At 34.6% G+C, this 72,089-nt stretch overlaps 3 protein-coding genes and 1 non-coding gene across 5 annotated transcripts; 2 read left to right on the forward strand and 2 right to left on the reverse strand.

The window, feature by feature from the left end:
- Positions 1 to 2,023: 2,023 nt before the first annotated feature.
- LOC148564632 (small nucleolar RNA R71) lies at positions 2,024 to 2,131 on the reverse strand. The gene has a single exon (XR_015885535.1). It is a non-coding gene; the product is annotated as a small nucleolar RNA R71 (small nucleolar RNA).
- A 15,204-nt stretch (positions 2,132 to 17,335) lies between these two features.
- LOC148564633 (uncharacterized) lies at positions 17,336 to 17,942 on the reverse strand. The gene is made up of 3 exons (XM_088487671.1): positions 17,744 to 17,942; positions 17,528 to 17,599; positions 17,336 to 17,397 (listed from the first exon to the last, which is right to left on the reverse strand). Exons 1-3 carry the CDS (start codon positions 17,940 to 17,942, stop codon positions 17,336 to 17,338), a joined length of 333 nt encoding a protein of 110 aa, XP_088343797.1.
- An 8,849-nt stretch (positions 17,943 to 26,791) lies between these two features.
- Positions 26,792 to 28,342, forward strand: LOC148564634 (uncharacterized). The gene has a single exon (XM_088486437.1). It carries the CDS (start codon positions 26,792 to 26,794, stop codon positions 28,340 to 28,342), a length of 1,551 nt encoding a protein of 516 aa, XP_088342563.1.
- An 18,317-nt stretch (positions 28,343 to 46,659) lies between these two features.
- On the forward strand, positions 46,660 to 56,673 carry EMB1579 (ATP/GTP-binding protein family). Of its 2 annotated transcripts, XM_088488546.1 has the most exons (22): positions 46,661 to 46,754; positions 46,847 to 46,949; positions 47,069 to 47,168; positions 47,467 to 47,667; positions 48,409 to 48,699; positions 48,846 to 48,949; positions 49,229 to 49,915; positions 50,026 to 50,071; positions 50,710 to 50,802; positions 50,884 to 50,939; positions 51,840 to 51,957; positions 52,526 to 52,737; positions 52,819 to 52,882; positions 53,177 to 53,350; positions 53,490 to 53,520; positions 53,616 to 54,937; positions 55,029 to 55,103; positions 55,207 to 55,281; positions 55,369 to 55,944; positions 56,022 to 56,063; positions 56,144 to 56,206; positions 56,291 to 56,673. In XM_088488546.1, exons 3-22 carry the CDS (start codon positions 47,100 to 47,102, stop codon positions 56,378 to 56,380), a joined length of 4,389 nt encoding a protein of 1,462 aa, XP_088344672.1. In that variant the 5' UTR covers positions 46,661 to 46,754; positions 46,847 to 46,949; positions 47,069 to 47,099; the 3' UTR covers positions 56,381 to 56,673. The 2 variants fall into 2 exon arrangements, 1 of the variants encoding a protein (XP_088344672.1); XR_015883614.1 differs by having other exon boundaries at positions 46,660 to 46,949; positions 56,042 to 56,063; positions 56,291 to 56,566.
- The last annotated feature ends 15,416 nt before the right edge of the window (positions 56,674 to 72,089 follow it).

Genomic DNA, 72,089 nt, shown 5'->3' on the forward strand with positions numbered 1-72,089 from the left:
CCTTCTGGGTAGGGAATGTCAGGCGTGTCATGTCTGAGTTACATACTAAAGCTTGGCTGGCTATTAAGGCATGCCTGACCCTTTGATTGGAGCTTTAGACTAAAGAGCATAAGATTCCTGTATATTAAAAATTTTGGAATCCTTATTTTTCTTTTTCAAAATGATTTTCGAAAAAAAAATTAAAAGAAAATACAAAAAAATCATAAAATCATAAAAATCAAAAAAATATTTTGTATTTCTTGTTTGAGTCTTGAGTCAGATTTAAAGTTTGGTGTCAATTGCATATTCATCTTGCATTTTTCGAAAATTCATGCATTCATAGTGTTCTTCATAATCTTCAAGTTGTTCTTGGTAAGTCTTCTTGTTTGATCTTGATGTTTTCATGTTTTGCATCTTTTCTTGTTTTTCATGTGCATTTTTGCATTCATAGTGTCTAAACATGAAAGATTTCTAAGTTTGGTGTCTTGCATGTTTTCTTTGCATATAAAAATTTTCAAAAATAAGTTATTGATGTTCATCTTGACATTCAAAGTATTCTTCGTGTTCATCTTGACATTCATAGCATTCTTGCATGCATTCATTGTTTTGATCCAAAATTTTCATGCATTGAGTCTTTTTCATGCTTTTCCCTCTCATTATTAAAAATTCAAAAATAAAAAAAATATCTTTCCCTTTTTCTCTCATCAAATTCGAAAATTTGAGTTGACTTTTTCAAAAATTTTTAAAATATAGTTGTTTTTATGAGTCAAATCAAATTTTCAATTTAAAAATCTTATCTTTTTCAAAATCTTTTTCAAAAATCAAATCTTTTTCATTTTTCTTAGTTATTTTTGAAAATTTTAAAAATATTTTTCAAAAATCTTTTTCTTATCTTTATCACATAATTTTCGAAAATAACATCATCAATTAATGTTTTGATTCAAAAATTTCAAGTTTGTTACTTGCTTGTTAAGAAAGATTCAAACTTTAAATTCTAGAATCATATCTCATGATTTCTTGTGAATCAAGTCATTAATTGTGATTTTAAAAATCAAACCTTTTTCAAAACTAATTTCAAAATATCTTTTCTAACTTCCTAACTCCTTATCTTTTCAAAATTTGTTTCAACTAACTAACTAACTTTTTGTTTGTTTCTTATCTTTTTCAAAACTACCTAACTAACTCTCTCTCTCTCCAATTTTCGAAAATATCTTCCCTCTTTTTCAAAATTTCTTTTTTATTGACTAATTATTTTAATTTTTTATTTTAATTTTCGAAAAATTACAAACCTTTTTCAAAAACTATTTTCGAAAATCACTAACTCTTTTTCAAAAATAATTTTCGAAAATCCTTCTCCCTCATCTCACATCACTGCTCCTATCCTTACCCTTGTGTTTGGATTCTTCATTCTTCTTCACCCCTATTCCTTTTCTTCTTCTACTAACAATAAGGAACCTCTTTACTGTAACATAGAGGATTCCTCTTCTTTTCTTGTTCTTTTCTCTTTCTTATGAGCAGGAACAAGGAAAAAGGCATTCTTGTTGAAGCTGATCCAGAACCTGAAAGGACTCTGAAAAGGAAACTAAGAGAAGCTAAAATACAACAGTCCAGAGACAACCTTTCAGAAATTTTCGAACAAGAAGAGGAGATGGCAGCCGAAAATAATAATAATGCAAGGAGAATGCTTGGTGACTTTACTGCACCTAATTCCAATTTACATGGAAGAAGCATCTCCATTCCTGCCATTGGAGCAAACAATTTTGAGCTGAAACCTCAATTAGTTTCTCTGATGCAGCAGAACTGCAAGTTTTATGGGCTTCCATCTGAAGATCATTTTCAGTTCTTAACTGAATTCTTGCAGATATGTGATACTGTTAAGACTAATGGAGTAGATCCTGAAGTCTACAGGCTCATACTTTTCCCTTTTGCTGTAAAAGACAGAGCTAGAGTATGGTTGGACTCTCAACCTAAGGATAGCCTGAACTCTTGGGATAAGCTGGTCAAGGCTTTCTTAGCCAAGTTCTTTCCTCCTCAAAAGCTGAGTAAGCTTAGAGTGGATGTTCAGACCTTCAGACAGAAAGAAGGTGAATCCCTCTATGAAGCTTGGGAGAGATACAAAGAACTGACCAAAAAGTGTCCTTCTGACATGCTTTCAGAATGGACCATCCTGGATATATTCTATGATGGTCTATCTGAATTGGCTAAGATGTCATTGGATACTTCTGCAGGTGGATCCATTCACCTAAAGAAAACGCCTGCAGAAGCTCAAGAACTCATTGACATGGTTGCTAATAACCAGTTCATGTACACTTCTGAGAGGAATCCTGTGAGTAATGGGACACCTATGAAGAAGGGAGTTCTTGAAATTGATACTCTAAATGCCATACTGGCTCAGAATAAAATATTGACTCAGCAAGTCAATATGATTTCTCAGAGTCTGAGTAGAATGCAAGCTGCATCCAACAGTACTCAAGAGGCATCTTCTGAAGAAGAAGCTTATGATCCTGAAAACCCTACAATAGCAGAGATGAATTACATGGGTGAACCATATGGAAACACCTATAACCCCTCATGGAGAAATCACCCAAATCTCTCATGGAAGGATCAATAAAAGCCTCAACAAGGCTTTAATAATGGTGGAAGAAATAGGTTTAACAATAGTAAACCTTTTCCATCATCCACTCAGCAACAGACAGAGAACTCTGAACAAAATACCTCTAATTTAGCAAACTTAGTCTCTGATCTATCTAAGGCCACTGTAAGTTTCATGAATGAAACAAGGTCCTCCATTAGAAATTTGGAGGCACAAGTGGGCCAGCTGAGTAAAAGGATTACTGAAATCCCTCCTAGTACTCTCCCAAGCAATACAGAAGAAAATCCAAAAGGAGAGTGCAAGGCCATTGAATTAATCACCATGGCCGAACCTGTAAGGGAAGGAGAGGACGTGAATCCCAGTAAGAAAGACCTCCTGGGACATCCAGTGATCAATAAGGAGTTTCCCTCTGAGGAACCAAAGGAATCTGAGGCTCATCTAGAGACCATAGAGATTCCATTAAACCTCCTTATGCCATTCATGAACTCTGATGAGTATTCCTCTTCTGAAGAGAATGAGGATGTTACTGAAGAGCAAACTGCCAAGTTTCTTGGTGCAATCATGAAGTTGAATGCCAAATTATTTGGTATTGAGACTTAGGAAGATGAACCTCCCTTGTTCACCAATGAACTAAGTGATCTGGATCAACTGAGATTGCCTCAGAAGAAACAGGATCCTGGAAAGTTCTTAATACCTTGTACCATAGGCACCATGACCTTTGAGAAGGCTCTATGTGACCTTGGGTCAGGGATAAACCTCATGCCCCTCTCTGTAATAGAGAAACTGGGAATCTATGGGGTGCAAGCTACTAAAATCTCATTAGAGATGACAGACAGTTCAAGAAAATGGGCTTATGGACAAGTAGAGGATGTGTTAGTAAAGGTTGAAGGCCTTTACATCCCTGCTGATTTCATAGTCTCGGATACTGGGAGGGATGAGGATGAATCCATCATCCTTGGAAGACCCTTCCTAGCCACAGCAAGAGCTGTGATTGATGTTGACAGAGGTGAACTAGTCCTTCAAATGAATGAGGACTCCCTTGTGTTTACAACTCAAGGTTACCCTTCTGTAAACATGGAGAGGAAGCACAGTAAGCTTCTCTCAAAACAGAGTCAACCAGAGCCCCCACAGTCAAACTCTAAGTTTGGTGTTGGGAAGTCTCAACAATGCTCTGAACATCTGTGAGGCTCCATGAGAGCCCACTGTCAAGCTATTGACATTAAAGAAGCGCTTGTTGGGAGGCAACCCAATTCTTATTTATCTAATTTTATTGTTCTTTCATGTTTTATTAGGTTCATGATCATGTGGAGTCACAAAATAAATATAAAAATTGAAAACGGAATCAAAAACAGCAGAAGAAAAATCACACCCTGGAGGAAGACCTTACTAGCGTTTAAACGCCAGTAAGAAGCATCTGGCTGGCGTTCAACGCCAGAACAGAGCATGGTTCTGGCGCTGAACGCCCAAAATGGGCAGCATCTGGGCGTTTGAACGCCAGAATTGCACCCTGGAGAAGAGCTGGTGCTGAACGCCCAGAACAAGCATGGTTCTGGCGTTCAACGCCAGAAATGGGCAACAAATGGGCGTTCAACGCCCAGAACAAGCACCAATCTGGCGCTGAACGCCCAGAGTTGTGTGCAAGGGCATTTTGCATGCCTAATTTGGCGCAAGGTTGTAAATCATTGAACACCTCAGGATCTGTGGACCCCACAGGATCCCCACCTACCTTCACTCACTTCTTCTCACCCCTCTTTCACACAATCCCATAAACACTCTTCCTCAAAACCCTTCACCAATCACCTCAATCTCTCTTCCCTATCACCACTTCACCACTCACATCCATCCACTCTTCCCCATAAACCTACCTCATACACTCCACCCACCTTCAAAATTCAAAATCAATTTCCCACCCAAAACCCACCCTTATGGCCGAACCTTACCCCCCCTCCCTTCCCTATATAAAGCCATCCATTCTTCCTCATTTTCACACAACACAACCCTCTCTTCTCTTCTTGGCCGAATACACATCCCTCCTCTCCTCCATATTTTCTTCTTCTTCTTCATCTATTCTTTCTTTTCTTGCTCGAGGGCGAGCAAAATTCTAAGTTTGGTGTGGTAAAAGCATAAGCTTTTTTTTTCCATTACCATTGATGGCACCTAAGACCGGAAAATCCTCCAGAAAAGGGAAAGGGAAGACAAAAGCTTCCACCTCCGAGTCATGGGAGATGGAAAGATTCATCTCCAAAGCTCATCAAGACCACTTCTATGATGTTGTGGCCAAGAAGAAGGTGATCCCTGAGGTCCCTTTCAAGCTCAAGAAGAATGAGTATCCGGAGATCCGACATGAAATCCAAAGAAAAGGTTGGGAAGTTCTAACAAAACCCATCCAACAAGTCGGCATCCTAATGGTTCAAGAGTTCTATGCCAATGCATGGATCACTAGGAACCATGATCAAAGTAAGAACCCGGACCCAAAGAATTATCTCACCATGGTTCGAGGGAAATACTTAGATTTTAGTCCGGAAAATGTAAGGTTGGCGTTTAACTTGCCTATGATGCAAGGAGATGCACGCCCCTACACTAGAAGGGTCAACTTTAATCAAAGGTTGGACCAAGTCCTCATGGACATATGTGTGGAAGGAGCTCAATGGAAGATTGACTCCAAAGGCAAGCCGGTTCAACTAAGAAGACTGGACCTCAAGCCTGTGGCTAGAGGATGGTTGGAGTTCATCCAACGCTCCATCATCCCCACTAGCAACCGATTTGAAGTTACTGTGGATCGGGCCATCATGATTCATAGCATCATGATTGAAGAGGAAGTAGAAGTTCATGAAGTCATCTCTCTTGAACTCTACAAAATGGCCGAAAAGTCCTCCCCCATGGCAAGGCTAGCTTTTCCTCATCTTATTTGCCATCTATGTTACTCAGCTGGAGCTTTCATAGAAGGAGACATTCCCATTGAGGAAGAGAAGCCCATCACTAAGAAAAGGATGGAGCAAGCAAGAGAGCCCATTCATGAAGCTCAAGAGGCACAGGAAGCTCATCACCATGAGATCCCGGAGATGCCTCAAATGCATTTTCCTCCACAAAACTATTGGGAGCAAATCAACACCTCCCTAGGAGAATTAAGTTCCAACATGGGACAACTAAGGGTGGAACATCAAGAGCACTCCATCATCCTTCATGAAATTAGAGAAGATCAAAAAGCAATGAGGGAGGAGCAACAAAGACAAAGAAGAGACATAGAAGAGCTCAAGGACATCATTGGTTCCTCAAGAAGGAAACGCCACCATCACTAAGGTGGACTCATTCCTTGTTCTTATATTCTCTGTTTTTCGTTTCTATGTTAAGTGCTTATCTAAGTTTGTGTCTTATTACATGATCATTAGTATTTAGTAACTTTGTCTTAAAGTTATGAATGTCCTATGAATCCATCACCTCTCTTAAATGAAAACTGTTTTAATTCAAAAGAATAAGAAGTACATGAGTTTCGAATTTATCCTTGAACTTAGTTTAATTATATTGATGTGGTGACAATGCTTCTTGTTTTCCCAATGAATGCTTGAACAGCGCATATGTCTTTTGAAGTTGTTGTTTAAGAATGTTAAATATGTTGGCTCTTGAAAGAATGATGACAAGGAGACATGTTATTTGAAAATCTGAAAAATCATAAAAATGATTCTTGAAGCAAGAAAAAGTAGCAAAGAACAAAGCTTGCAGAAAAAAAAAAGAAAAAAAAGTAGCGAAAAAAATTAGAAAGAAAAAGAAAAAGCAAGCAGAAAAAGTCAAAAGCTCTTAAAACCAAAAGGCAAGAGCAAAAAGCTAGTAACCCTTAAAACCAAAAGGCAAGAGCAAATAAAAAGGATCCCAAGGCTTTGAGCATCAGTGGATAGGAGGGCCTAAAGGAATAAAATCCTGGTCTAAGCGGCTAAACCAAGCTGTCCCTAACCATGTGCTTGTGGCGTGAAGGTATCAAGTGAAAACTTGAGACTGGGCGGTTAAAGTCAAGGTCCAAAGCAAAAAAAAGAGTGTGCTTAAGAACCCTGGACACCTCTAATTGGGGACTTTAGCAAAGCTAAGTCACAATCTGAAAAGGTTCACCCAATTATGTGTCTGTGGCATTTATGTATCCGGTGGTAATACTGGAAAACAAAGTGCTTAGGGCCACGACCAAGACTCATAAAATAGCTGTGTTCAAGAATCATCATACTGAACTAGGAGAATCAATAACACTATCTGAACTCTGAGTTCCTATAGATGCCAATCATTCTGAACTTCAATGAATAAAGCGAGATGCCAAAACTATTCAAGAGGCAAAAAGCTACAAGTCCCGCTCATCTGATTGGAGCTATGTTTCATTGATAGTTTGGAATTTATAGTATATTCTCTTCTTTTTATCCTATTTGATTTTCAGTTGCTTGGGGACAAGCAACAATTTAAGTTTGGTGCTGTGATGAGCGGATAACTTATACGCTTTTTGGCATTGTTTTTAGTATGTTTTTAGTAGAATCTAGTTACTTTTAGGGATGTTTTTATTAGTTTTTATGTTAAATTCACATTTCTGGACTTTACTATGAGTTTGTGTGTTTTTCTGTGATTTCAGGTATTTTCTGGCTGAAATTGAGGGACTTGAGCAAAAATCAGATTCAGAGGTTGAAGAAGGACTAGTGATGCTGTTGGATTCTGACCTCCCTGCACTCAAAGTGGATTTTCTGGAGCTACAAAACTCAAAATGGCGCGCTTCCAATTGCGTTGGAAAGTAGACATCCAGGGCTTTCCATCAATATATAATAGTCCATACTTTGGCCGATTTTAGACGACGTAAAAGGGCGTTGAACGCCAGTTCTATGCTGCTGTCTGGAGTTAAACGCCAGAAACAAGTCACAAACCAGAGTTGAACGCCAGAAATACGTTACAACCTGGCGTTCAACTCCAGAAAGAGCCTCTGCACGTGTAACATTCAAGCTCAGCCCAAGCACACACCAAGTGAGCCCCAGAAGTGGATTTATGCATCAATTACTTACTTCTGTAAACCCTAGTAGCTAGTTTATTATAAATAGGACTTTTTACTATTGTATTAGAGATCTTGGGAACATCTTTGAACATCTTTGGACGCCTAGTTCTTAGATCAGAGGGGCTGGCCATTCGGCCATGCCTGGACCTTCCACTTATGTATTTTCAACGGTAGAGTTTCTGCACTCCATAGATTAAGGTGTAGAGCTCTGCTATTCCTCAAAGATTAATGCAAAGTACTACTGTTTTTCTATTCTATTCAACTTATTCCGCTTCTAAGATATTTATTCGCACTTCAACCTGAATGTGATGAACGTGACAATCATCATCATTCCCTATGAATGCGTGCCTGACAACCACTTCTGTTTTACCTTAGATTGAATGAGTATCTCTTGGATCTCTTAATCAGAATCTTCGTGGTATAAGCTAGATTGATGGCGGCATTCATGAGAGTTCGGAAAGTCTAAACCTTGTCTGTGGTATTCCGAGTAGGACTCTGGGATTGAATGACTGTGACAAACTTCAAACTCGCGAGTGCTGGGCGTAGTGACAGACGCAAAAGGAGGGTGAATCCTATTCCAGTATGATCGAGAACCTCAGATGATTAGCCGTGCTGTGACAGAGCATTTGGACCATTTTCACAAGAGGATAGGATGCAGCCATTGGCAAGGGTGATGCCTCCAGACGATTAGCCATGCAGTGACAGCGCATCGGACCATTTTCCAGAGAGGATTAAAAGTAGCCATTGACAACGGTGATGTCCTTACATAAAGCCAGCCATGGAAAGGAGTAGGATTGATTGGATGAAGACAGCAGGAAAGCAGAAGTTCAGAGGAACGAAAGCATCTCTATGCGCTTATCTAAAATTCTCACCAATGATATACATAAGTGTTTCTATCCTTATTTTATGTTTACTTATTATTTAATTTCGAAAACTCCATAACCTTTTGATATCCGCCTGACTGAGATTTACAAGGTGACCATAGCTTCCTTCATACCAACAATCTCCGTGGGATCGACCTTTACTCACGTAAGGTTTATTACTTGGACGACCCAGTGCACTTGCTGGTTAGTTGTATCAAAGTTGTGAATGAAAAACAATTTATTAAGACGTGCGTACAGAGTTTTTAGCGCCGTTGCCTGAGATCACAATTTCGTGCACCATGTCCCTAACAAAGATAATAATATTGAATCGTTTTATGAAAAAAAGGCAATGGCTTGATAAATCAAAACCCAAAAGGATGGATTTGCTTACCTAAACTCATGACTTCGTAAGGAGAAAGGATGACCAAGAGAAGTGCTGGAAATGGCAACTCAAGTTCACCTTGAAATAAAGATCCAGCAGAAAATTCTTCATTCAATTATTTTTTGAAAGTATGAAGAATGAACAAAATAAATAGGAATTATTTGTATTATTTTGTGCAAATTTTCAGATAAGATGCACAATTATCATATCCAAATGAATATAGAATAATTAAACATAAAACTGTCAAGCACATAATAAATAAAAAGCTTAAATGTACAAATTTTCATTCAAGTCTTCATCGCTACCCCACTCCATGTGACTCACTCTCTTCCTCATTCCTTCCCTATTTATTTCACTTTTCCTATTTCTATAAAATCATCCAATTTTTCCACTCCTTAGTTACACTATTAATTACAGCTTATAATGAACACGATTTATATCAAAGAATTCTAACACAGTTACTATGTTTGAGTGGCCAATTAAATTCTAACACCATTTTTTAAGGAATTAGCTCCCTTAATTAAAAATCCCAATCCCCAATAGTTGACTCATCCCAACCAACCTGACCAATCATATATGAGTCGGTAAACACTATTTACAACTTGTGCAGGTCCATCAATTGATAGATTGAAAAAATTTACAATGTTGAATCAAAAAAGAAAAGAATTATACTTGTAAATTACACCATTGTGAATTTTTCCATCTCACAAACTCTGAAAAGGAGAATAGAAACACTACCTTGTAGTACTTGGCTAAAGGAATAACAAACTAAAGGAATAACAAACTCTGAAGGACTAGCCCTGCAACCGAAAGAAAGATTTTGAGTTCAAGACTTTATAATTGAGAACAAGATTTCATTAAACAATTAGTTGATCCATGCCTCTGTAATTGAACAAACATACAAGAACTGATAAATTAGCATAAAGAAAAGTAAAGATACTCACCTAGGATTGTAAAAAACGGTAAAGGGACTATTATTTGCAGCATCATGAGTAGCTGCCGCAAGAATCCCAATATGCATACTATCACTTGACAATACCGAGGATGATATGTTGGCTGGTTGTCTGTTAGCTCGCCTGATGTCCAAAAGAAGCTGTTGCTTTTCATCTCTGCCGGAACATTTAAAAGAGCAGGAAAGATAGTCAAAATGCAAGTCATTTGCTAAAGCCTAAAAATTTTATTTAGCATAGAATAACCCCTAGCCTTCTTTTTGGTATTTGTAGAGTCTTAAAAAAATAAAAAACATCAATACACTTCATTATTGAAAACATTTAAAATAATGCATGTATATAAAAACTGAAAAATGCATTCAAATTACCGCACATATTACAAAATAAGATAGTAATAAGCTAGTAATAAGTATTCTATAATTTCTGTCGTCTTTCTACTCATGTTACAATTACTCATCAACTAAGTAAATATTCGTTGAACTTAATAAATATTTAAAAATAAGAAAGCTTATCTTGGCATTAACTACATTGATAATAATGGATGATATCATATCTAATATAATAGAGTTAGACTATGGTTATTAATTAAATATTGTTCTCAGACTTGTGCAAAAGAATAGTATAGTATAGCAATACATACTCTATATCTACCAAACCATTATTCAACTGTATTCGGACATTTGGAGGCATCTTAATCTTAAAGACAAACCTTTGATGACAATATAGTAAAGATAGGGTAAATAATAATAATAATAATAATAATAATAATAATAATAATAATAATAATAATAATAATAATAGAAGAAGATGGACAACAAGTAGAATGCATAAGGCTCACATTGTCACTTCTCTCACAATATCTACTAGGGCCAATCCTTCCCTTGTCTTGATTTCATGTATTCCTATAAAATTAATGCCGGATATAAATCATAAATTGCATCTTTAAAATTCACTATAAAAGGTAAGGAATCACTTGTTACTTTTAAAACTATCTGAAAATTGTTCATTTAACAGCCAATAAGATATTTGCTCAATATTTTTAGGCATCGGATTTCCAGTGCACAGGTATACAACTTCTGTTATCTGCTGAAAAGTCATATGCGTTTACTGCAAATATTTAAGCAACAATGAGTATGTACCTCACCTGAATATAAACAAGAATGTTAGTAGGATTCCAAAACACTACAATTTTTCACAAGATCAAAAAGGCATGTATATGTTTCAAAGTTCAAACCCCTAATATTTCAACTGCAACATTTGAAAAAATGATATTGTACCTTGAGCATCAGGAAGCACAAATCAAGCAAGCAAGTATAATAATGACATAATAGAAACAGAACGAAAAAAAACTTATAACCTCTTAAGGATTGACAATGTCACTGTATCTAGCAGCCAAAATGATTGAAATGGTTGTTGGAACAAAAGGGTAGGATCCACCAATAACTGCAGGTAACCGAGTTCCAAAGAATGTTTGGAAGAATGTGTTTATGCCTGCTACAAATTATAGAGTTTGAATTACTCTTGCCTTCTCTTCCTATTCAAACAAAAACAAGAAAAAGAATAAACAAAAGTTTGCTGTGTTTGTTAGATTTATTATGAATTGGACTATATAAGATTGAAAATTTGAAAAGCATACTATTCATGAATCTTTCATTTTCTCCTCCCATCTGTGGAATTAGAGAGCTAGGAATCAGAATAGTTGTGCCAAGCATCACTAGATAATGTTGGAAACCAAGTAGGATTGCCTCAGCTTCATGCACATCAGAATTTCACAACTCAATTATCATAGTATGAATTCTCAAAAGGATGAATTCTCAACCAACACATAGTTGCAGGTTCTAGAAAGTCAATTTAACACCTTAAATAGAAATAAACAAATCCAGAAAATATATATAAGTTACTAAGTCATAATGCCAGAATCCGTTATATCTCTCTTCAGTTTAATGGATAATGTGAAGCAAGTCCCACAAACATTGCTATGTTTCTTTGTTCTAGTTATAGACGATATAATTTTTAGGAATGTTGATGGAAGAAGCAGGAAACATGTGCTATTAAGTATTAATCATTGAAACTACGAAATTTAATCCCGAACTAAATAAGCACAAAGTAGGAACAAATCCTCACCTCAATGACTCAGTTTCACGAGATTTCATAGCTTCGAACGCAGCTTCAATTGAAGCTTCCAGAGTCTCCAGCTCGCTCACCTTCCAGATCTACTCAGCCAGCACCACCGAGTCTGCACCCAAACCGTGCTCTGAATGCTTCAAGCCGCTGGAGCAAAACCAGAACCATCGGCAGAACCCGCTGTGGAAGACGACGCAGAAGATCTAAAGCATTACTATTCCGAGAGGCAAGAGCTCCACGAATTGAGAGGCTCCACGATCACCTCGTCCTCCATTCATAATTCCACCGGCGACACATTGATGGAGGAGACTTGGCAGTAATGGCGGCGAGGAGAAGAATAGCAGTAGCGATGGAATTAAGATTTTAGGGTTCAGACTCTCCCTCATTCTCTTTCTCGAAGAACTCTTCTGTTTTTTTTAGTATGCTCAGTTAATTTTTGTTTGGATTGGGCTTTTTATCATTAATTGGGTTAAGAGTATTATAATAATGGAAGTTTTTATTATATTATTTAAAATTATCACAAATAAAATATATTATGGAGGTTTTAATAACTCCCACTAAAAAACTTTCACAAATAAATAAGAATTTTGTAGTGTTTATTTTTTTTCAAATTATCGAATTTTACTTCATATTAAATGATGCACTTATGACAATCTCATTATATATGTTATGTTTGCATATATATAATTTGTTTTGCTATATTATTTACTTGTTTTATTTGGTTAGAAGTTCTTTAAATTAATCGGTAACTAATAAATTAAAGTTGAATAAACAGACTACTTTAAAAGAGGCACAATAATAAAAAAAGATAAAATTTTAATGGGAACCTGAATTTGGTGGCGGTTTTTAAACCACCGCAAAATAGGCATGTCGTTCGTTTCCTGGCATTTAGTGGCGGTTTTCAACTGTCGCAAAATGACTATCATTTTCGGTTTGTAGCCGCTGCAAAATTAATAGACCAAATTTCGAATCCCCAACGTCAACGAGTAAAAACCGCCACAAAACTATTTTTATTTCGTGGTGGTTATTCCAGCGGTTAGCTAAAACTACCGCTAACCGTTTACCCGCGACCTATTTTCCTGCAGGTATTTAACCTCCGCAATATGACACCAGAACCGTCGCAAAATGCCGGTTGTGTTGTAGTGATTAGTCATCAGTCAATATAATTGGGTATATAATTAACTAATATGTGTATGCTGGTTTTTTTATCTCATAATAAGGTGTGATTATTCGGTCTTTATTGCATGTTTATTTTGCCTCTTGGTCTCACTATCATATGTTGTCACATTTGGGTACTTCACGTGTTATTAATTTACCTTCATTATTTTTAGTCAATTAAGTTCAAGATGATTGGTTATTTTAGTCCTAATGTGATAGTTGATTTGTATAATCAAAAATATAATATTATCGATGTAAATAGCAAAACTCAAAACATTCATAATATCACAACATAAGAACTCTATACTACATATGATAATAAAAGAAACATATTTATGCTGCATACCTCTCGATACCAAATAGCGACTACTGATCATATAGTAGCAAGTAGTTCATTAACAAAAAGATATTAGAATTAAGCAAAGATAGACTGAACATAACAATAACGACTTACCTACGAACATAAAATATAACAACACAACTTAGAAACATCATAATCATCTAGTCCTTGCTTTAACCTTGGTTTCATCAAACCATATAGAGTCCTTCGGAGTGTAAGGTGTAGGACTTGATATTAACATTCTCATCCCAACTATGATGCAGTATATGTTCCTTTTAGATATCATGTATTTTAGTTTTGAAACCAAGATATCAATCCTCTCCGCATCATTTGAACCGCAAAAAGAACTCCGGTACTCTATGATAGAAATGATATCCTTCCCTAGAAATAGTGTAGGTTGATACGGCATTGCAATACCTGAAACCTTTAACATTCTTTCCTATCCCAACTCATTATCATCAATACGGGTCAACTTCAACATTACAACCTGTCTAGTGAAGCCTATGTTTGAATAGGACATGAAGCCTACTCCATTGTTATAATGTGTAAGAGAATGGTAGGTTGACTTTGCATGAGACAGAAACCTTCCTTCATAGGTGAACTTTTTTTGCAGTGAGAAAATGACAATGCTACGTGGTACCACATAGTTAACTCCTTTCTAACCAATCCAATAGACTGATCCCTTATCGACAACCGAGGTTGGACCAAGTTTTTGAATATCGCTGTGAAATGATCCACTATTTTTCCAAGCAGCATCAAACGAATTATACAATGTCTATGACATGGACTTGTGGAAAAAATGCTTTTTGTAGACATGAAGAATTTGATACTTAATGGTTTCAAACAAATGCCAAAAGCATAAAGGGAGACCGCATGGCAACAGTGTTTTCTTGCCTCATCCGAGACATAGTTTACATTGCAGGTAAGCGGATTCCAGATGACCAACATAAAGTTTAGGCCATCTTGGAAAAACCTAATACATAGGTTCCCATTATCAGACCCTATCATTGAGTAAAATCTAAAATGGTTTATATTGACAGATAAATTAAGTTGAATCTGCTCTCCATTTTGTGGATTTGCCCTCAGAAACCATTGGTAGTTGTCATTAGTTGGAGGGTATCCAACACCAATGATAAGTGTGGTGCTCATGTTCTTATTTTCTTGGTAGTTCAGCTTCACAAACAATGTTCTAGAGAGCTTGTACCTCCATGCTTTATTTAGAGTCCTACATCTAGCTATTTTTGGGTCGGTCTTTGCCAAGATCTTCTACAATAGGTCGTCATTGAGGTGTGGAAGGAGCACTCTCCTTGGTGGTATATCACTCATTTTTTTTTATTAAGGACAAGAATTTTATAGATAATAATTTGGATATAGTATAAGATTTCTTATTGTTGCTTGTTTTCATACTCACAGCAGATTTATATATACATCCGTTGTTAAGCACTTTGTGCATAATACTATTTTTTAAATAGTTAAATCTTAATGACGGGGTTATGATCCAAATGATAGAAACAATGGTCATTAAAAAAAAAGAAATCATAAACACTGAATCCCCAATGTAAAGGACTAAAGGAAAATATCTCTACATAGACAGAGTAAAAGCTATATATCTTGCATGTTTCTATGATTTGTAGGTTATTTACATATTCTCTATTAATATAATTTTTTCATTTCTTATGTTTGGTTTAAAGATATTCTTCTAAAATGAATAAATACCTGATATTGAAAAAATGAGTATAAAAAAGAAAGTGTATTTGATAAAATCCAAACTTTATCTGGGCAATATCAGTCTTTCACTCTTTCTCTTAAGTTTGACCGTTACCTTATTATGTTACACTTAATTACTGCATTTTCAGGTTCAGGTATTTATATCCCCTAAAGCAAACGTCTTTAACCCTAAAAATGTGAAGGTAACTATTGTCAATCTTTTTAATTACACCTATGCTAGCTAGCCTATCGTATCACTCATTTAACTTTATTTGACCCTAAGTAGTAAAACTTTTTCATGTTAGACTAATTTTTTATTCATCTATCCGTTAATATTCATTGGTCTAATATTTTATCCCCTTCAATTACATGTTGTAAGGGGTAAAAACAGAATGATAACAACAATATGTGTAAAAGAAAAAACTAGTTATCATTTTAGTGGTTAATTAAACTAAAGACTGGCAATCCAAAATGTAATACAAAAACTAAATTCAAAGTCAACATAATTTACCAACAGAAAGTGATAAAGTTAACTGATAATTAGAAACTAACATTACATAGTCTAACAATGACAATATTCCACATCTTGGATTTAGATTTTCTATTTCTTATTAGTCTTTCTGGTGAATTTGTTGGTTGAGAATTGTCCTTCCTCATCATTTATGTCGGTGCTTGAGAAGGCACATTTCATATCATTGGAAGTTCTTTTAACTGGGATTTTGTTTTTGAAACTTGATATAGAAGCCTCCATAGGATCCTTTAAATCAAATAAACAACGAAATGTGTTAATCAATCTAAGTATTGTTTTTAACAGTCTTTAAACTATTTTTAAAGACAGTAAATATGCTTTATTAAATCCATACCATATTAAACTAACTATCACTATCGATCTTGATATTAATAATGTTTTCCGAAATATTAATCGTGTTGCTACAGCCCATCTCCTGTGAACAGGGTAAGTATAATTCTATTTAGAATTGACAGCAACCAACTAAGCAAATATATATATATATATATATATATATATATATATATATATATATATATATAGTTAAAGAAAATGAACTACTACCCAACTTATAGATGGGTTTGCAGATACGTTAGAATGCTCTTCTTTTTGCAAGTACTTGTCTATCAAATGTTCATCATCACATATTTTAATGACTGGATAAACTTGGTCAAAATGCTTGATATTTTCATATTTAATATTAATTTTAAATAAAGCCTTTTTGTCTATCATATTGTCAAGGGAGGAGGGGTATTCTCCCTCACCAGTATCTTGCAATAAAAAAAAAATCCTCTCTAGTAGTTTAGTTTAAGAATGTTGAATTGGATATATTTTCTTTGAAAATCTCAACTCGGTATGCACTAACCTTTTCTTCCCTAACTTGATTTGCTCTCTTTTTACAGAGTTATGTTGTTTTCCTGTCCCAAAGCAGTAGGCTGATGCTCCCGTTACCATCATACACCATCACTTCGACCTTTGAACCTATCAGTAGAAAACAATTCCCACAATAAATTTATTCCAATTTTAGGATTTTTCTAGATTTACTATACTAAATTGTCTATGTAGAGCATAGTCCCAAACCTAATAAAGCAGATCCGTATGTGTGTCCACATTTAGTATATCCATACCTATCTCCAATAGGAGTCTCAACTTTCTTCGAGCACTTTCTACATGATTTATAAGACCAATCATTTTTACCTATATTTATAGCAACAATGGTGCCAACAATCTAGTACGTTCCTTCATGAAAAATGTTAATTAACATTGGTGAGTGTTTGAAACCATGGTATGACAACATATCAAGAGTATTTCACATATACATATGTATTATCTCTTTTGAACTTAGGGTCTGTTCAACAGTCTTCACGACAACAACACTATTGTTTAGCTCATCAGTCGTGGACCATGCCCCTTGGATTGAAACTTGACTAATCCTAGATGTACTTGCAGGTGCAATATTAAACAGTCTGAACATTATATTGTAATTGTAAGCATGAAATTATTCTTATGAACATTAACTTCAAGGTGCAAAAGGTTAATAACAACAAATGTGCAATAACTGGTACTAACCTGTTTCTAAAACCAAGTACCTCTGCTAACTCCAAGTCGACATGTACTTTAGATATGGAAAAGTTGCTATGGACAAATGTCTTTCCATTCCACTTTGTTGCCTTGAAGTATTACAACACAACAATAAGGGATTCTTCCCTTATATCTTCTAGGTGTGGAAGGAGGTGATCAACCGTTTCTCCGAATAGAATACAACCAATCTTGTTGTCCCTGTTAAAGAAACCAAAATGGAAGAAGAGTACAAATTCTTTTATTTTCATCATATGATATATGTTTATTTAATAGTAATATATCTTTGGGTTTGGGATCAAATTATAAATCTTCCAAAACAACTGCCAACCATTTGGTTTTTTTTCCATTGCTGGTAACCAACTCTCGTGGATCCTCTTTCCCAAAACCTCTCCAATCATGTCTAGAAAAAAAACACATTGAGTATAGTCAAACTCTAGGGATGGAAACATTTAAGTAATAAACACCAATATAACTTCTAGGTTTTATGCCAAAAATATAATATACACATATTAAGATAACTTTCAGTAACGCATTTTAAACTAACCAAACAGTTCGGTATTGTCAAGCTTTTCAGCATATAGTAACTCAAGAATAGTCTTCAATCGAAATGCTTCAAGGGAATAGCTTGGGTTTTCAATCGGATTTACAATGGTCCTATAGGAGAACGTGAGGACCCACTTTACTGAAGTTACCCTAGACTTTGTCTTGTTATCAACAACTATGAAGTTCTTCATCACATACATGCAGAACTCTCAGGTGTTACCCAACCACTTTTTCAAAAACGGGTTAGGAATTGATGCATGAATCCTATCATCCCGAAAGATATTTAGTTAGAATAATCAATAATTAAAAGAAGATCGAAAAATATAAATACCATTACAAAGGATTTTTTTTGAATAACATACCTTAATATCCTGAAGAATCATCTCAATCGATCCCACTTCTTTCTCGTTGAACTTGCTAGGACTCTCCCAGAGTCTTACCACGTATACCTTGAAATTCTAGGCTAATTTTTTTTGCATTGACATCACACAAGTAATCATAACATTCAGTCATTTTTTGTGATTTGTACTACAGAGGAAGATAAAACTATTTTTATTTTTTAAGAGGTGGGAGCAAAATGTTTTAAAGACGGGGTAAAATGTGGTTTTGCATCAAACAACTCTATTTATATTGACGTTCCACCGATTATTTTATTTGAAATTGAATTCTTTTATTGTACATTTGTCTTCCGGTCTTTTAATGGAGCAAAATCTTCCTATTAGATAGAAGTGCAATTTCATTATAATATATTTGCCAAGAGTCTACTACTGCCACTTGGCATGCATTAGCCATTAACATTTGTCAAGTAAATAACTGCTCCACTTGTCAAATACTTATTCATCTAATGCTCTCCTATTATATATATAGGAAGATGAAGTTCACCTACATATATGGGTTAATAGTCAAATTAGTTCCTGAAAGATAAGACATTCTTCAAATTCATCCCTAAAAATTTTTTTCAATTAAATTGGTCCTTCAAAGATTGTGAATTAATCATATTTGTCCTCCAGTCACTCCATTAACAATTTTCTTCAAAGATTGATATTGTAAAATGTTAATTGATAACATATATAATATATGATATGTCTAATTGGATATTGACCAAATATGTTTATAAAAATTCATTAATTTAGTCATTTTCCTTAATTACAAAAATTCTATTCCTAATATGACCTAGTGACTAAGTTGATAGATTTTTATAAACATATTTAGTCAACGTCTAATTAAACATGTTATGTGTCATATATGCTGTTAGTTAACATTTCACATCGTCAATCGTTGACGAAAATTGTGAGTGGAGTAACTAAAGGACAGATATGATTAATTCATAATCTTTGAAGGACTAATTTGATTGAAAAAATCTTTTTAAAACGAATTTAAAAAATGTCTTATCTTTTAGGAATTAATTTGACTATTAACCCTACCATCTCTTTAAAATTATTGACACAAAAAAAACTCTATAAAATTATGGATTTTGGGTAAACAATGACCCTAATTCCCCCAACCCATTAAAAACATCTCAAAAAACATAGGCCCACGTTATCCGCCCAAAACTTAGGCATCCAGGCAGTTGGCTTATCTAGTCCATTCCACAAAAAAATTAGCCAAAGGTATCCATTATCAACATCCAATTAACACTTAATCCTTCGACCAAGATAATACCACATCTGAAAAGCTATTTTGCACACCTATCAAGGAACTATCTGAAACACGGGGACGGATTCAGTATGCCAAACGTGTTTGCACACCAAAGTGCCAAAAAGTGATTTGGCTGACCGGTGAGCACTTTTAATGAGAAACCATTAGATTATTGTATGTTTTTTAATCTAACAGTAAAGATTTTTTTGAACTTAGTTTCATATGATTGGCTAGTTAATATTTTATATAATTTTTGGGTCAGTGGGGTAACTTTATAAATATTAGTTTTATGATGGTTATTGTTGTTAAATTTAAAATGTTTTGTGGTATTATATCAAAAAATAAAAAATTAGATATTTAAATTAATTCAAAATTGATAAAATTTGTATTGAATAAGATATTTTTCTGTTATATTATTTTGCACATCGTTGAACGCTGGAGTGGGGGCATCAAGCCAAAGTGGAAGAGGATGGGACTTTACCTCCCATGATAGCACATCGTGTGGACAGGATAGCTTCTTGGCTAATATCCTGGCTGCCAACGCGCACGACCCTCTTCACCAACACGGTCCTTCACCTCCGATGACGGCATCCCCAACGCCCGCAACCGCGTCGGCATACGACAATATTTCAGGTGTGCAGCAACGCCTTGATAGCAACCATGGCGCAGATGCCCCGACTAGGAGGATTACAGTATGGTAGGGATGAGATTAGGAGGGAGATGCTGTCACGTGTACACATGGCAGATGCCTTCCTCCTCTTTGTCGTTCTCTTAGCTTCCTCCTCTTCCTCCGCTGTTACAAGCTCTATCTTCATCGCCGGCGACGACTCCAAACCTCCCCACTGCATCTGTTACTCACTTTTTCGTCGCGCCATCAACTCCTTCTCATCTCTAATCGGCCATGGCAGTTTTGGCACCGTCTTCTCCGGCATTCTCTTTCCTCCGTGAGAACTCGGTGAAGCTCTGGACTCCACAACAACCTTGCAGCAAGATCTTCCTTTTAATTTGTTGGATTATTACCATTTACGATTTTTAATTTTTTTGTTAAACAAGAAGCGATAAAATGAGGTTGGTTAGATTTATCTACTGGTCATTATTTGTTGGAATTTTGAGAAGGATGAAACATTTTATGAAAAGAAAAAATAAATAATAAATAAAAATTTTATATTTTAAATTAATTCAACGTTCGAGTCACCAAAAAAAATTAATTTTATATTCTAAACCAATTATTATGAGTTAAATAATTCGGTTCAATCTTCTTTTAAAGTAAGATATTCTGAAAATTAGTAATATTTGGAATAACTTAATTAATATGGTAATATATATTGAAAATTAGTGATTTTGATACGTTAATTTTATTAATTATAGTTAAATAATATCAAAAATAATTTTATTAATTATAGTAAGATCTCATATGAAATTAGTAGTTTTTTAGAATAAATTTATGGATTATAGTAATATAATTTAGAAAATTAGTTTTTTTTAGTAATTTTATAAATTAGAGTAATATGATTTGAGAAATTAGTAAATTTTTAAAGTAATTTTATTAATCATATTAATATGATATAAGATATTAATAATTATGTTAAATTAATTTCATCAACTATAGTAATATGTTATGAAAAATTATTAATTATATAGAGTATTAATTATAGTAAGATACTATAAAAACTAGTATAGATAGAGAGTATATAGAGAGAACAGATAGTACACACAAAAGAATTCAAAAAGATAATATGAAGAAGAAGAAGTCTTATATTACACAAATAAAAATCTCATAAAGAACCATGAATCCTAAACTCTAAATTAGTAATTTTTAGGGTAATTTGATTAATTATATATAGAGTAATTTGATTAATTATATATATATATATATATATATATATATATATATATATATATAATAAATTAATAATTTTGTTATATTAATTTTATTAACTATATTTAAATGATATGGAGAATAATTTTATTAATTATAGTAAGATGTCATATGAAATTAGTAATTTTTTAGAATAATTTATAGGTTTCAGTAATATGATTTAGAAAATTATTTATTTTTATAGTAATTTTATTAATTATAGTAATATAATCTTAGAAATTAAAAGTTTTTCTAAAATAATCTTATTAATTATACTAATATAATATGAGAAATTAATTATTATGTTAAATTAATTTTATTAATTACAGTAATATGTCATAAAAATGTATTAATTATATAGAGTATGAATTAAAATAACGATATCAAATTAAAAAAAATAACGATATAAAATTTTTAAGTTAAAAAATAATAATTTAAAATTTGAAATGCATGTGCAAAACCAATACAAATAACCATATTCATATTATTCCATATACGAATTTTGGCTATTTTTAACTTAGAAAATATTTGTATTTTATTTAGTTTATTAAAATAAAAAGGTCAAGAAAAAAAGAGAAGTGATCAATGAACTATAGCTCAGATGACATAGTCTTTTCATACTGACCTAAGGGGTTGTGGATTTGAATCTCCTTATCTTTAGAAGAAAAAAAAAATTATTTAACCTGTAAAATTTGATAATGTGTTTTAAAATTAAATTTTAATTTAATTTATTCACTTTAAAATTTTTATTTTGTTAGTATGATAAAAATTTTAACCCCAAACTCCAATTCCAAAACTCCAAAACCCAAATCACAAGCTCCCAATTCGAAATTTTTAACTTCAACCTCCAATCTCTAACTCCCGAATTCTAAATCATAAATCCTAAACTCTCGTAACTAGTGTTTTGTTTTTTTAAAAAATAAGATAAATATATTTTGTTATAGTCAAACTAATATTTAAAAATTTTTATAAATATTCATATAATATTTTAATTTTATCAATTAAAATATTTTTAATATTTTCTAAAAATTGTCTTATTTTTTTTTTTACAAAATCTAATAAAAGAAAGACAAAAAATAAAAATAAAATAAGAGTGATATTTGTATATATAAGATAAGAGTAATATTTAAATATATAAAATATATCTTTTTTTTAAGGTAAGATATTCTGAAAAATTAATAATATTTTGAGTAACTTAATTAATTATAGTAATATATATATAAAATATAAAGTATTTTTTAGATAAATTGTAATGATATTTTAATATTTTATTGATATTAAAATATAAAATAAAATTTTTAATGTCTTATTTTAATTATATCAAGTATTTAAAATATTTTTTGTTTTAATAAATAATAATATATACTATATCTAAATTTATTTTAAGAATATATGTTAAGAATAAGACTAGACACGAGGACACGTGATGGTATTTAGGCGTGTCCAGGCGTGTCCGGAGAAGAATTTTTTATTTTTTATTAAGGCACGATTGGACACAGCAGACACGCATGTCAGACGAGTGTCGGTAAGTGTCGTGTCCGAAATGTGTGAATAATTTTTTTTAATTATAGTAATATAATTTAGAAAATTAGTTATTTTTTAGTAATTTTATTAATTAAAGTAATATGATCCGAAAAATTAGTAAATTTTTAAAATAATTTTATTAATTATATTAATATGATATTAAAAATTAACCATTTTGTCAAATTAGTTTTATTAACTATAGTAATATGTTACGAAAAATTATTAATTATATAGAGTATTAATTATAGTAAGATACTGTAAAAGTTAGCACAGATAGAGAGTATATAGAGAGTATAGAGAGTACACATAAAAGAATTCAAGAAGATAATACGAAGAAGAAAAAGTCTCATATTATACAAATAAAGATCTCATAAACCCTGAATTTTAAACTCTAAATTAGTAATTTTTAGAGTAATTTGATTAATTATATATATATATATATATATTAAAAATTAGTAATTTTGTTATATTAATTTTATTAACTATAGTTAAATGATATGGAGAATAATTTTATAGGTTTCAGTAATATGATCTAGGAAATTGGTTATTTTTTTAGTAATTTTATTAATTATAATAATATAATCTAAGAAATCAAAAAATTTTAAAAATAATCTTATTAATTATGTTAATATGACATGAGAAATTAATTATTATGTTAAATTAATTTTATTAATTATAGTAATATGTCATGAAAATTTATTAATTATATAGAGTATGAAATTAGTATATTTTAAATTAATTTTATTAAATAATTGATAGGTATTATCATTAACTTGGGAAATAAATCAAAAATAAAAAAAATATATGTAAAAAGTTCTAAGGTTCAAATAACAAGATGGAATATATCGAGGATCAGAAGAAGAAAAGAAAACCTTAAACTCTAAATCTTAAACTCTAAATTCTAAACTCTAAATTAGTAATTTATCGTTAGTGCCTGGTGAGCCGCTTTTTTATTGAGTTTAAGAAATTAATTTTATATTTTTATTTTAAAATTATAAATTTATTAATAATTAAAAATAAATTATAAAAAACTAAAATACCTTAAATTATTTAACATGTAAAATAGTAAAAAAAATTAAATTAAAAAATAAGATTAAAAAAATATTAATTTACTATTATGTGTAATAAAATTATATAAAAATTTATTGATATTATTTAAAAATTAGTTATTTATAAATATTATTAAATTTATTTATTTTTTTAATTCTATTTAATTAGAAGCAAATTTAAAAATTTATATCGAAAACATTTTTTATCTCCATCCATAATTCTAATGCATAAAAAAAATATATTTTTTCAATTTAATATTAAAATAATAGTACTTTTATCTGACATTTAAGTAAAAATTATCTTTTATAAATAACTAACATGTATTTTAGTTTATATATACTCTTTTTGAATCAGAATAATGTTATTATCATTATTTTTTGAATTATATTTTGGTTTATAGTAATTTTAATTTTATTAAAATATGATATAAATAAAGTCACATCAACATTAAAATAAAAAATACTTATCTAATAAATTTGAAGAGTGAATGATATATTAACAAAAAAATAAAATTAATTTCTTAAAAATAATAGAAAAGTGGCTGAAATTGCCTGTTCAGCCGATTTTTTATTGAGTTAAAAAAATATTTTTATTTTTTATTTTTAAAATTATAAATTTGATATCAATAAATAAAAATTAATTATAAAAAAATAAAATATTTTAAATTATTTAAGATATGTAAAAGATATAAAATAATTAAATTTAAATTAAAAAAGGTAAAAAGTTATATTATTATTATGTATACTAAAATTAAGATAAAGATTTACTAACATGGTTTACAAATTAGTTATTTATATATTAAATTTATTTATTTTCTCAATCTTATTTAATTTGAAGCAAATTTAAAAATTTATATTCAAAACACTTTTTATCTTTATGTATAATTCGAATAGATAAAAAAATATTTTTTAATCTTATATTAAACATCTTTAATTATTTTTAATTTTATTATTATTTTAAAATTATTAATTTTTATTTTGATTATATCATCTCATTATATTATACACTATCATTTTTTCTTATCATTCTTTTTACATGGATAACTATTATCGTCTCACCATCACTATTATGTTGTCTTGTTTTATTTTTTTCTTGTTTTTTTATGTTGTCTTGTTTTATTTTTTTCTTATTTTTTTCTTCTATTAACCACAACCGCAATCAATTACCATAATACCATTATGTCAGCTCTCATTTTTGTTCATCACTTTGTATGTGAAAGACAGATTAAAAATATATAGAATGAGTTAACAAAATAATTTATGAGAGTTCTTCAGTTTATTATTGATAGGTATATATATGTAAAAGAAAATTAAAAAATAAATATCAGATAAAAAAAATAATCATTTTTTTAAATTAAATTGATGAGAGAAAACTTTGTATGTGAAAGACAGATTAAAAATATATAAGAATGAATACAGTTTGGTAAGTAAACTTAAGAGAAAGGAAAATGAAGGTGAAAGTTATGCGTGAAATTAATATCTACAGTAAAATGGTATAAAATTTGCAATTATAGGCGAGAAAAAGATGGAGGCAATACAATCACGATATTCAAGGAAGGAGAATGATGGCCACAGTAATAATATAGAAGAGTGCACCTAATGGTGAGAGGAGAAGCACTAAAAATTGAATAATGAGATCAAACTTGGTATAAAGTACTCACATAAAGAATATACCCAAAATAAAACGATAAGATCCATAAAAAATTATTTATCACTCCTAATTATTTTTTTCCTCCTTTCATACATGGTGTCGAAAATCAACATTTGGCATAGTTATTATCTAGTTCAGAAAATTACAAAAACTCATCCAAATAATTGTTACATACAGAGAAGCACATTCAGACTTGGAAAGAGAAGTAAGAAAAATTGAAAACGGATAAAATTAATTAAATGGATAAATTATTGGAATAAAGAATTGAAGAAGAGGTTACTGTTCCTACAACTATTAGTGAAATACAGAATGAAACTAAGATAGAAGAATATGTGTTGCATGTACGGGAGAATCTCTATCATTAAGGGCAACATTAAAAAGTAAATTTGGATACGAAAACTCCATATCCACATTATATATTGTTATAGATTTCTGTTACTTGTGCCTGTTCCATTGTCATGCGCTTTCATTCCTGTATGTTTCAAAAGTAAAATATAATTATTAAAAACTAATTGAATTCATAACAAGGAAAATTAGTTATCGTGTTACCTGTATCAAATTGAATTCATTTGTCTAATTGTAGTCAATCGGGCTACTCCTATGTTTATAGTTAATCGAGTACCTTTACCTGCGTTTGGCATTGGAGTTGGAATTGGAGTCAGTTGATATGGCAACTTGTTTTTCTTGTCGAATCATCTCCCGATAAGTTGCACGTCTTCTAGTCAGGTGTTGCTGTCTTTGTTCTTTGATCATGTTGTCTTCTTTGCCTAGCATATTCTGTTCAAGTGGGTCGACGTTGACGTGATTGTTGATTTTGTGAAGTTTCCGTCTAGCATATTCTGTTCAAGTGGGTCGACGTTGACGTGATTGTTGATTTTGTGAAGTTTCCATTTCTATTTGTCAGAAAGATAGCAAGATGCAGAGAAGAAAAAGGTTTGCGAGACCAAAATTGAGAGTGAAAAAGTATTTAATTCTGTTGGGTTTCCGTTTTTAAATTGAGTACGTAGGAGCAGTTTTTTATTGGAAATATGTCGTGGGTTGAAAATGAATCATTCTGTTGTAAGATAATTTTTTTTTTATAAAAAAATAAAAAATTGAGGACGTGGTAACAGTTTGTTAACAAAAATAAAAAAGAAATAGGGGTAAAATAGGGAGAAAGAATTAGATACTAAACTTTTCTATCCCATTATATATTGGTATAGATAAAAAAATAGTTATTATGACAAAAAAAAATAATAAATAGAAAATAATAGAAAAAATAGTTATTATAATAGAAATCAAAGTTGTCAATCATGCAATGGCAAGAGAAAGAGTACGTACTCAGAGAGAATGAGAGAAGGAGAGAGCGGGAGAGAGCGTTTGAGGGTGAAACACGGTGAAGAAGATGGCCATGCCATCGAAAGAGATAAGGGGGAGAGTGTGGGAGGGTTTGCATCAGGTGTGAAGGAGGGATCAAGTAAGGGCGACCTTAGTTCCAGGGTGACTTCCAAGATTTCGTTCCGTGACAAGGTTATTGGTTCTACGGTAGCCACAGGGATAAATCGGGCTGAAGCTCTAGATGAGGATTCCATGGCAGTGGTAACTGGAAAACAAGGAGATCCTATGCCTCCAAGAGTTTGCTTCTCCGAAGAGGCTAGAAACATCCTTTCTGAACCATACAAGGAAGCAATTGTGATTAAGGTTCTTGGAAAAAACCTTAGTTACACGGCCATGTTTCACAAATTGAAAGGGGTATGGAGGATCACCGGTGGATATGAAATCTTGGATGTGGGTTTTGGGTACTTCCTCGTTAAATTTGATCGCATGGACGATCGAGAGAAGGTTTTACTAGGGGGGCCATGGATGATCTTCGGTCACTATATTGCGGTCAAGCCATGGACACCGGATTTTAAACCTTGTGAGGACACTTTCGGGGAGACTATGGTTTGGATTCGAATCTCTGGTTTGAGCATATGGTACTATCAGGATAAAGCCATGATGAGAATCGCTTCTGCTGTGGGAAGACCAGTCAAGGTGGATCTGGCTACTAAGTTGGCGGAAAGGGGAAAATTTGCTCGGGTTTGCGTGCAAATTAATCTTGGTTTGCCGGTGGTCCGGAGTGTGATTGTCGATGAGTTTGAATATAAGGTGGAGTATGAATGCTTACACCTTATTTGTGACAAGTGCAATTGTTTCGGGCATCCAGCAACTGACTGCAGAATGACCCCAATAGATTCGGAAAGGGTGGATCGAAAGGAAACATCAGTGACCGAGACGGCGGCCCGGGTGGTGCAGCCACAGGAAGCTTCAAAAGAGAAAATTTTTGAATTTGGATGCAATCCCAAAGAGTCAGTGATAGTTGCAGAAATTGGGGAGGAATTAGATGATACGTTGCATGGGAAGGAAGTGGGGTCCCAACATTTGGAAAATGAGGCTGGCTGGACCAAAGTCAGCGGCAAAAGGAGAGAAAAATTGAGTCAATCAAACAAAGCCCAACAAACATCTAAAGATAAAATGCCGGTGCGCTCAAATCAGAAATTGGACCAGAACCGTGACTTTGGGCTACGTATGAGAGGAGCCGAATCAGGGGTGAAGACCGGGTCGGTTAGCGGATCTAAGGCACGCATGGCATCTTCCAAACAGCAAGGGGTGAAGGGCAAATCTGTCTCCGTTGCGGTGCCGACTTTCACTGCCATTATCAAAAACGGACACAAGAGGTTGCGCCCTTCTTCTTTGCAGAATTCGCCGTCGACTCCGGACTGCCTTGGCGACACCAGCAAGCAGCAAATCGGCAAATTGGAAGGGTTGTCAGTGGAGGGACACAGACAGACTGGGCAACAACCGGACAAGGACAAGCAAGGCTCAGGGGGATATGATGGTGGATCTTCATCATCTCGTTAGGGACTTCAGCTGAGGTTGGTCCTTTTTACAATACAAATTGTTTTATGGATTATTTAGATTTAAGCTTTCTATTTTGGAATATTAGAGGTGCCTCTAATAAATTGGCCCGGGTTCATAGTAAGGAGTTAGCGAATAAATTTCATCCTACTTTTTTCATTCTGTTTGAAACCCATATTGCTTTCGAGAGGATGAAATCTTTTTGGAATAATCTAGGTTACCAGGATGTTGGTATTGTTGAGGCTAATGGTCATAGTGGGGGTATCTGGGTTCTATGTTCTAATTCAAATATTTCTGTGAGAGTATTGGATGTAGTTGATCAATGTATCAGTTTTGAAATCACTATGGGCAATACATCTAGTTACTGCAGTGCGGTGTATGCTAATCCGCATATACATCGGCGTAAAGAACTGTGGGGTGACTTGACAAGGATTGCTAATATGATCCACGGACCTTGGATTGTGTTAGGGGACTTTAATGATGTTTTGTTGCAGAGTGAAGTTAGAGGGGGGCAATTTAGACTTGCCAGAGCAGAACAATTTGCGGAAACATTGGAGGATTGTGGGCTGTTTGATATAGGGGCTATTGGGAGAAGATTCACTTGGTACAGGAAGGTGAAAGGTGGGGTGCAGGTGGCCAAGAAGCTTGATAGAGCAGTCATCAACCAGGACTGGCGACTAATGTTTCCAGAGGCTTATACTGAGGTGCTGGCGCGCCTTCACTCTGATCATTGCCCATTATTCACTAGGTGCAAGATGGCAAAGAGGGCTACCAAGGGCCATCGTCCGTTCAGATTCCAGGCTGCGTGGATGACTCATCCTCTTTTTAGGAATGTTGTTGATACAGCTTGGAATAGAGGAGCTCCGGATGTAGTTAAATGTTTGTTGGAGGTTCAAAAAGATGCAACTAGCTTCAATAAAAAGGTTTTTGGCAATATTTTTGTTAAGAAAAGGGAGTTGGAGAGGCTTTTGAATGACGTTCAGATTACTCTGGAAAGTCGAGAGGATCAACAGCTTAGGATCAAAGAGCAAGTTTTGCATCAGGAACTGAATGCTGTCCTTCTTCAAGAAGAGTTGTTGTGGTATCAAAAATCTAGAGAACAATGGGTGAGATGTGGAGACAGAAATACAAAATTTTTTCATCTGCAGACAGTTATCAGGAGAAAGAGGAACAAAATTCATGGGTTATTTTTGGAGGATGGGTCTTGGACCACGGAGACTACGACTCTAGAACTGGCGGCAAATTCTTTCTTTCAAAAGCTCTTTTCTACAAGGGAGGATATTGACCTGGACGCCATGGGGCCTTTTCCTTGCCCGTCTCTTAGTACTGAGGCTTGTCAAAAGTTAGTGGAACCGGTGACGTCTGAAGAGGTTAAAAGAGCTGTGATGACCATGAGTTCATTTAAAGCCCCAGGGCCAGATGGATTTCAAGCAATTTTCTACAAAGAGTTCTGGGACTCTCTTAGCAACGATGTGTGTAGACTGGTCAAGCGAGCCTTTGAGGGTGAGCCATTGAATGCGGCTATTTTCGATACTCTCATTGTTCTAATTCCTAAAGTGGAAGTTCCCTCTTCCTTACGGGAGTTTCGGCCTATTAGCTTATGTAATGTAATTTATAAAATTGTCACAAAGGTTCTAGTTAACAGGTTCAGACCTTTCCTGTCGGAGATCATTGGTCCTTTGCAAGGAGGGTTCATTCCAGGAAGAGGAACCACAGAGAATATTATCATTGCTCAAGAGATTATGCACTTCATGAGGAACACCAAGTCTCGAAAAGGGACCATGGCATTCAAGATTGATTTGGAAAAAGCTTATGACAGGGTAGACTGGCGTTTTCTGGAAGCTACTTTGGTCCGGTTTGGGTTTCCAAAGGCTACCATTAATCTTATATTGAATTGTGTGACTTCCTCTTCGTTGGCAGTTTTGTGGAATGGGAACAGGCTCCAAAATTTCAATCCGAAGAGAGGGTTGAGGCAAGGAGATCCTATGTCTCCTTATCTATTTGTACTCTGTATGGAAATGCTTGCCTGCTTTATCTCTCATAGAGTTTCCCAAGGTTTGTGGAACCCAGTTGCGGTTTCTAGGAATGGACCACGACTCTCTCATTTGATGTTTGCAGATGATCTTTTGCTTTTCTGTAAGGCATCAAAAGCTCAAGTAATAGAGGTCATGCATTGTTTGGACTTGTTTTCTAGAGCGTCAGGTTTAAAGGTAAATCTTCATAAGTCAAAGGCCCAGTGTTCCAAGAGGGTGTCGGAGAGGAGAAAAGAGGTTCTCTCAGGGGTCTCTAACATCCGGTTCTGCAATGATTTGGGTAAATACCTGGGAATTAACATCGGTCATGCCAGAGCTTCCAGGAAGACGGCTCAGGAGATTATTGAAAAAATTTCGAGAAAGCTCTCCAGTTGGAAAGGACGCCTACTGAATAAGGCAGGGAGGCTTTGTCTTGTTAAATCGGTTATGGCCTCTATCCCAGTTTATGAAATGCAAATTTCTCTTCTCCCGAAGTATGCATGTAATAAAATTGATTCCTTGATGAGACAATTCTTGTGGAAAGGCCAAGCGACTGGAAAAGGACTGCCTCTGGTCAGGTGGGAGGTCGCCATAACTCCTAAAAAGGCAGGAGGATTGGGTATTAGGGATACTTCCTGTGCTAACATGGCGCTTCTGGGAAAGTTGGTATGGGATTGTCTAAATAATAGTGAGAAGTTATGGGTGCAGGTTCTGAAGCATAAATATCTCAGGAATCAATCTGGTATGAACGGAAACAGTAGAAATTCTTCATCGGCTACCTGGAAGAACATTGTTAGTGCCTATGAGCATCTCAAGGAAGGGCTTCATTGGAATATTGGAGATGTCCACAAATCAGTTTGGTATGATGAGTGGACTCCTTTTGGTAAGCTTTGCAACCTTGTTCCTTATGTACATATTTCTGAATCAGATTTCATGGTGGCTGACTTGTGGAAAGGGGTGTCTTGGGAGGTTGATAGTCTTACCACGCCTATTCCGCATGAGATTAAGCAGTTTATTTATGGTCTGAGATATCCTAGTTTGACTGAGTTGGAGCCACAGTGGGAGTGGTGGCCTGCAGCAACAAAAAAGTATAGTGCAAGGGAGGGTTACAGATGGTTATTAAAGAAAACATTAAATTGGAATGCCAACAGTAATTGGAACTGGTTGTGGAACACAAACATTCCAGAGAAGTTCAAATTTACTATGTGGCTTAGCTTACATGATGCTCTACCAACTGAGACCTTTCGATTCAAGCGGCATTTAGCTTCTTCAGATATGTGTAAGAGATGTAACAAGGCGCAGGAGACTATGGAGCATTGCCTTAGAGACTGTGAACGATCAAAGGCAATCTGGTATATGTTGGATCCTAGTATCCTGGACTCGACGGCTGGTACTGCTCTTGAAGAGTGGTTTCGGAAGGCCTTGGCTAACAATGAGGCGTCCTTTGGTGCAGGGCTTTGGTGGGTATGGAGACATAGGTGCAATGACATATTCAACACTGACAACCCTTGGACAGACCATAAGGTTGTTGCCTTGGCCAGAATTACCGCCAAGGACTTACAGGTTTACAGGAATCGAAGCAATGCCTTTAGGTCTCTCCGAAATTGCCTGTGTTGGGAACCACCGGTAGGCAATAGTTTTAAAGTTAATTGTGATGCAAGCTTGTATATGGATTCAAATTTAGCGGGATTTGGGTGTATTATTAGAGATTCTAAGGGAGATTGGATCTCGGGCTGCTCTGGAAGCATTCCCCCTTGGTCTATAATCAGATGTGAATTATTTGCTGCTTGGAGGGGGCTGGTTTTAGCTTGGGATTGCGGTTTGAGGGATATTATATGTGAAACAGATTGCCTTGACATTCTGCCCATCATGCATGAGCTTACAAGTGGGTATCCATCTGAAGTAACAGATTTGGTTCACAAGATTCAGGAGCTTTTATCTCGTCCTTGGCTTGTTCACGTTGAATGGGTGTCCCGAGAAGCAAATAGAGCTGCGGATTGGATGGCTAAATATGGTGCCAAGAGTAACTCTAATCATGTTATTTGGTCTGAGCCTAGTGTTGATCTCCAACGAATCATCCGCTCGGATTTAGAATAGTTTTTGCTTTGTTTCTTTCCTTGTTTAGTCACCAAAAAAAAATCATGCAATGGCACTATTTCAATTCGAAAAGAAAAATATAAAATTCAAATCTAAATTTATTTGATATTAAATAAAATAAAATTATATAAAATATTATTATTTACCATATAAATTAAATAAAAAATTACTAATATTTTTAAATAAATATTTTATACAATAACTGCCAAGCAGAACTAACTGAATAAACAAAATTAAACATCAAACTCCGATATTTTCTTTGTATATTGTTATTTTATTATAGTATAAATAATAGTTTTGGAATTATCTAAATATTTTAATATAAATTATTTAATATTGTCAAAGCTAAAAAATTTAAGAGATAAAATTAATATTTCTTCTAATGATTATTTTTATAATTATAAATACACAATAAAAAATTAGAGTACATTAAAAAAGTATCATAATAAAAAATAATTTAAAAGATAAAATTAACAAACTAATGAAATATATATACACAACTAACCAATGTTATCATCATTCAGAATATTATTTAGACCAATTCTAATACTTGAATATCTAAAAACAGATTTTTAACATATAAATAATATTTTTTGAATTTCGTAAATCTTTTAATATAAATGATTTAATATTGTCTGAACACAAAAAATTAAAAAATAAGATTAATATTTCTTTTAAGAATTATTTTTATCAAAATTATAAATACATAATAAAAATTTAAAGTACATTAAAATAGTACCATAATAAAAAAATTCAAATATTAAATTAATAGTGTAAATTTTTTAAGTGAACAATTAACAACCATAATACACTGTATTATAGATATATGTAACATAGTATATTAGAAATAATTAAAAGTTAATGATAATTTGTACTCACTAATATTATTACCATTCTATTTATTACTTAAATTTGGACCAATTTTATTATTATTATGAATATCTGAATATTTAAAAGTAAATCTATTATTATTTTTTTTTACCAAAGATAGGAGACTCGAACTCGCAACCTCTTAATTGAGTATGGGGAGACTATGCCATTTGAGCTATAACTCATTGGCAAGTAAATCTATTATTGGCATAAGTCTAATGTATTTTTAAAATCTATTAATGTATTTAATAATATTAATAAGAGATGAGATAAGAAGAGAAAAATGGATAAGAGGTAACATGTGAAAATTACGTCAAGTGGGCAAATGGAGTAATACTGTAAAAAAATTTTGGACACCAAATCCATGTATTGCCATTATATATATATAATATATATATATATATATATATATATATATATATATATATATATATATATATACAGAAAAGCTCTGCATACAAGCCCTAATGGCTTGTATGCTTTACAAGTTCATTAACAAATAAAACCTAAAACGCGCTGCTACACATACGTCGTATACACGCGCTATATTAGAGATCCCGCTTTTATCTAACTACCAAATTTAAAAGATTTGTTTCCTTCTTCATTTTCGTTATACACAGATTTGCTCGTTCTTCTTCTCGCGCCTATTCCCTGCTTCTTCTTGATCGTTCTTTTCCCCTCCTTTCTCACTGGTATGTTCTTCGTCATTTACGTTAGTTCCTCTCTCTGCAACTCCAGCTTCGTTTTCTATTTGATTTGTTGTTTTCTGAAATCAAAGTTTGAACTCGTTTTGAAGATTATGGATGATTCAACCTCAGATTATCAGCTGAATCAGGGCGAAGTGGATTATGAATTTGAATCTAACGAAAATCCTGAGGTTTGATTTAAATACGATTACTTTGAATTTTGTTGCAGTCATTTGAATAGCATTATGTAGCTGAATAATTCGTGAACATTGACTGTGAAACTAACACGTTAACATGAATCTGACGATTGAATGTAATGTATTAGTTTTGATTAATTATCTGGAATTTATAGCAGACGCTCGGGTGTAGATCAGAACTTTTTTGGGTGTATTTTTGCGAGAAGTGTGGGTGTATTTACAGTTTATGGCTTTTTGTGTTATGTTAGCTGAGTTGTTGTCGTTCGGGTGTATTATATCAGACATAATTGGGTGTGTTTTTAGTTTTTGACATGGTGTATTCTGCAGCCTGTGTATTTACAGTTTATGGTTTTTTTTTTGTTATTTTAGTTGAGCTGTTTCGGTTCGGGTGTATTATATCAGCAATGATTGGGTGTATTTTTAGTTTTTGACATAGTGTATTCTGCAGCCTCTCTCTGTTATTGATGACCAGTTTGTTTCGAAGGTTGGAATGACCTTTACCACTCTTGAAGATGCTAGAAAATTTTATAGGAACTACGCCAAGGCTGCAGGTTTTTCTACAAGAGTTCGGAGCACAAATAAGAAGGGAAACGAGATTAAGAATCAATTGATTACATGTAGCAGAGAGGAAAAATGGAAATCTAAAATATCTCCGACCGAGAAGACTAATCTGATAGCCGGTTTAAACTGTCCTGCAAGAATTTATATACATACATTGAAGGATGTCGGTGCTTGGATCATTTCAAAGGTTGTGCTGGATCATTCACACCCCTGTTGTCCAAGTAAAGCAGAGATGCTCAAACAGCACAGGGAATTAAGCATGTCCATTCGTCGTACAATAGAGAATAACGAGGAGGCCGGTATCAGACCAAGCAAAACCTACCAATCATTTGTTGCGGCTGCCGGGGGTCACCGTGAGTTAAATTTTATCGAAAAGGATATGAGAAATTACATTACCAGGGAAGTGCGGAATGTTTCCGAACAAGAAGATGCAAAGGAATTTGGGAAATATTTGTTAAGAATGAAAGAGAAGAATCAGAATTTCTTTTTTGAGCTCGAACTCGAGGAGGATCAATCGATTAAGCTGGCTTTTTGGGCCGATGCAAGAAGCAGAGCTGCCTTTGAGTATTTTGGAGACGTTATTTCATTTGACACCACCTACAATACAAACAGGTAACAAACTGTCCCTGTTTATGATGCTAAATTAATGTATTTTTATGAATCTGCCGCAGAGGTGTATATTGGCTGTTTTTTTGGGTGTATACGAAGTATTTGTTGGGTGTACCTAATGATTTTGCATTCTGCACTATGGTAATTTGTTTCAGGTATAATTTGGTTTGTGGTTCTTTTGTCGGGGTGAATCACCACGGTTAGTCAACACTTCTCGGATGCTCTTTGATGAAAAACGAAGAAATTGAATCATTCAAATGGTTATTTGAATGTTGGCTTCGTTGCATGGGAGGAAATGCTCCGAAAGGGTTTCTCACTGATCAATGCGCATCAATGAAAAGGGCTTTAGAGGCCTGTATGCCAACAACAATTCACTGTTGGTGTATTTGGCACATCATGAAGAAGATACCATGCAAATTAAACGGGTACAAGGGACATGCAGATATCGAACAAGAAATGAGCCAAGTTGTTTGGAACTCTCATAGCAAAGACTCATTCGATAGGAATTGGAATGATTTTCTGCTGAATTTTGGTCTTGTGGACAACAAGTGGCTTTCGGGTAATGTTTGTTAAAAATCTGCAGCAGAGGTGTAAATTGCATGTTTTTTCGGGTGTATTTATAGTCTGTGTTTGGGTGTATTCTTCAGATCTGTATGAAGACCGTCATATATGGGTTCCTATCTATCTGGATCACCACTTCTGGGCAGGGATGAGAAGCACACAAAGGAGCGAGAGCATACATTCATTTTTTAACAAGTTTATCACCCGGAACAGCTCGCTTATTCAGTTCGTCAAACAATACGATAATTGCCTCGGAAGTCGGGAGCAAGCAGAGAGAGAATCAGATGCTGCAGATTTTCATACGGTCATACCGTGTGCAACCAAATCTTCCATTGAAGCTCAGTTTCAAGATGTGTACACTCATCAAAAGTTTAGGAAATTCCAAGCGCAATTCAGAGAAAAGGCGAATTGCATCACCAGATTAACGAATTCCGCTCTAGGCTATTCAGTATACGAAGTCGGAGAACAAGTTTCCAGCTCAATATTCAACAAGTTTGTGGTTACTTACGACTCAGTTGCAGCCGAGGTAAAATGCCAATGCTTATTATTCGAGTCGAGAGGGATACTGTGTCGTCACGCACTAAGCGTGTTAAGCTTTGAACAAGTAAGCCAAGTGTCACCGAGATATATACTGGAACGATGGAGCAAGAAGGTAAAGAGGCAACACACACACATCAAGAGCAGCCACGACGAGCCACTGTTGGAGCCAAGAAGCAAGAGGTTTGACCAATTGGTTTTTTGTTCGCAAAATATTTGCGAATTTGCATCCGAATCAGAGGAGCTGACTGCAATTCTGCACCGTACGTACGATAACGTCATGGCTGAGATGGAATCATTAAAAGCCAAAAGGAAGGGGACATCTTCTTTATCCCACGAAGACGCCAACTTGGAATCCGTTAACGAGCTTCAAAGCCCGCCAAGGATTCGAACAAGAGGACGTCAAAAAAATAGGCTAGGTTCAAAGTTGGACAAACAGATCGCAAATGCTACAAAGAAGAAGAAAACGAAAGTTTTAAGCGAGGTAAAAGTAATGTTCTTTAAATTTGTGGTGATTGAGTTTATTTTTTCTCGTTAATAGTTTAGCTAATATGTGAGTTTCTTATTTTCGGATAAACTTGTATGATGTTGCATCAGTGGTGCATTCAAATTCCAGCCAATATCAAGGACATGTTATGAATTATCAGTTCAGGGTACCAGGAGCAGGGGATAACTCTTTGGGTGTATAGTTACAGAATATGAGTGTAAAAGCACTGTTCTTTTGGATATATTTTTCTGAATTTTCTTGTGATTCACATTCTACATATAGATACATATATTTAGGGTTTAGGTTTTTAGGGTTTACAGGTTAGGGGTAAGGGTTTAGGTTTTAAGTGTTTAGGGTTCAGGGTTTTAGGCTCAAAGCATCAGGGGGGTAGATCTCAGGGTGTATATTCGACTTTCTTTGGGTGTAAAAAATCGCAGGTTATGGGTGTATATTTGATTTGATGTTTTTCTTCATATTATACTACCTGTAATTCATACATTTTGAATACAGCACAGACAGTTTAACAGCACAGACAGTTTGGGTGTATATTTAAGCAATCTTGGGTGTATATTAAACTTCCGTTCGGTGTAAAAGTTTATAATTTGTGTTTAGATCTGCCTTGATATTTTTCTTCATATTTTACCACCTGTAATACAGAGTTTTTGAATACAGCACATACAGTTTAACAGCACAGATAGTTTAACTATGGAAAAAAAATTTCATTGAATAGAAGTTGTTTATAAATGGCAAATTTTTACAGCATTTGTTCAATTTACAAACTAGCTAGCAGTTAGATTACCCAGTTTCTATATCAGTAGAATTTATCTGACAAAATGGACTCAATAATACTGAGGATGGCTTGGACAGTCTTATTGCATTACTCGCTCTAATTGCTTGATCTCTCTCTTTATTCATTTCACTGAATAGTATCCGCGAAGCATATTCTACTCTATAGTGGTCCACCTCCTCCTACAATTAAAAAGTATATTCTGTTTAAACAACAATATTAATTCCAGTAAAGTAATACAGAGTTATATAGTTTTAAAGACAGTTACCTGTGGCCAATTATCCCATTCATACTTCGCCCTTTTAATGTTTTCGGGCTCAATTAACTCAAGCCACTTCATAACGTAAATAGCACAGTCATAGCTGAAAATGAAGAAAATAAATTACAAATCTCATTTAGGAAAGTTTAATGTTCAGAGTCACAAATTTATACCTTGATTTTTGGCCTGAGATTTTAACGTATGTTGCTTTAATTTCCAACTCATTCTCCTTTTTCTTCAGAGGTGCCCCGCCGGCATATTCTCTAATTCTTGAAATTACATATCCCTTAAAAAATAAAACAAATCAGTAATACACCCGAATGAAATACACCCAAAAGAGAACATACTTACACCCAAATAAAAACATACATACACCTTATATTGAATTGAATATACCTATCTATTAAAATAAAGAACACAGAGCCAACTTACAGTGAATTTATTAAGCTGCTTTCTCCCATCGCTTGGAGCTTTCTTGTGTAGCGGGTCAAGTATATAAAATCTTCCCTTTGTTGTATCAATCACCCATAACCACCAATGGCCTGAGTAGCAAACAGGCGCAAAAATCTGAAGGATTGCCACATTTCAATAGTGTGTTATTTTATTTGGCATATAAGTAAAGAACGGTACTAACAAATTTTACAAATGAAAACTCACATATCGATGCAAAGTTAATTTTTTTTCCATCTATGAAGTGAATAAACATTGGGTAGTCTTCCACCTTGAATTCTTTATTGGTTTTAGGTGATATGAATTCCCCGTTTGGGTGCTTCAAAACGGCCATGCTCTGCAACAATTGTGAAACAACAAATGAAATACTGAAAATACACCCAAGTGAATACTTTAAATAAACCCAAATGACTACACAACTTACACCCAATTGAACGTAAAAAATACACCCAAATGAATACAAAAACAGACCCGTTGATCAGAGAATATACACCCTAAGGAATACAGAAAATACAGCCAAAATTCGTAGAAATAACACTTACCACAATATCAAAGGGGAGACAGTATACTTGTTCTTGAAACCTTTTATCATTTTTCTAGTTGAGGATGAGGCACATGGCAGATACAATCTAGAAATATATGCCGAAATCAATTTACATTAATAAACATTGCAGTTAACTTTGGTGTTAAAATATTAATGTTATTCTAACATTACCTCAGATTCTATATAACTTCCTGCCTGGAGCGATGCAAGGTGCATTCTATTCAAAATGTATTTGTCTTGGGCAATCAGAGTGCACAGGTTGTCAAACTCGTTAGTACTGCCATCTGCGTATGTCTTCACTCGCGTCGCTCAGATGTAGCACTTCTCTTTCATATCACCCGTATTCTGATTTATTCCCGCAGGAGTTTCAAACTTCCCAGAACTTTCTCCGCCAGTCTCCTTTTGAATTTGTGGACTTTTACTTTCTTCTTTCGCCGCACTGCTTGCTATTTTTTGTACCAAATCCTCTAATTGTTCTAGCAAATTTGCAGTTTCTGGAGTTTTTGTCATGTTTGCCTCCTGCGTTGACGCTCCCTCCTGCGTTGCTGCTTCTTCTTGGCTTGAATCAGTGAAGTCTAGTCTGAATGATGGCATTGGATCTGTTTTATAAACATACGATGCTGTCCGTGCCATCATCATCAGCGCAGCAGCGTCTTCTTCGGCTGGATAACTGCGTGATCATGTATGACATATTATAAGAGTAAGAATATACGGATGATAAGCAAAGATTAATTTTAGTCTGATGAACTTACCTTTTAGATGGAGCTGGGGGAAGCGTGGGTGTGCTTTCTTCAAGTTTTTGGGGGGTTCAGGAGTGCTGCACGGCACAGAAAATTAATCATGACATAAAAAAAACTATTCAGGAACAATATACACCCAAACTGTAAGCAAATATACACCCAAACTGTAACCCAATATACACCCATACATTGATTTTACTCTAATGAACTTACATTTTAGATGGAGCTGGGGAAGTGTGGCTGTGCTTTCTTCAAGTTGTTGGGGGGGGGGTTCAGGAGTGCTGCACAGTTACACAAAATTAATCATGGCGTAAAAAAAACTATTCAGGAACAATATACACCAAAACTGTAAGCAAATATACACCCGAACTGTAACCCAATATACACCCAAACTCTAAACAAATATACACCCAATACTATTTCTTACGTTTTTGTAGTTCCTTCAATTTGTAGCAGAGGGGTTGGTTCAAAATCTGTCTCAGGTGTTTCTTCAAATTTCGGCACGGTGGTTGTTTGGGACACTGGCACGAAAACTTGAATCAGAACTCTAAATAAGAAGAAAAATGAAAGGTTAACAACGCCTTTGAAAATAATAAGGTTATAAGGTTGAAATATTCTTGAAAAACTCACATTGCAAGCGCTTCCGACGGTGTCTCTTCCCTCACAACCATTATATTCGAATCAGCCAGCTCACTGGTTGACTCTTGAACCAGACTCAACCTAAAATACACCCAAAGAGAGTCAAAAAATATACCCGAACAATTCAAAAGGAAGACAGGCTTTGTTTTTTTGAGAACTTACATACTTGCAGTTTTTGCTTTTTTTTCCTGCCTTTTTTTTCTCGAATAAAATAATAAAGGGCTTTTTTTTTCTAAAAAAATATATACAGAATTAGAAGTAGAAGGTAATAAAAGAACAAAAGTAACGGTTAGTTGAAAGAGAAATTACATGCTCTCTGTCGGCCTGTTTACACTACTTTGTTCTGTGTGTCCTTGAGAGGAAGGATCATCACTTCCCAAGTTCACGTCCGGTATTCTAAACAGATTTCATGTTATTCAGACAAAATATGATACAGGTAAATCATGATAACAAGATTTTATTAAATAATGCTTCTTACGTTTCAGAGGAGACATAGCGACCTTCTGTCGATCGCAGGTCAGCTTCCTTCTCCCTGCAAAATAAGAAACAATTATTAGCAAAGAAAACACACTAAAATCTGAAATATACACCCCAACAAGACATACCCCTCTGCAACAGATTTTTCATTGTTTTCCTTAATAATTCATCTAGATCTTCACTTCCTATTTCATATCTGTCACTACATTCATAAAAGAAGATGTTAACAAAAATAATTATGATGATAGACGGTAATATAGCTTACGAAGTATTGTACCCATCATAGGATTGATCTTCTTCAGGAGACGAATGCTCAACAACAACCTTTTTCTTTTTGGATTGTGTTCTGGGTGGAAAAAACAAGTATGAATCAGAAATAAAAAATTAATTTTATCACAGAATATTATCCAAAGAAGTGCTTACTTTTTTGGTGTTCTTTGTGTCTTTTCTTTTTTTTTTTTTTGCTTCTTCACCGGTGATGATTCTTCGCTTCTATAAGTTAATAAGAGACACTTCAGTTAATACACAAAATCTTGATAATTAAGCCAAGAGAAAGGAGTAATAATTTCAGAACATTACTCATCAGTTGATTCATATTCTGAATCAGAATCTGAATCCTCTTGACTCTTCTTCCTTTTTTTGGAGACCATTCTGGAAGGCAAACAATCATTATTTAGAACATACTAAAGATATAAAATACACCCAAATGAATGCACAAGATACAACCAACTGAATGGACAATATACACCTAACACAACAAACGAAATACACCCAACTTAATAAACAACATACACCCAACTTGATAAACAAAATACACCCAAATAGTTCCACAAAATACACCCAACTCGATAAGGAAAATACACCCAAGTATGGTACTTACTTTTTTCCTTTTTTGCTGGGTTGTTTTCTTAGTGAATCCTCTGAGTCTTCTTGAGTCTCAAACTCAGAGGTGGAACTGTCACTATCAGTTGTTTCTTGCTCCGAAGACGATGTTGAACTTGCCTTCCTTTTTTTTGTTTTTTTGATTTCTTGTTTTTTTTCTTTTTTCTCTATTTTTTTCATTTTCTCTCTTGTTTGCGCCATCTTTACAATCCCCTGAAACATTAGAAATTTTAGTTAGCAGCATTCAGGTAAATAAAATACACCCAACATATTATGTTCACTTACCAAAATTTCCTCTCTTTCCGCCATCATTCTTTCGTCCAACTGCTCCTTACTCCAGTTGGTAATCCAGGGTTTTGGCGGTCTTTCAGCTCTCTTCTTGCCTTTATTTTTAGAAAGATGAAAATAAATTATCATCAGGGCAAAGAGGCAGCCATCAATTGCCTTTTTCTTTTTCTCCTTGTAGTCGGTTATGCCCTTGACGATAAAACTCAAAACATGCCCTCCCCAGTTTCTCTCTGTTATGGTGTCCATCTCAAAAATTGGGGCCAGGTGCACAGGCGAGATTTTGTTTATTGTCGTTGGTAAAAGGAACGCCATCTGTATATAGAGGATGAAAATTCTCTTGAACATTAGGCGATCCTCTTCGTTACCAACGCCAATATCCATCATCTCATCTGTAAGACTTTTGAGGGTCTTACCCTGGAATCTTCTAAAAATTTCGTTGTCATCCTCAGAAAGTTTCTTATAATCGACTTTCTGAGGAAATAGATCTCCTACAAAAAGGAAAACAACAAAGTATAAGTATCAGTTTAAATACACCCAAGCATCAACTAAAATACACCCAAGCGTCAGTTAATATACACCTATAATTTTTAGCGAGTTACCTGTTGCGTTGATGCCAAGCGCATCACCTATTTTTTTTGGTGTTATTTTAAAAGAACCGTATCCTGTTTCCAGTCTGTTCTCCCCTAATTTGAAGTTGTTAGACAGCTCCCTTAACACTTGGTGATGCACCCTTAGTGGTGGGATGTGCATCAAGCCACCGAATCCCAAATCCCTCACAATCGTTTTCTTCTCCTCACTCATGTTTCTGAATTTATCATTTAACAAATGTGTTGCACACTTGAGGTCTTTGGTTTGCTGTAAACAAAAATAAAATTATAGTCAGATATGTTTCTATTATATAAAACTGATTTCATCTAAGACATATATTTGTTCTTACATTTCTCCCAGGTTAGTTTCTCGTTGCCATTTTTTCTGAAATGAAAAATACACCCAAAGTTATCAGTAAGATACACCCATATATATGAGTCAGATACACCCATAGATATCAGTAAGATACACCCATAGATATGAGTCAGATACACCCATAGATATCAGTAAGATACACCCATAGATATGATTCAGATACACCCATATATATCAGTCAGATATCACTCAAACAATCATCAATATACAAGGTCAAGCAATATACACCCATGGACAAGCAAATATAAGAACAGTTGTAACTGCTAACTATTATAGTATATCAGTTCAGAAAAATACACCCAACAATTTGTGCCATATACACCCAACAAATTACCTCATATCACCCACCAAACTACTGATTATACCCCCAAAAATTAGTTACCAGAAGAACTAGAACAACAAGAACAGTAACACCTAGAAGAACTAAGAAGAACAGTGTAACATAGAACCAAGAATAACAGTAAAACCTAGAACAAGTAGAACATCATAAACTGTAAAATGAGACGTAGAGCAAGAAGTACAGTAGAACGTAAAACAACGTAGAAGAATAGTAAAACCTAGTTCTTCAATTTCGAAATGTGGAAAATATACAGGAATGGTAATGTAACGTACCTTTAGTATTATAGCATTGTTTTCTCTGCAGATTCTTGATCGATAGTTCTATATTGTGTTGATGGAATTTTTGAATCTTAGCAACGAGTTGTATATTTTGAGTATCGAATGATGCTCGAAAATGGAACGTTTTCTTTTTCTCTGAATTGCTTTGAGAAGTGGAAGAAGTGGAAGAGTCTGCCATTAAGGAGGCGGTTTATGTGAAGCGTAACCGTTTGAGTGGAGCGCGTGAATGTTACGCCCCATTCAATGCTCTTCTCTGCGCGTGTGGATTGTTTGTGGGTTGGGGGCTTGGATAACTTGTAAGGCCTTTTTGCTTGTATGTGTAGCAGACCCTATATATATATATATATATATATATATATATATATATATATATATATATATATATATATATATATATATAGAACATTAGTGATTTGTTACATTATTTTTATTAATTATAGTTAAATAATATGAAAAATAATTTTATTCATAGTTAAATAATATAAAAAATAATTTTATTCATTATATAATAAGATGTTATGTGAAATTAGTAATTTTTTAGAATAACTTTATAGGTTATAGTAATATGATTTAGGAAATTAGTTATCTTTTTTAGTAGTTTTATTAACTATAATAATATAATCTGAGAAATTAGTATAATTTTAAAGTAATTTTATTAATTATAATAATATGATATGAGAAATTAATAATTGTTAGATTAATTTTATTAATTATAATAATATGTCATAAAATTTTATTAATTATTTAGAGTATAGTAATATGCTATAAAAAAATTAGTATTTTAGATTAATTTTATTAAATTAATTACTTATATTTCTAGTAATTTTATTAATTATAATAATACAATCTGATAAATTAGTAAATTTTTAAAGTAATTTTATTAATTATAATAATATGATATGAAAAATTAGTAATTGCTAAATTAATTTTATTAATTATAGTTGTCCTAAAAATTAATCAATTATTCAAAAACAATGAATCTCATTTTAGGCTTTGTCAGAATATTCGAAAACGCAGTTGAGAGAGAAACAGGAGCAGTGTGGCCATGGCAGATCAGCAGAATTTGCCAGAAGGAACGGTGCAGAATATTTTAGAACAAAAAACTCTTAAATGGGTCTTCGTTGGTGGTAAAAGTGGCGTTGGCTAAACTACGTGCAGCTCAATACTCTCGGTTCTTTTCGCCACTGTTCGCTGACTCTGTTCTCATAATTTCCACCGACCCAGCTCACAATCTCAGCGATGCTTCTCAACAGCGATTCACAAAGATTCCAACTTTAGTCAATGGCTTCACCAATCTCTATACTATAGAAGTGGATCCAACTATTGAGCATGAGGATGTGGGCACTTTTGAAGGGATTGACGGTATGAGTCACTGCAATTTTCGGTGAAGTGTGGACAGTAGACTTCGGGCGTACCAAAGAAGATGGTGCTGAAACCACCATGACTGAGTGGGGAAGAGAAGGAGTTGGTAGCACGAAGGAGCGAGTAGGAGAGGTGGTGGGGAGGGTGGAGTCGTTGTTGGCGGTGGAGATAATGGCAAGGGGGTGCGCTTGCGACGGCAAAAGAAGGAGAGAAAGAGAACTTGTAGGAGGAGGTTAGCGGCTTTTAACAACTAAGTGAAATACTGAAATGTATTTATTTAAAAAAATAAAAAAAGTTACTCCTCTATTTCATGTGTAATTGTGAGAAAGACCTCACAAAAATAAACATTTTGATTTTGATACTTTTTGACTGACTGGTGCGCCAAAGAGCATTTTGGCATTTCGGTATGCAAACTTCTTCCGCATACCCAATCCGTGCCCCTGAAACACCTGCTTCCCCACCCCACTTGTTAGTCACATGTGTCCAGAGCTGCGCTAAGATACATGGGCATTCACATCTATGTAGGGGTGCACATGGCCTGACCCGGCCCGAAGATTCAGCCTGGCCCCGAACACTTTAGAGGCTAATTTGGTATGATTTCACCGGGTTTAGGGTCGGGTAAGGGTCTCAAAAATAAATCCGGTCATTATTTTGGGTCGGGTCCGGGCCATAGCTCGAGTCACCCGAACTTGGCCCGGTGGCCCGGTCATCATACACAATTAATATTTTGTGTTATTAGTGATGGATCATGGCTATTCTTATGTGGAATTTAAGTATTGTAAACCTTAATATTTTGTGTTATTAGTCATTATAAGTCTATAAGTTAATGTTTTATGTTTAGAATGCATAAGACTTTAGACTAATGCATAATATTGTGTTATTTGTATTGATTTAAATATTTGGTGTTATTAGACAATATTAGTATTGATTGTGGTTATGCTTTAGTATTGATTGTGGTTATGCTTTAATTTTGAAGAAGGGTTGATTATTGTTATATTTTACTAAGTGAATTTTACCATGTCAAATAATGGTTAGAGTCTTGAAAATTTGGATATTTTTACATGCTAGCTTACAAGAAGATATCAATGTAATGTAATGTTAACGGCCCGATTTTCACTTGGTATAATTGTGGCTCGAAAGTGTATTTTAGAGCCGGATTCGGGTCTAATAAATAAACCTAGTGTATATTTCGAGCCAAATCTGAGTCACATCAAACCCGGCTTCACCCGACCCATGTGCACCCCTACATCTATGGATGTTTCCTATTGTCCATGGCAGAGACATTCCCCTAATGGTATTAGTATGTTAGACCTTTTGCTTTCTTTTTTTTGTCAAATAAATTAAACAACTCCTAATTTTAGACATACAATATCACAAACTCATGCACACTATGTACTCATACACAACCTTTAAGGGTTCTCATGTACTATTCGGCCTTAGCCAAATTTCACACCCGGCTGTGGTCTTTTTAGGGCCTCTTGCTTTTGTTTATTTCCTTCAGTGGGTTCTCATATACACAAAATTTGGACCTTACTTTGGGTCAGGAATTCAGGATTAATACATTTTTCGGGCTCCTGATTTTTGTTGGTATTAGTTGGGCATCATTCTTTGTTACTGCAAGGCCACACATAACCAGAGCCCATTAACCGCGTTGAACAACGGAATAAAAACAAAAACCCTCGTTCCCTTGTGATTACCGCAAAAGCCTGATTCTTCGTGCAACAGTATTGCTTCATTGCTTGGAAAATTTGAGATAAACGGAACAAAAACAAATTCAGGATAAAACAAGGTGTCTCCCGATTTCCATTCATTCACTCACTTTCTTCTTCTTCTTCTTCTTCTTCTTCACTTACATTATAGGGTTTCCCTCACTCTTTCTAGGGTTTCCTCACACTCCTTTCTCCGATCAAACTTTGTCGTAAATATCTTGCACCTTCAAATTCATCGTCTCTGCAGGAATCCAATTTCCCCATCTCTTCAATCGGTGCGTTGACAATTTGCTAAAGAACCAAACCTTCAAAATTCCTCCTTTTTGTTTTGGTCTTTTTCGGTTTGCTGTTGCTTTATTGATGAACGAATTGTTGGAATGGTTTTGGGTTTCAGGGTTGGTCGCTCTCGTTCCATGTGAAGGAGCATGTATTCTTCCAGAGGGAGCGGTGCTTACGGTCAATCGTACCCGGGTCAATCCGCATACGGCCAGAACGTAAGCCTTTGATTGACTCTTAACAGTTTCTTGATTTCATTCAGGCTGTCGTTGTCAAATTTATCTATTCCCCCCTTAAAAAATTGTTTTCTTTTTCCTTTATTTTTATTTTTTAAATGAATGTTCACCATCGTAAGTCATTGATTCTTAGGCTATGTTTTGTATAATACAATTAAAATTTAAAGGAGGAATTCTTAGAAGTAAAAAAAAATTACAATTTATTTTTGTTTAATGCTTGGAATTTTGTTTATTGGAAGATTAATTTGGATTTTTGTGGTGTTTTTGAATTTGGTTGCAGCTGGGTTCTAATTTCACTGGAGCTTCTGTTGGAGGACATGATGTGGGGCAGCATTCTGTGGCATCAAGGCATTCAGCGATATTAGGTGCCTCTCAGGAAGTTGATGTTGCTGGATATCGCCCTCACAGTTCAACTGCTGCACAGTATGGGGGGCAGTATAGTGCGGTTTATGGCTCATCTGCTTTGAGCAGTGCACAGCAGGTCAGTGTGTTGTGTTATGTGCGGTTAACGCTTTATCTGAAAGATAAGGATAAGGAGTGTTATATAATTGGAAATGGTTCCTTAGGTTTTGTTTGGATTGATGCGACAGAGTGGGTGGACTGGAGTGAACTGGTCATCTGGTATTAGGTGTCCTTTGGTTGGTCTAAAAATACGATGGAGTAGAAGTGATCTTGGTGCTCTTCTATTCTATACAAGTACCTACCATTATTTTGTTTTCCCTTTGATTTGGATGAATTGCGACTTCAATTCCATACTCTGCCTTGCAATAATCTTTCATCCAATTTGATTCTCTTTTCCTTTTCATTTTTCCTCACTATCCAAACCTGTCAAAGTGATGTGAAAGCATCTTCAACTTAGAGGCACTTATGTTTGCTGTTAATTGTTGAAACATTTGGCGTGACACCCAGAAAATCCTAACATTAGGAGAGCTGAGACCCTAGTTAATGGATAGGGTTAGTTGGCTGAAAGCTTCCATTTGGTGTCTTCAAATATTAAAGTCTTGATTCTTGAATCCAAGAGAGGTATTTTCATGTCTCTAGAAGTGTATGCCTTGCCTCTAGTAACAATTTTGTTCTATCTGCCTTTTCAAATTTTCATTTAAGTGTCATGTTTCCCTTCAAAACCTTATAAATCCTTCTCAGTATAATTTTTTAAATATTCTTGTTAATCTTTATTTTTTGCTATAAGTGAAAAATTGTTTGGATATTTTTCTCTGTATAGGTTCCCTCGTTGGGTACCAAGGGAGCTTCATCATCAGCATTAGATGGTCGTGGAGGTTATAATTTGGGTGTTTCGGATTCGCCTAAGTTTGCTTCTGGAGAATATGTTCCGTCATCTGGTCATGGATATGGTCATAAGGTTGATCAATTGTATGGTGACAAAGGATTGGAATATTCTGGAATAGACAGGCGGCAATATGGTGAAAGGCAGAGTGCTTATATTGGTAGGGACTTGGGTGATGCAGCTGGACGGTATGCTGCTGATCCTATTGGGTTTAGTCATCAACATCAGGTGTGTGGTTACTTTGTAGACTAAATTTCTTTCTTTCTTTTAGTTCCCACTGAAATGAAATAAACAAATGGCCACTCCATCCTGCCTTTGGCATTATTTCTTTTATTTTTACAATTTTAATCATGTTGCATTTATCTTTCTTTCAGCAAGCAGAAATCTATGACCGCATTGATCAGGCAGCTTTGCTTCGACAAGAGCAACTGCTGAAAGCTCAGCCTCTGCAAGCTGCTTCACTTGATGGGGGTGCTAGGTATTAGTTTTATTTTATTTGGATGAGTGTGCATTGGAGGGTTTTTGTTTTGTTTTGTTTGCTTTTGGGTCTAATACAAATTGTGATGAATCCACACCAATTTTGGTTGCTAAGTAGTGCTAAATATATGTGCATATGTCCATTTTGGTTATATGTAAAATAGCAGTGTCGTCTTTTTGAGTTTTGTTTTCACTGGGCAGAAGCTGATCAACTCTTCCTTACTATCTTAAATGGTGATTATATTTCTCCGTGCACTAAGTAGCAACACGTTTCTGGCAGACAAGCTGATTATCTTGCAGCAAGGACTGCTGCTAGTCGTCACACTGCCCAAGATCTTTTGTCTTATGGAGGAAGGATTGATTCTGATCCACGTGCTTCATCAATGCTAAGTGCTGCTTCGTATAGTGGACAGCATGCACCATCAATATTGGGAGCAGCTCCAAGGAGAAACTTGGATGATCTACTGTATTCTCAGAATGCTTCAAATCCTGGTTATGGAGTGAGCCTACCACCTGGTAGGGATTACGCTAGTGGAAAAGCACTTCATGGAAATGCCATGGAGTTGGATTACCCAGGAAATGCCCTTTCACGTGGTGGGCACAATGACCTTAAAGATGACCGTGCTAGCTATCTACGAGAATTTGAGCTAAGGGAAGAAGAGCGTCGCCGGGAACGCTTGCGTGAGAGAGAGAGGGACAGAGAAAGGGAGAAAGAACGTGAACGATTGCGTGAGCGGGAACGAGAAAAGGAACGCGAAAGGGAGCGCGAAAGGGAGCGCATCTTGGAGCGGCGGGAAAAGGAAAGGGAACGAGAACGCAAACGTGCTCTTGAAACTAAGCGTGATCGGACTCCAGTGAGATCTTCCAAGGATCCCCGTGGTACATCAAAGGATCCTCGAGGATCATCTTTGACAAAGGATGGGAGATCTTCACGACGGGACTCCCCACATCATGTTGCTTCACATAGGTGGATGTTGTGATTTTACTATTTCTGCGTCCTGCTCAGGTTCTGAATATCTAGCTGCTTGTTTATCTTGCAGCCTTATATAACTAACTAAGTGTTCTGTTATGCTGAAGGCACCATTCACCTGTTAGAGAAAAACGGAGGGAATATGTCTGCAAGGTAAAAGAAAACAAGAATTTAGTTGCTCAGCATTGTGAGAATATTCCACAGGAGGAGCTAGTTGTACTTGTTTTCCTTCAGGAGATCTGTGGCTGGTGGCTTGATAATTTTTTCAACGTTATCCTTTTGTGGCTTTCTTTTATCTTGAACTCTCACTTTAGCGTGTTCATTCTGATTTCAACCAAGTCACATGATTGGATTCCATAAAGTTGGGAAATCTTCGTTGTCCTCGATTGGCCTTTGTTCATAATCCTTGTTGAGTATGCAAACGGCAAAGCACTTGTTTTCCCTTGGGTCATGATTATTCTTTCCTATTCCTTGTCTCCTCATCTCTTTCACCTCTTCACTGATTCTTCCTTTTTGTTTTCCTTTCTTCCTTGCTTGTCCTAAAATACCTTGATTTTTTATTTTGGGATGTGTCTTTTAATGGATTGGGAGGCAAATCTAATACCTGAAGAAAAAAGTATAAAATTTCAAGAATATTCTCATTCTTATTCATGCTACATTGGAAGTTACATTTCAATTCTGAATGTGAAGTGATTTGAAAATAATACCCAATGACCTAATTTCCTATTTATTGTATATTGCTTTATGAATTTATAAACAAGACTAATTGATCTTTGCACTGTCTAAAACAGGTTTACCCAGCCCGTTTGGTGGATATTGAAAGGGATTACCTCTCGATAGATAGGCGATACCCCCGACTCTTTGTCTCTCCTGAATTTTCTAAGGTCTTCTGGTTCTATAGTTTCTTTTTATTTGATGGTGATTGTTTGACGTTGATTTGACATCATATCTTGCAAATGCTTTAGGTTGTTGTGAACTGGCCAAAGGAAAACCTGAAACTGTCTATCCATACTCCTGTCAGGTATGTCTCTCCATCTGTGTGATATTGGTTACAAGATTCCAAAATGTTATCTGATGTTTCTAATAGCATTTGATCTAATTTTTATTACTCTTTTTTAATTAGGTTATTCTGTTAAGCTTACATTTTCAGGATATCCCTGCCCCTTCTTTTTTCTTTCTCTTTTTAAGCAACACAGAAAAAACCATCATAAACAGCAAACTCTTTTTGAAGCTTGTACACAAAGAAAAACTCTTTTTGCTACTTGAATTTAATTGTTTTGTACACTCATTTTGTTTCTCTTCTTATGTAGTGTAAATATTTTTAGCTATTCCTTGTAACATAAACTGATTGTTAGGCATCAAATGAAAGAAATATTTAGGTTCTTTCAAAATTAATATGAATGGGTTATATTGTATGCATGATTTGAGCGTGATGATCTTGTGGTTACAGAAATTTGAAGGGCTTTTTTCTTTTTCTTTTTTTTTTGGTTTGGGGGGGGGGGGGGATGAAATTATTATTTCATCAAGATGATGAGAAGGAAAATACAAAATAGGATAAGAGTTTCTCTTTAAAAAAACAGGACAAAAATGTTTATCTATAAAAATAGCTTTCTGATCATCTTTGAGAAGAGTCTTTTGTACAGATAATGAACTTCACACAAATAGATGCCAGATGTCTAATCCTGTTCCATAAAACTTGTCAGAAAATTTGTCACGGGAAGGTGCAAGCATTACATTCCAACCAAGTTTTGATTATCAGAAATTTTGCCAGACATCTATTGATTTTCATTTATTCCTTCATTCCACTTTCTCTCGAAGATCGTCCTAGTTTTTCTGCTTTGCCTGCCATATATGTATTATTCTTACTAGTATTTGTTTAAGAAAAATAAAAACAAGTGAAAAATAACATTATTTTGAACAGTTTTGAGCATGATTTTATTGAAGAAGGAAGTTTCACCGAGACTAGGGAATCATCTGGCAAGCTTTTGATGGGACAACCTCCAAATTCAATACAAGGAAATACAGTATGGAATGCTAAAGTAGGTTCAGCAATGGATATATACATATCTTTTGTTTGTTTTGTATTATTATTGTATTTGTTGTTCATCTGGGAATTATTTGGTGGTGGTTACTTTTTTTTTTATTTGTGCACATTATTTCGTAATGGTTACTAAACATATTGCTTTTGGTAATTTTCTTTTTGGTTGCTACTAAGATGTGATAGAATGTGTCGATCTTGAGAAAGGTGACAAATGTGTTGATCTTGGTTGCAACTAAGATGTTATAGAATGTGAGACAAAGCTTTATTGCGAACACCCTCCCATCTCCTGCCTAACCCATTTCTCTGATAACAGAGATCAATCTTAAATGCTTATCATAAGGCTTGTGCCAATATACTTGATCTAGTTTGATACTTTCCAACAAACTTTGTCCTTCCATAAATAATATAGATCTGTTTGCAGGAGCTTGTATGTTGGTGGTTCCAGTTTCTGTTGTAATGGTGTTTTCTAGTTGGTCTCTTGTGATATATAATCATATAAATTCATTATTGTACATAAAAATTTTGGGCTTCATTGCTCGCTAAATAACTTTATCTCCTTATTTCAGATAATCTTGATGAGTGGACTTAGTAGGGGTGCATTGGAGGAGCTGTCATCTGATAAAATTTTAGATGATCGCATTCCTCATATTTGCAGTTTCCTTAAGTTTGCGGTCCTTAAGAAGGACCATTCTTTCATGGCAGTTGGTGGCCCATGGGAACCAGTTGATGGTGGTGATCCATCTGTTGATGACAACTCTCTGATTAGAACAGCGCTCAGGTTTATGCTTAAGATATAAATATTGTTCTGGAGGTTATAATTTCTACTACTATACTAACGGGCATTTCTCCTATTTTCCAGATATGCAAAGGATGTTATCCAGCTTGATTTGCGTAATTGTCAACAGTGGAACCGTTTTCTAGAGGTATTGGTTTACTTTCGATGTTGTGTTGGTATTTTTTGCTTGTTTTAGTCTCTCCCACATTGGGATTGACAGCTAAATCCTTTTTCAATCATTTGCATGCTTCGAGTCTTATTTCCTGTTAGTTTGTGTTTATTCTTACGAGCTATGTGCATTTTGCATTCTAGTGGTTTAGTGATATTCTGCTTTTATGTTTCTTTTACTAATCTTTACTATTATGTTTTTTATTTCTTCATTTAAAATGCTAACACATTCTTATGAAATTTCTAGTCTCCTAATAGCTTTTATGTTTCCCAGATACACTACGATAGACTTGGAAAAGATGGTTTCTTTAGCCACAAAGAGATCACTGTACTGTATGTTCCTAATTTGTCTGATTGTCTCCCCAAGTTGGATGAATGGCGTGAGCATTGGCTTGCCCACAAGAAAGCTGTGGTTGAGAGAGCACGCCAACTTGCTTTGAAAAGAGAGGTCTGTTTATTTTGGCCGTGGTGGTTTTGCTGATAATCTATTTGTGCTGGATACGGGTTGAAAATGGAATGTTGCTTGGGAATTTTCTCTATTATTCTATTTTGATTTTCATATATTCTTTTTTTTGGTAATGTTTCAGAACACAAGAGATAGCAAGGAAGCTTCTAAAGGTGAGTGGCCTCACTTTCCTGTGTGACATGTATCTTTTTGTCAACCTGATTTTATCTAATCATGTTATTGTGGTTTTCCGGCGATTATACTTTAGACAAATTGGATAAGAAGAAGGAATCTGCCTCATCTGGACAATCTGGAGATGCTAAGAAAAAGGAGAAAGATAGCAATAATGTTAAGGTGGAAGCTGAAGAGAAAACTGCAGTAGATAATTCTAAAACTTCTAAACATGATGGCTCTGACATTGGTGAAGGAGGCAAGAATGCTGAGAAAAAACAGCCCGAAGCTGATGCTTGTCAGACATCAGGGAGTGTGAAATCTGTAAAGAAGAAGGTTATAAGGAAGGTTGTAAAGCAAAAAGTTGTCAACAAGGCAAATGATGCCACAAACAAGCAACTCGATAAATCAGATGAGAAGAATGGTGTGGAGAAAATAGAAACATCTACTGTTCCGGTTGAGGGCGAGAAATCTTCTGTGGGTCCTGATGGGATTCAGGATGCTACGAATAATGTAGTTTCCAAGGATATTATTATGAATAATACTGATGGGGAAGAGGGGAAAGATAAGGATATGATTAGTTCTGAAGACAAACCTCTAGATAAGCCAGAAACAGTGGGCAATGCTACTATTAAAACAATAAAGAAGAAAATTATCAAGCGGGTACCAAAAAAGGTGGTTGGTGAAGCATCAAAAACTCTTCCTGAGACTAAAACTGGAGGGAACGTAGAGGCAGTTAAAGCAGAAGACGGTACCCAGAGCACGAGCAAGCAGATTGCTGGTGCAGGTATTGCAGCGACACAAGGGAAGAAAGCTATGAAGGTGGTTCCTAAGAAAAAGTTAAAAACACCTACCACTGTAAAGCAAAATGATACATCTGCTTCCAATAAAACTGAAACAAAATCTGACAAGGATGACAAGAAGTCTGAAGAAAATGTTGTGGCAGGCCAAGCACAAGATGTCACTCAGAACAGGGGTAGGCAGACAGCTGATGCGGATACCTCAGTGACAGAAGTGAAGAAAACTGTGAAGGTAGTTTCTAAAAACAAGTCAAAGGAAACCTCTGAAAAGCAAGATGGTGCAGCTGATTCCAATAAAAATGAAATGAAGTCCAACAAGGATGGCATAAAAGATGAAAAGGACGTTGGAAAAATTGGAGCCAAGTTAGAGAAACAGAAAGCCTCTGAGAAAGATGTTCACAATGTTAAAGGGAAATTGAAAGATGGGGATAAGGCAAAAGACATGAAAGGAACAAAAGATGGAGATAAGTCGAAGGACATGAAAGGAACAAAAGAGAGAGATGGAAAAGACGAGTCTAGAAGCAAATCTAGTAGAGAATTGAAGGAGAAGAAGAAGTCCGATGAGCCTCCTCGGCACCCTGGATTTGTTCTTCAAACAAAATGGACTAAAGATTCTAAAGTATGCTAACTTTAGCTTGGTTCTACGAACTGTAGTCAAATTTTTCATTTTCTCATGTAGTCTCGGTCTTAATTTGTCAATTATATTGCAGCTTCGTTCGTTGTCATTGTCACTGGATTCGTTGCTGGATTATACTGACAAAGATGTTGAAGAATCGACACTTGAGGTCCGTTATTTACTAGCTTGGCAACAGCTTTTTCCGAGTCATTTGTAGTATTCTGCTGCTTTCAAATGGACATTCATTATTCTTTATTGTCTGGGTTTTGCAGCTTTCATTGTTTGCTGAATCATTTCATGAAATGCTCCAGTTTCAAATGGGTTGTACGATTTTGGCATTTCTTCAGGTTTGTTAAACCATTGTTCGTAGTTAGAGTCTGAGTATATTTTTCAAAGGAAGTCTGCTACAATTTGGTGTACATAATTTTCTCCAGAAACTGCGCATTAAGTTTGTGACGAAAAGGGCCCAGCGAAAGAGGCAGAGAGAAGAGAGCCATGAGAAGGATAGTGAAAGTAAATCACCTTCAAAACGTACAAAGAAAGATAATCCTCCTGTGAAGAGTGAGCCTGCAGATATGGACACAACAGTTCCAACCGAAGGAGACGATGATAAAATTGTTGTACAGAAAGGTAAGCCTGGTGGTGAAAAAGAGGAGGATAAACCTGTTGAGAAGGAGGATGTGAAGATGGAAGATGGATCAGACGAGGAGGAAGATCCTGAGGAGGATCCTGAAGAATATGACGAAATGGAAAATGGTAGTCCGCAACATGATTCATCTGAGTATAAAAATGCTGAGCAAGAGGCCAATACAGATGTTGAATCCAAAAATATTACTGGCAACGCAAAAGCTGCAGAATCTTCTAAAGAGGAAACTAAGGTTATAATAGAAGAGGTGAAAGAATCCAAGTCTGATGCACATTCCACCGAAGAGAAGGAAGGAAAGGTTGATAAAATAAAGAAAGAATCCCCTGCGGTTAAGGAGGCTGTTGTGGACAAAGAACTTCTTCAGGTACTTCCCTTGTCTAATTATAATTTACTAGTACATGATGTGTTCTTGATTGAATAATGACTATTTATTTATGACAGGCTTTCCGATTCTTCGATAGGAATCAAGCTGGCTACATTAGAGTAAGCGCCACGAACATCAGCTAATCTGTTTCATATTATGCTTGACAATGCTAAAATGTTCGTTTTTCTCATTTCTTCAGGTTGAAGACATGAGATTAGTCGTCCACAATCTAGGGATGTTCCTTTCTCATAGGGATGTTAAGGTGAAAAAATATTACACATACTAGTATCATATTAACTATTGATTTTCATCTAAACTGTATACTAACGCATTTTATGTAAATCAGGAACTTGTACAAAGTGCATTATTGGAGAGCAACACTGGGAGGGACGATCGGATACTCTATAATAAGCTGGTGCGGATGACTGATGTTTGAATATTTGATGCAACCTAGGGTCTCTCTCACTCTTATTTATTTATTTTATTATTATTGGGTGAAAGGACGTGCTGCGTTTCTTGTAATGCATGGATGTAACTCATAATAACATTCTGTCCACTCAACTCCCCCGGATTCCCATAAGTTCTGCTATTAGATTTCATAGTTGAGTTTGATCATTTACTAGATTCCCGTGATTTTCTACATTTATCCACGTTATATGGCGGGGCATGGGTAATTGGAACCCCTCTGCAGTCATGCATGAGCATGGTTATTAGAAGTTTAGAAGCGAATCAGCAACGGAATCACTCAGATTATTGAATTATTAGTTGAATTTTATGATGCATAGACATGGGACATAACAATGACACGGTATGTTTGACACGAATTTGAAATTTATATAAGACATGCGGACACGTATAAAATATAGGAAACATTTCAAGTGCACTGGAAGTATCGGTGTTTCAGTTGTTTTAATCATTGATCTGAATTATAAAAAATATATATAATATATATTAATTAAAATTAACGGTTAAAACAATTGATGCACCGGTACTCCTGGGTGCACTTGAAATGTTTCCTAAAATATAAAGTATAGGAAAGTTATCAGGTGTATTTGGGAATACTGGTGTTTTAATTGTCGTTGATCTTAATTAATATATATTATATTTTTTTATAATTCAGATCGACGGTTAAAACAACTGAAATACTAATATTCCCAGTACACCTGATAACCTTCTTAAAGTATATTTTAAATAAATTATTATGTTATTTTAATATTTTGTTGATATTAAAATATAAATTAATATTTTAATTTTTAATGTTTTTTAATTATTTAAAATATTTTTTTATTTTAATATTTAATTATATATACTATTTTTAATTTCATTTTAGTATTCCATTGGATATAAAGAATAAGGTTAAATATATTAATACGTAATGATATTTAAATATATTTACATATGTTTGAAGAATAATTTTTTTTAATTCAAATATGATAAATTAAGAAAATATTTGTTTTATAGGTTGAATTGTAATTTATTTTTAATTCAAATATGATAAATTAAGAAAATATTTGTTTCATAGGTTGAATTGGTTGATTTGGTTTTGCTTAAATAAAATATAAAATTATTCTAAAATTAAATTTAAATTTTTTAAAAAATACATGCTTTTTCAAATACTTCAACGATTATGTCTACATTAATTTAGTCATTATTACAATATATCTTAATTTAAAGCAAATTTTTAAATCATAGGATTTAATTAATAATTTGATTTCAAATTTTGCATCGAATGTTTTCATCCTCAAGAAAATTTTATTATATAGAGATCTTTAAACTTTACAATAGTAAGATATATAGGTCATTTCGCACACATTTAAAGATCTATTTGTTCAAATAAAAATAACGGTTTGATTCTTAGAAGAACAATGTTTATACTTTTTTATTTAATTCATGCAAAAATCTTTTCACAGCAAATCATTTATAATTAAACCCCAATCTCTTGGTGATTTAATTTCTCTAAACTCAATTAATCACCAATCCTTTGGTCAACTAATCGAGAGAAGAGGTGAAGAACGGTTTCAATTTTAAGATGCACAACCTTCAAGAACTGTCACTAGTCGAATTATATGTTATGTATTTGAAATAGATCTAGATAAGTGAAGATTATGAGATGAGTTTTAAGCTAATCTGAAATTAACTTTTCCAAATATGAAATCAGAATCCAAGACAGATTTAGAATATTTCCCAATAGTTCTAACCTTTATTGATGAAGAAGAAACTCAATCTTGAAAAAGTAAAAAAGGATGAATTAAAATAAATATAACACTTACATTATTAATCCTAAAACCAAACAGAGCTCCTAACCTTCAACGGGGAGGCTTAATGACTCATGATAAAGAAAGAAACTAATTCTAATGATGAGAGAGTGATCCTCCGATGGATGATTGATTGATCCTAGGGATCTGAGGATCCTAGATCCTGAATGATCTCCCTTGTGAACAAAGTTCAATTATTTATATCCTAAATTCTATCTAGAATTTAAATTCAAAAAATAAATATAATGTTATCATTAGGAAAGATAAGATAGATAACTACCTACTTCAAATTAAAACAATAATTCAAATCTAAATTATAAACAAATCCTAACAACCAAATCTTTATATTTATAGAAGGAATTGATGATAACTAATCTTTTTGAATCTTGAATCTTCAATATTCGAATGTGATTAAGGCTTCTAATGATTTGTATAAATGAACTTGGGTCTTAATTATTACATCCTAGGAATTGAGGAGTGTTGCGCACCGAGCTTAAGGTTTTCAATTTTAGGCGTAGGGACAATTGCACGCTGAGTTTGTGGTGAGAGACGCCGGGCTTGTATGTTTAATTGGATGGGGACGCCGGGCTTGAGGCTTTGGTCGGCGACGTTTGGTGGAAGGAGGAAGGGATGCCGGGATTCTGTGGATAGCCGCCAGGGATGTGCGTGAGTTACTGGGTGTCCGTGCTTGAAGGCTTGGGCGTTTGGTTCTCTTCGTTTTGGGCCTGGTTGGACCGTCTTTGAACTAGTTTTGCGTTTCCTTGCTAAAAAGACCATAATTCTTGATTATTTTCAGACAAAAACACCTGAAAACACAATAATACTAACACAACTCCAAATATTTGATTAGTTATGAAATTCCACTAGAAAACATAAGAAAATTGATTGAAACTCTAAGAAAACCTAAGAAAACAAATGAAAAATAACCCTAAAAATTGTTTAAGATGACGTGTCATCACAACACCAAACTTAAAACTTTGTTTGTTCTCAAGCAAAAAGAAAAGTAAATAGAGTTTATCTTAAGTGAAAATAATTGAAGAGTTTACAAATCTTAAATTTCAAAAATTGGGATTTATGATAATCCTTGTGATTATATTTGGCTTCTTTTATCTTTGATGAATCTTGCATACTTAGAATTGAGAATTTCTAAGAACTTAGATCCGAATTATATTATGAGAATTTTTTTGGGCTTTATATGACTTGAAAACAGTTACTTTACATTCAGGGAAAGATCTTTGAGACTTTTGACTCTAAGTGTTCTGTCACAAGGCAGCTCTTAATGAGCTTTTAATCGATAAACCCAGTCCAGTTGGCCCAAGTTACCGGGTGATAAAGTATCCCTCGAATCTAATTACCCAAGCTTTTCCTTGACACAATCACACCACAAGCACATAACTAAAAAATTTATTGATCCAAACATCGATGCCCAGAGCCTCTTTGGACTCTAAATGTTTTGTCTTAAGGCGACTCTTTAAGTGAGCTTCCAATCGATAATTCCGGTCCAGTTGGCCCAAGTTATCAGGTGATAAAGCACCGCTCGGATTTACTTGCCCAAGTCTTTCCTTGAAACACAAATATTACCGGCACATAACTGGGCTCTAGTCATTGTTGCTCAGAGTCTTATTTATTTTGATTTCTTTGAACTTTTTAGACTTTTTTTCACTGCTTCAAGGAATTGATTTGAATTCTCATAATTCTTCTTCAAATTCCTATTTTTGAAGATTCTCTTTCCGTTTCCACAATATTCAAATATCTTAAGTTCATCAAATGTAACCACATATTCTTAAGCACCACAACTTTGATTTTGAATTCTTTTATTCAATCTTTTTATTAAGATATCCTCCATACAATTTGATCACTAGAGGGAACAAACAAGTTTTAGCACTATAAATAAAGAAAAACTGAAGAAAATAGAAACAAAAAGATGCATGCAAACAAGAAAGAAAATAAACAAAACAAAGGAAAAACAAAAGCTAAAGGAAAAGAAATAACTACCCCAGAGAGAATTCATCTTACCCCAATCTTTACCCAATGTTACCAACACCAAACTTAAATACTTATACCAAACTTAGAGTTTAATAAAGCTTTAGCAATAAGTATAAGTTATATATAGAAGCATACATACATGAAAAGGAAAGGAATTTGGCTTCCATTCGGGACGTTGGGCGTCCCTGAAGTTTTCCTCCTTGGGACTTGCGCTAGCCTAGGCGCCGGGCTTTTGGGGAACATGTCGGGCGTGTGACCTTCCCTATGCTTAGGATGTTGGGTGTTGGTGCACGAAATTGAACTCGCACAACTTCACCGGCAAGTGCACCGGGTCGTCCAAGTAATATCTTAGGTGAGTGAGGGTCATTCCCACAAGGATTGTTGGATTGAGCAAGCAGTGGTTATCCTGCAAATCTTAATCAGGTGAATAGAAAGATAGTGGTTGTTTTTGTAGGCTCATAAACAGAATAAATAAGAAAACAATAAAGAATTGATAAAGAAAAAAAATAAGAAATCAGTTAAGGCTTTGTAGATGCTTTATCTTTTTGGATTAATACTTCTTACAGACTAATTTAACAATGAATGATTCATTCTATGGCAAAGCTGTAAGTGAATACTCATGTCCTCTCATCAAGTCAATCTCCTTTAATTCAAATCAAACGCCGTTGTCAATGGTCATTCAATATGAACGAGGGTGAAGCTCACGCAATTCATTCTTCTTTGTGATCCTACTCAAAATGCCACAGACAAAGTCGGATCTTCCGGATCGAAGAATGAAGCTCAATGTTCTAGCCTTAGCGCCACAGAAACCTCATCACCTAGAACTACCCGGATTATATGTCACATATCCTCGATTAGCCCAGATGAATTATTGGTTCAAGTGATGTATTCTCAAGCTTTAGCTCAATACTATCCGGGTCAGGACTCACAAGAACTCATGTTGAAAAAGGGACATACCCAGTCTCATTTGGATGAAGAACGACAATACATCATAGAATGGAATCAAAGATATATTAAAATAGAAACAGTAATATTATTAATCCATAGGAATCAGCAGAGCTCCTAACCTTAACCTAGGAAGTTTAGTTGCTCATAATTTACAGAGAAAAACTTAGGTATGAAAGTGAAGTATGATTCCAGTTCCTTCGTAAACCTAAGTGATCTCCTCTTTTTATAGGAGATGCTAACCCTAAAAGATGTTCATTTAAAATTAAAAAATACAAGGATAAACGAAACTAGGCTACAGAGCGCTGAAATCCACTTTGGGCCCACTTTGGTCTTGTGCTCGTCCAATCCTGGCATCCAACTTAGAGTATGGGCATTGAATGCCATTTAGGGGGTGAGTGTGTGCTCCCTTGGTCCCTTGGTGGCGTTGAACGCCAGTCTTGGGCGTTCAACGCTGGGCTTTGGTCCTTCTTGGGCGTTGAACACCAGATGTGGGCGTTCATTGCCAGTTATGGGCATTGATATGGAAAAGAAGTATAAACTATCATATATTTCTGGAACACTCTAGAAGTTAGCTTTCCAACACTGTTGAGAGCGCGTCAATTGGACCTCTGTAACTCAAGATATGCTCATTAGAGTGCACGGAGTTCAGGATTTAACAACATCTGCTATCCATTCTTCCTCTCTAAATAAGACTTTGCTAATTCTGCCATTTTTGCCCAAAAATTACCTAAAATCATAGAAAAAAATACCAAAACTCAAAGTAGCATCTAAAAAGTAAATTTTGTACTAAAACATAATAAAATTAGTAAAATCTAACTAAAAACACTATGAAAATGCTATGAAAAAGCGTATAAGATATCCACTTATCAGGCATCCTCTTTGGAACGCCTAGCATACAAATTTTTTTTTATGTAAACCATAATTAAAAGATTCATGCAAAGAAGGAGGAGAAGAAGAGATTAATGTAAATATGGAATGAAAAAGAAAAAGAACAAAGAAAGAGAACAAACCATGGTTTGGTTGCCTCCCAACAAGCGCTTCTTTAACAATCACTAGCTTGACGTTGAATCTTCTAGGTTGGAGGTTGAGATGAGTTTTGTTGATCTACTTTCCCAAAATAGGGTTTCAATCTTTGTTCATTGACCACGAACTTCCTTCCAAAGTTCTCCTCCGTTACTTTGACATGTCCATATGGGGATATTTTACTCATGTGAATGACCTAGACCACCTTAATTTCAACTTTCCAAGAAACAACTTTAATCTTGAATTAAATAGCAACACCTTCTGACCTAGTTCAAATTCTTTTGAGAGGATTTTATTGTCAACCCACTTTTTTGCCCTTTCTTTGTATAACTGGACATTGTCATAGGCTTGATTTATGAATTCATCAAATTCATTAAGTTGCAGAAGTCTCTTTTCTCCCACGGCCTTGGCATTAAAATTCAAAAATTTGATTGCCCAGAACGCTCTATGCTCTAGCTCAACAGGTAAATGGCATGCCTTGCCATAGACCAGTTGATAGGGTGACATGCCAATTGATGTCTTGAAAGCTGTTCTGTAGGCTCATAGAGCATCGCCAATCCTTCTGGACTAATCCTTCCGGGAGGCATTGACAATCTTCTCTAGAATTCTTTTCAGCTCTCGGTTGGATACCTCCCCTTGTCTACTTGTTTGCAGATGATACGGAGTTACCACTTTATGTCTGACTCCATACTTTTGAAGAAGAACTTCGAGTTGCTTGTTATAGAAGTGGGTTCCTCCATCACTAATTAGTGTTCTTGGAACCCCAAGTCTGTTGAAGATTGTCTTTTTCAAGAATCCAATTACAACCTTAGCATCCTTAGTGGGTAATGGCATGGGTTCCACCCACTTGGAGACATAGTCAATGGCCACTAGTATATAGAGGTTTGAATTTGAGGAGGGAAAATGTCCCAAGTAGTCAACTCCCCATATATCAAACAACTCTACTTCAAGTATGAAAATTTGTGGCATCTCATGTCTCTAGGATAGATTTCTGGATCTCTGACATCTATCATATTTTTCAACGAAGGATTGGGCGTCTTTGAAAAGAGTGGGCCAATAGAGGGCGCTTTGAAGCACTTTAGTCGCCGTCCTCTCTCCATTGAAGTGTGATGAGTCCATATTTGATGATATATTTTGACTCAATTAGGATGGATTCTAGCACATGAACTCACACTTAAGCACCAAAATAGCATACTTTTTTTTTTGTCCCCAATTTGATCCTAAATGTGAAAATATGCAATTTTGTGCTTGAAATAAGCAATTTAATTCCACTTTTATTCTATTTGATGCCATGACATGTTTGCTGAGTACTTTCAGGCCTTAGAGGCAAGAATGGATAGCCAAAAGTGGAATAAAGCATGTACAAGGGAGAAAACATGAAGAAAACAAAGAAAAGCACACACAGCGAAGTGTGCGTGCGCACAAGTAAGCGTGCGTGCAAACAAGTACTTGTGCATACGCACAGGAGAACTTTCAGCCAAGTGTGCGTACGCACACATCTGTACGTACGCACAGGTCCCTGCACGTGGTTGCATTAATGAAACACGTGCTTTGCAAATTTTGAGGCCTCTTGGCCCATTTTGGAAGGCTTGGATGCTGATTTTGGATGATATATGAAGGGGAATTCAACACATAGGAAGGCATGCATTATTGGAGAGGTTACATTAGAGTAGAAGGGTTCACTTAGATAGTTTTAGAGAGTAATTAGGAGTAGGAGTAGGAGTAGTGTAGCATTGTTCTCTTAGGGTTTCATTTCCATTTCCATTGTAGTATTTTATAACAAGCTTTGATTTTGGATTTTGCTTCTTTAATTGTAAGTACTCTCAATTTTCTCTTTAATTACATTGTCCTTATTTTCATTTCCTTTGGTTCAAGTTACTATGTTCATATTTGTAATTTTGTGTTTCTTGAAGTTTTGATAAATGAATTTTATGTTTCATGCTTCTTTTATGCTTGATTGCTTGTCTATATTTGGTTTTGTTGATAGTTGGTTATAGTTTTCCATTTTTCCTTACAATTTTCCATGTTTTATTTTTATGCACACAAGGTGTTTGTGAAAATGCCAATTATGAGTTTTGAGTAGATTTTCACACCTTGGCTTGGGAATTGAGTTCCTAGGATACTAGAGTCATAATGTCTAACATTTAGTGGTAATTCTTGGGTAGTTAGTTGACTCTTGTTTCAATTGACGCTAGCTTTTTATCAACTAGTTTGGTAAGTTAGCTAGGACTTATGGATTAAGGTCAGTTATGCTTGCTTGACTTACTCCTCGATGTTTGGGGTTAACTAGGCAAGATTGACTCATGATAATTACCATAGTTGTGGTTATGGAAATGATAGGGGTCTTAGACTCTCATTCTCAAGTCAAGGCTTTTTATGCATTTATAGCGTTTTCACTAGTTTTGATCTCATCTTCTCTTTAATTGCATTAATTACAATTTTTATTATCTCTTTGTTCTTTTATTTCTTAAGTTCTTTTAATCTTTCATTTCTCACTTGAAAATCCCTTTTTGCCTTAACAACCAAGGAAGTAACATTTCAATTGCATCCTAGGGAGAACGACCCGAGGTTGAAGTACTCTTGATCTTGGTTTATATGTTTTGAAATTAACATTTGATTTGGAAATTAATTGTTTGTCTAGACTATACTTTCAACGGCGGAATTCTATTTTGTAAAAATCTAGATCGACAATGAAATTCTCTTTGTCAAAGTGGCCGCCATAGTCTGAACCATGACAATGCCATAATACTCCTTGAATCTCTTCCTCAGGAATACATTTCCATACGATATTGTCAGAACATCTTTTGAAGAGTTATGGGTCATCCCATTGGAAGTATTAGAAATCATGAATGAATTTTTTTCTTTGATTCAAATTAAGTTCCTAAGGAATGATTCTCCTAGCCTTGTAGTTAGCCATGTTAGCAAACCATGGTATAACCTTAATGGCCAGGATTTGTTCATCTGAAAATTCTTCCTTAAGGGCCACTTGTGGCGCTTGAGTTTCTTCAGGATAAATTCTGGAAAGATGGTCTGCTACTGGGTTTTCTGTGCCTTTTTATCCCGAATTTCCACATCAAATTCTTGAAGTAGTAACACCCATCTTATCAATCTTGACTTGGCATCCTGTTTAGACAAAAGATACTTAAGAGCAGAATGATCAGTGTAAACTATTACTTTTGAACCAATAAAATAAGATCTAAATTTATCAAAAATAAATACTACAGCTAATAGTTCTTTCTCAGTTGTTGTATAATTTTTCTATGCGTCATTCAAAATATGACTTGCATAGTAATTACATGTAATAGCTTGTCTTTCTTTTCCCTCAAGACTGCGCCTATGACATAATTACTAGCATCACACATTAATTCAAAAGGCATAGACCAATCGGGAGGAGCAATTATTGGTGCACACACAAGTTTGGCTTTAAAGTTTCAAAAGCATGCAGACATTCTCTACTGAAAATAAATGGAGCTTTTTTTATTAGAAAACTGCTGAGTGGTTTTGTAATTTTTAAAAAATCTTTTATAAATCTCCTATAAAAGACTGCATGTCCTAAGAAACTTCTAATGGTCTTCACATTTACTGGTGGTGGAAATTTTTAAATTACCTCCACCTTAGTTTTGTCAACTTTTATGCCCTTTAATTAAGATTCGGTGTCTAAAAATAATTCCTTTAGTGACCATAAAATGACACCTTTCCCAGTTCAAAACTAGGTTTATTTTTTGGCACATTTTCAAAACTAATGACAAGTGATGCAAGCAAGTATTGAATGTGTCACCAAATACAGAAAAAACATCCATAAATATTTCTATAATTTTTTTATCATATCAGAAAAGATGAAAGCATACACCTTAAAAAAAATGGCAGGTGCATTATAAAACCTGAAGGCATCCTCTGATAGGCAAAGATTCCATAGGGACACGTGAAAGCAGTTTTTCTTTATCAAGGGGGTCAACCGCAATTCGGTTATACCCCGAATACCTATCAAGAAAGTAATAAAATGCATGACTGGTAAGCCTCTCCAACATTTGATCAATGAAGGGGAGGGAAAAGTAGTCTTTCCTTGTGGCTAGGTTGAGCCGCTGGTAATTAATGCACATTTTCTAACCGGTGACTGTTCTTATAGGAATCAATTCATCTCTCTCATTAGAAATCACTGTGATTTCTCTCTTCTTTGGCACCACTTGTATTGTTCTTACCCATGGGCTGTCAGAGATGTCGTATATGATTCCAGCATCCTATAACTTTATTATTTCCTTGTAAACTACCTCTTTTATTGTTGGATTGAGTCTTCTTTGTCCTTGCACCACTGATTTGGAATTTTCTTCAAGTAAGATCTTGTGTATGCACGTGGTGAGACTGATCCCCTTTAGATCCCTGATTGTCCACCCAATGAAGGAGAAGAGAGTGAGAAATAATTAACATATGTGTAAAAAATCTAGATCACATAATCTAGTTGATATTTAAATTAATTCACCACATGATGAAGGTAGAAAATGAAACGTGGAGTCTGAAATAATTATATGAATATTGGAATAAGTGGATAAGATTAATTCTTTGAGAGATAATTAGCAAAAGTATAATTATGTGGTCACCGATTTTGACTGCACTAGGTAAAACAGCTAAAAATACCGGCATGAGAAATACTAGTAATAGAGAGTATCTTAACCCCAAAATATATTTAAAATATTTTATTAGAGCTAAACTGATCAAGAAATACTAGTAAAGGGGCTTTACTGAATGAATTTAGATCTAGTAAATAAAAGTCATCATTACTGGTACTATTTTGTTTTATATAAAAAATATTATTTTATTAATATACTTTTTCTCTTTCTTATTTACTATCCTTACTCTTTCTTTTTTACTTTTTCTCTTTCCACCTCTATAGAGCATTTTATCTGTGCTTACCTCGTTGTATCGAGATGAACCATGACCCTCATCACAACAATCCCAAGATATTATTTCTACAAAAAAGCGGAGTGTTATAGTTTTAAAAAACAAACAAAACATTCAAAATACAGGAAGCTTGCGCAAGCACAAAAAACGCACGCAAGCAACATTTTTCACACTGTGCATGATGGCCCAAGCGAGCGAAACGTGCACACGCGGGATTTTTTTCTTTTTTTTCCCTCTAGCATCTTAAGCATAAACTAGACTTCCTAACCTATATAATCACATTCTAACCAATTTTAACTCCAAATTAGACAAATTAGCCTAAAACTTAACAATACAATACAATAAAAAAGGGATTCAAAATATGAAAAATAAATAAATTATGACCAAAAAGAAACTTTTGGGTGCTCTCATTTCACCAAATGTGACGTCTAACAAGATTTTCAACCTCTAGAATACTGTTTCTATCATTCAAACATACAATTAATAATAAAGGGTAAAGTATGTCTTTTGTCCCTAACGTTTTCGAAATTCTTCAAAATTATCCGTAACGTTTAATTTGATTCAATTATGTCCTTAACGTTTGAGATAAATTTCAATTCTGTCCCTGCTGTTAAATTTTTTATGGTAAAAAATTAGTCAACTTTTTTCCCCTAATTTTGCCCTCAATCCAATCCACCTTTCAATCCTAATTCTCAATCCAAGCCCCACCACTCCACTGCATTCATCACCACCATATTCATCATAAATGCCCTTTCTCATGATTAACCATCATCACCTCCTTCTCTTGCCACTGGCACCAAACCACAACCAACCTCTTCTTATTTCTTTATCTTCTCTCTTCTAAACAAGAACAATAACAACAAAAGCTAAGCTAAGCAATGGAGGAGCTGAAGGAATCTCCTAACTAGGAAAATAGAAGGAACTCGAAATATTGTTTTGCTTTATTCCAGTTTTGGTGTTTCTCTCTTTCACTCGACACTGTAACATCAATATCATTTGCTTCTGCAACTGCGAATAGACACAAGTACAAAAAAAAAAAAAATCAGTGACGCCCCACCATCTCACTCTTCCCTGCTGGTGATTGCTGTTGTTTCTATTCAAGGCTAGGGAATCTTCTTCTTCTTCATTCTCCATCTCTTTATTCCACTTTCTCCTTAACAAAAATTGATTCTAAACAACTCATTGGAGTTGAATGAAATCTGACAATACCACCACTGCTGCCACTACCATTGCCATTCTAACACCCTACCACATAAAGCTTTACGCCTAGGTCGTAAATCAAAGGTGGTAAGGCACTACGACCTCTAAAAACAAAATACGTATATATATATATATATATATATATATATATATATATATATATATATATATATATATATATATATATATATATAGAATAGAATTCCAACAAATTATATAACAAACTCTACTTTTGACCTGTAAAGCAACGGCTGGCTAGAAATATATATGTATACAACCCAAAAGATGGAATAGAAAACCTGATTCTCCGAGTCAACTTCTAGGAGGGACAATACAAGTTTTAATACAACAGTGGAGAATTTACACACACACACACACACACACACTGATGAGCGGATAATTTATACGCTTTTTGACATTGTTTTTAGTATGTTTTTAGTAGGATCTAGTTACTTTTAGGGATGTTTTCATTAGTTTTTATGTTAAATTCACATTTCTGGACTTTACTATGAGTTTGTGTGCTTTTCTGTGATTTCAGGTATTTTCTGGCTGAAATTGAGGGACTTGAGCAAAAATCTGATTCAGAGGTTGAAGAAGGACTGCTGATGCTGTTGGATTCTGACCTCCCTGCACTCAAAGAGGATTTTCTGGAGCTACAGAACTCGAAATGGCGCGCTTCCAATTTCTTTGGAAAGTAGACATCCAGGGCTTTCCAGCAATATATAATAGTCCATACTTTAGCCAAGAATAGACGACGTAAACTGGCGTTCAACGCCAGCTTTCTACCCAAATCTGGCGTCCAGCGCCAGAAAAGGATCCAAAACCAGAGTTGAACGCCCAAACTGGCACAAAAACTGGCGTTCAACTCCACAAATGGCCTCTGCACGTGCAACATTTAAGCTCAGCCCAAACACACACCAAGTGGGCCCCGGAAGTGGATTTATACATCAAATACTTACTCATGTAAACCCTAGTAGCTAGTTTATTATAAATAGGACCTCTTACTATTATATTAGAGATCTTTGGATCTTTGGATTACCTTATGATCCTTTGATCACGTTTTAGGGGGCTGGCCATCTCGGCCATGCCTGGACCTTCACTTATGTATTTTCATACGGTAGAGTTTCTACACTCCATAGATTAAGGTGTGGAGCTCTGCTGTTCCTCAAAGATTAATGCAAAGTACTACTGTTTTCTATTCAATTCTTCTTATTTCGCTTCTAGGATATCCATTCGCACCCAAGAACGTGATGAAGGTGATGATTATGTGTGACGCTCATCATCCTTCTCCCTTATGAACGCGTGCCTGACAAACACTTCTGTTCTACATGAATTAAGCTAGAATGAGTATCTCTTAGATCTCCTAACCAGAATCTTCGTGGCGTAAGCTAGAATGATGGCGGCATTCAAGAGAATCCGGAAAGTCTAAACCTTGTCTGTGGTATTCCGAGTAGGATTCAATGATTGAATGACTGTGACGAGCTCCTAACTCGCAATTGCAGGGCGTTAGTGACAGACGCAAAAGGATAGTAAATCCTATTCCAGCATGATCGAGAACCGACAGATGAATAGCCGTGCCGTGACAGGATGCGTGAGCATATTATTCACTGAGAGGATAAGATGAAGCCATTGGCAAGGGTGATGCCTCCAGACGATTAGCCGTGCCGTGACAGGGCATTGGATCATTTTCCCGAGAGATGACCGAAAGTAGCCATTGACAGTGGTGATGTATCACATAAAGCCAGCCATGGAAAGGAGTGAGACTGATTGGATGAAGATGGCAGGAAAGCAGAGGTTCAGAGGAACGAAAAGCATCTCCATTCGCTTATCTGAAATTCCTATCAATGAATTACATAAGTATTTCTATCCCTTCTTTTATTTATTATTCGAAAACACCCTTATCACTTTATATCTGCCTGACTGAGATTTACAAGGTGACCATAGCTTGCTTCATACCAACAATCTCCGTGGGATTCGACCCTTACTCACGTAAGGTATTACTTGGACGACCCAGTGCACTTGCTGGTTAGTTGTATCGAAGTTGTGACAATTATGAATTAAGATCAGAGCACCAAGCTTTGGAGCCATTACCAGGATTTGTTCGAGCCTGGAGATCACAATTTCGTGCACCAAGTTTTTGGCGCCGTTGCCGGGGATTGTTCGAGTTTGGACAACTGACGGTTCATCTTGGTTCTCAGATTAGGTAATTTTCTTTTTGTTTTGTTTTCAAAAATTTTTCGAAAATCTTTCAAAAATTTTTCTTTTGTTTTCGAAAAAAAAAAAATATTTTTAAAAAAAAATGTTTTCAAAAATAAATTATTCTATGGCTTCAGAATTTTTAAGAATGAATTCTAGTGTTTCATGAAGCATGTTGAAGCCTGGCTGGCTGTAAAGCCATGTCTCAATCCTTATACTCAAGAGAAGAGCTTCTTTATCTTTCTTAGCCAATTGGCTGTTGAATGTAAGGAATGTCAGGCGTGTCATGTCTGAGTTACATACTAAAGCTTGGCTGGCTATTAAGCCATGCCTGACCCTTTGATTGGAGCTTTAGAGCATAAGATTCCTGGAATTCATGTTGAAAATTTTGGAATCCTTATTTTTTCTTTTTCATATAATTTTTCGAAAAATATAAAATAAAAATCCAAAAAAAATTTAGAAAATCATAAAAATCAAAAATATTTTTGTGCTCTTGTTTGAGTCTTGAGTCATATCATAAGTTTGGTGTCAATTGCATGTGTATCTTGCATTTTTCGAAAATTTCATGCATTCATGGTGTTCTTCATGATCTTCAAGTTGTTCTTGGTAAGTCTTCTTGTTTGATCTTGATGATTTTTTGTTTTGTGTCTTTTCATGTTTATCATATGCATTCTTGAATTCTTAGTGCGTAAGCATTAAAGAATTCTAAGTTTGGTGTCTTGCATGTTTTCTTTGCATTAAAATTTTTTCAAAATTGTGTCTATGATGTTCATCTTGACATTCATGGTGTTCTTGGTGTTCATCTTGACATTCATAGCATTCTTGCATGCATTCACTGTTTTGATCTAAAAATTTCATGCATTGCATAATTTTCATGTTTTCATAAAAATTCAAAAAATCAAAAAAATATCTTTCCCTTTTTTTTTTCTCTCATCAAATTCGAAAATTTGAGTTGACTTCTTCAAAAATTTTTAAAATCAAGTTGTTTCTCATGAGTCAAACCAAATTTTCAATTTGAAAATCTTATCTTTTTCAAAATTTTTTCAAAAATCAAATCTTTTTCAAAATTCTTAGTTATTTTCGAAAATTTCAAAAATATTTTTCAAAAAATCTTTTTCTTATTTTTATATCAAATTTTCGAAAATAACATAATCAATTAATGTTTTGATTCAAAAATTTGAAGTTTGTTACTTGCTTGATAAGAAAGATTCAAACTTTAAGTTATAGAATCATATCTTGTGATTTCTTATGAATCAAGTCATTAATTGAGATTTTAAAAATCAAATCTTTTTCAAAACTAACTTCAATCATATCTTTTCAAAAATATCTTCTTATCTTTTTCAAAAATATCTTTCCAAAATATCTTTTCTAACTTCCTAACTTCTTATCTTTTCAAAATTTGTTTCAACTAACTAACTAACTTTTTGTTTGTTTCTTAACTTTTTCAAAACTACCTAACTAACTCTCTCTCTCTAATTTTCGAAAATATCTTCCCTCTTTTTCAAAAATTTCTTTTTAATTAACTAATTAATTTTATTTTTTATTTTTGATTTCAAAAATTTTCGAAAATTACTAACATTTTTCAAAAACCATTTTCGAAAATCACTAACTCTTTTTCAAAAATATTTTCGAAAATTCTCT

Source organism: Arachis ipaensis, chromosome B5, assembly GCF_059453495.1.
Source record: "Arachis ipaensis isolate K30076 ecotype BB chromosome B5, ASM5945349v1, whole genome shotgun sequence".
Taxonomy (NCBI): Eukaryota; Viridiplantae; Streptophyta; class Magnoliopsida; order Fabales; family Fabaceae; genus Arachis; species Arachis ipaensis.

Bases quoted from the DNA above. Each gene is read 5' to 3' on its own strand.
- LOC148564633 (XM_088487671.1), bottom strand. From the start codon at position 17,942: ATGTATGTGATGAAGAACTTCATAGTTGTTGATAACAAGACAAAGTCT. The intron at 17,600-17,743 runs GTTAGTTTAAAA...TTTTTTTTCTAG, and splicing joins TGACAATACCGAACTGTTTG to ACATGATTGGAGAGGTTTTG. The intron at 17,398-17,527 runs GTTGGCAGTTGT...TTTCTTTAACAG, and splicing joins AATGGAAAAAAAACCAAATG to GGACAACAAGATTGGTTGTA.
- LOC148564634 (XM_088486437.1), top strand. From the start codon at position 26,792: ATGAGAGAAGGAGAGAGCGGGAGAGAGCGTTTGAGGGTGAAACACGGT.
- EMB1579 (XM_088488546.1), top strand. From the start codon at position 47,100: ATGTATTCTTCCAGAGGGAGCGGTGCTTACGGTCAATCGTACCCGGGT. The intron at 53,351-53,489 runs GTCTGTTTATTT...GTAATGTTTCAG, and splicing joins AACTTGCTTTGAAAAGAGAG to AACACAAGAGATAGCAAGGA. The intron at 55,282-55,368 runs GTTTGTTAAACC...AATTTTCTCCAG, and splicing joins CGATTTTGGCATTTCTTCAG to AAACTGCGCATTAAGTTTGT.